Source organism: Scylla paramamosain, chromosome 6 (genome assembly GCF_035594125.1).
Source record: "Scylla paramamosain isolate STU-SP2022 chromosome 6, ASM3559412v1, whole genome shotgun sequence".
Lineage (NCBI taxonomy): Eukaryota > Metazoa > Arthropoda > Malacostraca > Decapoda > Portunidae > Scylla > Scylla paramamosain.
In genome coordinates this window covers 13371504-13443592 of record NC_087156.1, presented here as the reverse complement: position 1 = coordinate 13443592, position 72089 = coordinate 13371504, and the positions used below count along the sequence as shown (strand labels likewise).

General features: G+C 32.7%; 1 protein-coding gene across 10 annotated transcripts; it reads right to left on the bottom strand.

Annotated features, from left to right (window-relative positions):
* Positions 1-26774: 26774 nt before the first annotated feature.
* LOC135101308 (uncharacterized) lies at positions 26775-32755 on the bottom strand. Of its 10 annotated transcripts, none has more exons than XR_010269197.1 (5): positions 32357-32755; positions 32144-32241; positions 27222-31920; positions 27022-27119; positions 26775-26800 (listed from the first exon to the last, which is right to left on the bottom strand). XR_010269197.1 is itself a non-coding variant. In XM_064005116.1 (4 exons), the coding sequence occupies exon 4, from the start codon at positions 30660-30662 to the stop codon at positions 28383-28385; it is 2280 nt and encodes a 759-aa protein (XP_063861186.1). In that variant the 5' UTR covers positions 30663-31920; positions 32144-32241; positions 32357-32423; positions 32540-32755; the 3' UTR covers positions 26807-28382. The 10 variants fall into 10 exon arrangements, 3 of the variants coding, with proteins under 3 accessions (XP_063861186.1, XP_063861188.1, XP_063861187.1); XR_010269198.1 differs by having other exon boundaries at positions 26783-26800; positions 27022-27115; XR_010269195.1 differs by lacking the exon at positions 26775-26800 and having other exon boundaries at positions 26807-27119; positions 27222-27288; positions 27405-31920.
* Positions 32756-72089: the final 39334 nt, after the last annotated feature.

Below are 72089 nucleotides of genomic sequence, written 5' to 3'. Positions count from 1 at the left end.
GGTGTTTAAAACGCTTAAAAGCAATCAGGCACTTTTTTGATAATGTCGTTTGATTTCCTCATATAGGAGATTATGCATTTATTTTCACGTTTTGGTATCTAACAATGTTAAAAACACTCAAAATAGGTTTTTTTGGAGTGCTGTTCTGCATGCTTTTCGAATGCTGCTATTCATGCGTTTAAGTGTTTTGGTACGTACCTAAGTAACTCAGAACTCTCATAATACATGTTTTTGGTAATGTCTTTTCCTTTCCTTATATAGTGTATTATGTATGCATTTTGGTGTTTATGTATTTAAGAGGCTCAAACACAAAACATACTCTATAAAGAGTTTTTAAATGTGTTTTAGCGTTTTGTTACATAACTAGCTTAAAAACACTTAAAAGGCTCGTTTTATATATTGTTGTTTTGTATTTACATATAAAGTGTTTACCATGTTTTTCAGCGTTTTGGTGCTTAACATACTCATCAAACCTCAAAGACAGGTTTCTGGGAATGCCATTTCTTTTCCCCATATAGCGTGCTTTGCATGTATTTTGGCGTTTTGGTACCTAACAATGTGAAATACACTGAGAATACACATTTTAGATAATGTTGTTCTGTTTCTCAATATAGAGTGCTATTCGTGCTTTATTGCGTTTTAGTACCCAAGAATCTTAAAAATACTCATAATACACGTTTCTCGTAATGTCTTTTCGTTTTCAAATATAGGGTACTTTGCATGCATTTTTTGTGTTTTTGTACGTGAAAAGATACAAAAAAATCAAAATACTTGTTTTTTTTTTTGTAATGTTATTCTGCTTCTTCGTGAATGGTGTTTTCCATGCATTCTGGAACGTAAGTATCGGAAAAACACTCAAAAGACACTTTTATGGAATTTTTTTTTTTCTGGAAATATTGTTTTGTTTCTTCGTATAGGATCTTTTGCATGCATTTTGGGTTTTTCGTACCTAAAAATGTGAAATACTCTAAAAATACACGTATTTTGGTAAAGTTGTTTTGATTCTTGATATGTAATGCTTTGCATGCATTTTACAGTTTTCCTAAAAACTAAAACACACACACACACACACACACACACACACACACACACACACACACACACACACACACACACACACACACACACACACACACACACACACACACACACGCACACACTCACACACACACACACACACACACACACACACGTATAATACACGGCATTCGTAATGTTTTTCATCTCCAAATATATAGTTTATTTTGCAAGATTTTTGGGGTTTTGTAGGTAAAAAGCTCAAAAACACTCAAAATACTTGTTTTTAGTAATGTTTTTCTTTTTATACATAAAACGTGATTTGGATCCGTTTCATCGTTTTCGTATGTAAGAAGCTGCGAAACACTCAAGACACGTTTTTGGTAATGTTTTCTATTCCCACATAGGGAGTTTTCCATTATTTTGAGCTTTTTTGGTGCATAATATGAACATAAACGTGTTTTCGCCTTTTGTTACATAAAACCATTTGTAGTAATGTCCATTCGTTTCCCCATATAGTGTACTTTGCAGACATTTTGGCATTTTCTTTGTAACAAGCTCAAAAGCACTCAAAATACACGTTTTTGGTAAAGTTATACTGTTTCTTTATAATAGTTTTTTATAAATGCGTTTTAGAGTTTTGGTACGTAAGTAGCTAAAAATCACTGAAAAGGACACATATAGGGTGATTCTAATACTTTTTTTTATCGTTTTGGTGCCTGGCACGCTCATAAACACTCAAAAGACACGTTTCTGGTAATGTAGTTTCCTTTCACCATACACAGTGCTTTCCGTGCATTTTTGCGTTTTTGTACAAAACAATGTTAAATACACTCAAAATATACGTTTTTAGTAATGCTATTTTCTTTTTTTTTTCCCCCCATATAGAGTGCCACTATTGTGTTTAGCGTTTTGGTACCTAAGAACCTAAAAAAAAAGAAAAGAAAATTCATATTACTCTTTCTTTTTTGCGTTTCCTCATATATGGTAATTTGCATGCATTTTAACTTTTTTTTTTTGTACCTAACAAGCTCAAAACACTCAGAATACTTGTTTTCTGTATAGTTATTCTGTTTTAACACAAATAGTGTCTTAATTGCGTTTTAGCGTTTTTGTACGTAGGAATCTGTAAAACGCTCAAAGGAAACACACACACACACACATATATATATATATATATATATATATATATATATATATATATATATATATATATATATATATATATATATATATATATATATATATATATATATATATATATATATATATATATATATATATATATATATATATATATATATATATATATATATATATATATATATATATATATATATATATATATATATATATATATATATATATATATATATATATATATATATATATATATATATATATATATATATATATATATATATATATATATATATATATATATATATATATATATATATATATATATATATATATATATATATATATATATATATATATATATATATATATATATATATATATATATATATATATATATATATATATATATATAGAGTGCTATTCATGCATTTTACCGTTTTCATAACTAAGAAACTCAAAAACACTCATGATAAACGTTTCTCGTAATGTATTTTCCTTCCCCCTTATATATATTACTTTGCATGCATTTTGGCGTTTTTCTACGTACAAGCTCAAAAACACTAAAAATTAAATGCTCTTTTTTTTGGTAAGGTTATTCTGCTTCTCCATAATGGTTGTTTTGATTGCTTAAGTAGCTTAAAAACACTGAAATTACTCGTTTTTGTTAAAGATGTGTTGTTGTTTTTTTTCATATAGGGTGATTAACATGCATTTTAGCCTTTTGGTGTCCAACATGCTCATAAACACTCAATAAACACTTTTCTCGAAATGCTGTTTCATTTTCTCCATATAAGGAGGCTTTGGATCCATTTTGAAGTTTTGGTTCCTAACTATGTGAAATACACTGAAAATACACGTTTTTTGTAATATTGATCTTTTATCCCTATAATGTTCTATTCATGCGTTTTAGCGTTTTGGTACCTAAAAATCTCAAAAACACTCGTAATATATCTCTCTTCTAACGTCCTGTCGTTTCTGTATATATTGTATTTTTCATGCATCTCTCCATTTTTGTACGTAAGGTCAAAAACACTCGAAATACTTGTTTTTGGTAATGTTATTCTGTTTTCCATAAAACTATGTTTTGTGTGTGTTTTAGCGTTGTTACCTAAAAAGTTGAAAACACTCAACAGACATGTTTTTGTTATTGTTTTCTATTATCATATAGTGTGTTTAGGCACCAAAATGATAGAAAGCATGTTTTTTTTTTTTCATCAATTTGGTGCCTAATACTCAAAAACACTCAAAAGACACGTTTCTGGTAAGTGTTATTTATTCGTTTTAGCGTGTTGGTACCTAAGAAGCTCAGTAAACTTTCCAGTATAGGGAGCTTTTAATGGTTTTGGTGCCTAACACACTCAAAAACAGTTAAAAGACACATTTCTAGAGATATCGTTTTCTTTTCCCATAGAGGGTGATTTGTATGGTGTTATGGCAACAAACAATGTGAAATGCACTCAATATACACGTTTTTGTAATTATTTTCTAATTCTCTATGTAGAGTCCTCATCATGCGTTTTAACGTTTTGGTACCTAAGAAACTGAAAAAAAAAAAAAAAATCATCATACATGTTTCTCATAATGTCTTCTCTTTTTTCCCATATAGGACACTTTGCATGCATTTTTGCTTCTTTTTTATACGTAACAAGCTCAAAACTTAAAAAAAAAACTTGTTTTTGGTAATGTTCTCTTTATGCATTTTAGCGTTTTCGTACATAGGAAGCTCAAAAACACTCATAATACACGTTTCTCATAATGACTGTTCCTTTCCTTATGCAGGGTGCTTTGCATGCATTTTAGCATTATGGAATCTAACAATGTGAAATACGCTCAAAATACACGTTTTTGCTAAGGTTGTTATGTTTCTCTATATAGAATGCTATTCATGCGTTTTAGCGTTTTCGTACCCAACAAGCTCAAAAATACGGGTAATACACGTTTTTGATAATGTCTATTATTTTTCCCCTATAGTTTAGATTGCATGCATTTTGCGTTGTTGTATGTAACAAAATTAAAAAAACACTCATAATACACATTTTTGGTGAAATTTACGTGTTTCTTCATAAACGGTGTTTTGCATACGTTTTAGCTTTCGGAACATAAGTAGCTGAAAACAGCTAAAAGTTACATGCACTCAAAATACACGAATTTGGAAAAGTTGTCCTGTTTCTCTCTCTCTCTCTCTCTCTCTCTCTCTCTCTCTCTCTCTCTCTCTCTCTCTCTCTCTCTCTCTCTCTCTCTCTCTCTCTCTCTCTCTCTATATATATATATATATAGTGCTATTTATGCGTTTTAGTGTTTTGGTTCCTAAGAAAGCCAAGAGCATTGAAATACACGTTTATCATAATGTCTTTTTGTTTCCCCATATTGAGTACTTTGCATGCATTTTGACGTTTTTCTACGTAACAAGCTGAAAAACATTCAAAATAATTATTTTTGGTAATATTATTCTTTTCTCCATAAAGCGTGTTTTACATACGTTTAAGGTTTTTAGTACGAAAGAAGCTGTAAAACACTTAAAAGACATGTTTTTGGCCATTTTCTTTACCTTTTATTCCCATGTAGGGTGCTCTCCAAGCCCTTTAACTTTATGGTGCATAACAGTCAAAAAAAAAAAAAAGCTCAAAAGATACTTTTCTTGAAATGTATTTTTGTTTCCCCATACGTAAAGCTTTGTATGCATTTTGGCGTTTCGGTACCTAACAATGTAAAAAAAACATTTAAAATATACGTTTTTTTTGGCAATGATTTTCTGTTTCTCCATAAAATGTGTTTTCCTTGAGCTTTAGCGTATTTCTGCATAAATATCAAATCTCTACTCGTTTTGTTTTCCAATAATGGGTGCTTTTTATGCTTTTTAGTGCTTGGGTGCCTATCACGATAAAAAAAAAAAAAAAAACACTCAAAAGACACGTTTCTGAAGAAACCATACAGAACATGCTTTGCATGCACTTTGGCTTTTTTGTGCCACATAATGCAAGTTTTTTTTTAATGATGTTTTCTTTTTCCATATACAGTGTTATTCATACGTTTTATCGTTTTGGTATCTGAGAAGGTAAAAAAAAAAAAAAAACACTCACAGTCCACGTTTCTCGTAATGTTCTTTCATTTTCCCATTTTTCCGTCTTTTGAGTGTTTTTGTGCACGTTAGGCACCAAAACGCTAAAACGCATGGAAAGCACCCTATATGGAAATAGAAAAGAACATTACCAAAAATGTGTTTTTGAGTGTTTTTCAGCTTTTTAAGTACCAAAACGCTAAAAACCATGCAAAATACCTTTTATAAAGTAAAAGAAAAAAAGTATTACTAAAACAAATATTTTAAAGTTTTGAGCTTGTTGCATTAAAATGCCAAAATGGATGCAAAGTACCCAAAACTGCATGTAAAATACTTTATATGAGGAAAAGAAAAGACAACACGAGAGACATGTGTTATGAATGTATTAACAATGTGAAAACTCGAAATACAGGTTTTCGGTAATGTTTTTATATGGTACCCAAGAAGCTCAAAAATTCTCATAATGCACCATTCTCCTAATATCTTTTCGTTTTTTGATAAAGGGTATTTTCTATGCATCTTCGCGTTTTTCAACGTAACAAGATAAAAAAAAATTAAAATACTTTTTTAGTAATGTTATTCTGTTTAGCCATAGAGAGTTTTAGGCGTTTTATCGTTTTGGTACGTAAGAAGTTCAAAAAGAGTGATTTCCATGGTTTTTAGCGTTTTCATCACTATCACGCTCAAAAAACAATTAAAACACATGTCGTTGGTAATGTCGTTTGGGTTTTAGTTAAATTCATGTGTTTCTCAATAAAACGTGTTTTGTTTTATTTTCTAGTGTTCTGTACGAAAGTCCCTCGAAAGCACTCAAAAGACATGTTTTCGTAATGCTATTTTGTTTTTCCATACAGGGTGCTTTCGATGCGTTTTAGCGCTCATATAGTCATAAAAGACACGTTTCTGGAAATATATATATATATATTTTTTTCCATATATGGTGCTTTGCATGCATGTTTGCGTTTTGTTTCATGACAAAGATATATACACTGAAAATACACGTTTTCGGTAATGTTCTGTTTTTCCATACAGCGTTTTGGTACGTAAGAAGCTTTATACATGTGTCTCATAATGTCCTTTCCTTTTCCTACACAGTGTATTTTGCATACATTATGGCGTTTTTGTACGTAAGAAGCCCCAAAACACTCAAATTACTTGTTTTCGGTAATATAATTCTTCTTCTCCATAAAAAGGTGTTTTGCATGCGTTTTAGCGTCTTGGTACGTAAGTAGCTCAAACATACTGAAAAAAAAAAAGTTTTGGTAATGTTGTTTTGTTTTCCCATATAGTGTGTTTTCCGTATATTTTAGCGTTATAGTACCTAGCACATTTATAAATACTCAAAAGACAATTTTCTTGAAATCTCGTTTCCTTTCCCCACATAGGGTGATTTGCGTGAATTTTGGTGGTTTGAAACCTTACAAATACACTCAACATACACGTTTTTGGTAATGTTCTCTTTCGCCAAATAGAGTGCTATTGATGCGTTTTAGTCATGCTGAACTTTCGTTTCGCTATTAAAGGTACTTTCCATGCATTTTGGCGCTTTTCTCCGTAACAAGCTCAAAAAGACTCAAAATTCTTGTTTGTCAATAAAGGGTATTTTGCATTCGTTTTAGTGTTTTGGTACGTTAGTTAAAAAAAAATGAAAAGACACGTTTTTAGTAATGTTCTTTTCTTTTCCTTTTTCTTTTACCATTTTGGTGGTTAATACAACATTCAAATGATATATTTCTTGTAATGTCGTTTCGTTTTCCCATGTAAGGGACTTTGCGTGCATTTTGGCGTTTCTGTACCTAATAATATGAAAACACTGAAAAGACGCATTTTTGGTAATGTTTTGTTTTCTCATATAGGGTGCTTTCCATGGTTTTTACCGCTTTGGAACCAAAGACGTTCATAAAAAAAAATTGTTGTCGTTTTGTTACTATATAGGTATCGCATGCATGCATGTGCATGTGAAAAACACTTAAAAATATTGGTAATGTTGGTCTATTTCTCCATATAGAGTGCTAATAACGCATTTTCATGTTTTGGTACCTCAAAAACTCAAAAACACTTATAATACACGTTTCTCGTAATGTCTATTCGTTTACCTATATAGGGTACTTTGCATGCGTATTCGCGTTTTTTGACGCAACAAGCTCAAAATAGTTAAAATATTGTTTTTGGAGATTTTATTCTGTTTATCAATAAAGGGTGCTTTGCAAGCGTTTTAGCGCTTTCGTACGTAAAAAGTTCAAAAGCATTCAAAATGCACCTTTTTTGTAATGTTGTTTTGTATTCCATAAAGGGTTATTTTAATGTTTTTTTCTTTTATTATCGTTTTGGTGCCTAACAAGCATAAAAATATTCAAAAGACACGTTTCTGGTAATGTTTTGTTTGTTCACATAAAAGGCTTTGCATACATTTTTTGCGCCTTGGTCCCTAATAATGTAAAAAAACACTCAAAACACATGCTTTTGGTGATGTTATCCAGTTTCTCCATATGGAGTACTATTCAAGGGGTTTAAGATTTTGCTACATAAGAAGCTCAAAAACTCTAATAAACCACGTTTCTCCTAATGACATTTCGTTTCCCCAGATAGATTACTTTGCAGTATTTTTAGCATTTTTCTACGTAACAAGCACAAAAAACACTAAAAATATACGTTTTTGGTAAAGTTAATGTGTTTTTCATTAAGGGGTGGTTTGCACACGTGGGTTTTCGCACGTTAAAGCTTAAAAAAAATAAATAAATAAAATAAACGATTTTGATAATTTGTTTTGTTTTCCCATATAGGGTGCTTTCCATGAGTTTTAGGGTTTTTGAGCCTAGCACGCTCATTAATACTGGAAAAAACACGTTTTTGGAAATCTCCTTTCCTTTCCCCATATAGGATGCTATGCGTGCATTTTGACGTTATGGTACCTCACAATATGAAAACACTCAAAATACACGATTTTGGTTATGGTGATGTTTCTCCATTCTTTTTTTTTTTTTTTTTATGTAGGAAGGACACTGGCAAAGGGCAACAAAACTCTAATAAAAAAAATGCCCACTGAAATGCCAGTCCCATAAAAGGGTCAAAGCAGTGGTCAAAAATTGACAGATAAGTGTCTTGAAACCTCCCTCTTGAAAGAGTTCAAGTCATAGGAAGGTGGAAATACAGAAGCAGGCAGGGAGTTCCAGAGTTTACCAGAGAAAGGGATGAATGATTGAGAATACTGGTTAACTCTTGCGTTAGAGAGGTGGACAGAATAGGGGTGAGAGAAAGAAGAAAGTCTTGTGAAGCGAGGCCGCGGAAGCGGGGGAAGCATGCAATTAGCAAGATCAGAAGAGCAGTTAGCATGAAAATAGCGGTAGAAGACAGGTAGATATGCAATATTGCGGCGGTGAGAGAGAGGCTGATGACAGTCAGTTAGAGGAGAGGAGTTGATGAGACGAAAAGCTTTTGATTCCACCCTGTCTAGAAGAGCAGTATGGGTGGAACCTCCCCAGACATGTGAAGCATACTTCATACATGGACGGATAAGGCCCTTGTACAGAGTTAGCAGCTGGGGGGGGGGGGTGAGAAAAACTGGCGGAGACGTCTCAGAACACCTAACTTCATAGAAGCTATTTTAGCTAGAGATGAGATGTGAAGTTTCCATTTCAGATTATAAGTAAAGGACAGACTGAGGATGTTCAGTGTAGAGGAGGGGGACAGTTGAGTGTCATTGAAGAAGATGGGATAGTTGTCTGGAAGGTTGTGTCGAGTTGATAGATGGAGGAATTGAGTTTTTGAGGCATTGAACAATACCAAGTTTGCTCTGCCCCAATGAGAAATTTTAGAAAGATCAGAAGTCAAGCGTTCTGTGGCTTCCCTGCGTGATATGTTTACCTCCTGAAAGGTTGGACGTCTATGAAAAGACGTGGAAAAGTGCAGGGTGGTATCATCAGCGTAGGAGTGGATAGAACAAGAAGTTTGGTTTAGAAGATCATTAATGAATAATAAGAAGAGAGTGGGTGACAGGATAGAACCCTGAGGAACACCACTGTTAATAGATTTAGGAGAAGAACAGTGACCGTCTACCACAGCAGCAATAGAACGGTCAGAAAGGAAACTTGAGATGAAGTTACAGAGAGAAGGATAGAAACCGTAGGAGGGTAGTTTGGAAATCAAAGCTTTGTGCCAGACTCTATCAAAAACTTTTGATATGTCCAAGGCAACAGCAAAAGTTTCATCAAAATCTCTAAAAGAGGATGACCAAGACTCAGTAAGGAAAGCCAGATCACCAGTAGAGGGGCCTTGACGGAACCCACACTGGCGATCAGATAGAAGGTTGTGAAGTGATAGATGTTTAAGAATCTTCCTGTTGAGAATAGATTAAAAAACTTGAGATAGGCAGGAAATTAAAGCAATAGGACGGTAGTTTGAAGGATTAGAACGGTCACCCTTTTTAGGAACAGGTTGAATGTAGGCAAACTTCACGCAAGAAGGAAAGGTAGATGTTGACAGACAGAGCTGAAAGAGTTTGACTAGGCAAGGTGCAAGCACGGAGGCACAGTTTTTGGAGAACAATAGGAGGAACCCCATCAGGTCCATGAGCCTTCCGAGGGTTTAGGCCAGCGAGGGCATGGAAAACATCATTGCGAAGAATTTTAATAGGTGGCATGAAGTAGTCAGAGGGTGGAGGAGAGGGAGCGACAAGCCCAGATTCGTCCAAGGTAGAGTTTTTAGCAAAGGTTTAAGCAAAGAGTTCAGCTTTAGAAATAGATGTGATAGCAGTGGTGCCATCTGGTTGAAATTGAGGAGGGAAAGAAGAACAAGCAAAGTTATTGGAGATATTTTTGGCTAGATGCCAGAAATCACGAGGGGAGTTAGATCTTGAAAGGTTTTGACATTTTCTGTTAATGAGGGAGTTTTTGGCTAGTTGGAGAACAGTCTTGGCATGGTTCCGGGCAGAAATATAAAGTGCATGAGATTCTGGTGATGGAAGGCTTAAATACCTTTTGTTGGCCACCTCTCTATCATGTATAGCACGAGAACAAGCTGTGTTAAACCAATGTTTAGAAGGTTTAGGACGAGAAAAAAAGTGAGGAATGTATGCCTCCATACCAGACACCATATAGAGTGCTATTCATGCGTTTTACCTTTATGGTACCTAAAAAGATAAAAAAAAAACATTCATATTATACGTTTCTCGTAATGCCTTTTCGTTTCCCCATCCAGGGTACTTTTCTTGAATTTCGGTGTTTTTTTATATAATATTTCAAAAACACTCAAAATATTTGTTTATGTTAATGTTATTCTGTTTTTTTATATAAAGGGTGATTTGCATGTGTTTTACCGTTTTGGTATGTAAGAAGCTGTAAAATACTCAAGAGACAATTTTCTGGAAATAATGTTTCGTTTCCTTATAAATTATAAGGTGTTTTGCATGGATTTTTGTGTTTTGATACCTAACAATGTGAAAAGCACTCATATTACAGGTTTTTGATAATATTATTCTGTTTCTTAATATAGAGTGCTATTCATACGTTTTCGCGTTTTGGTACATAAGATGTTCAAAAACACTCATAAGATACGCTTATAGTATTGACACTTCGTTTCCCAAATAGGATACTTTCCATGCATTTTTACGTTTTTGTGCGTAAATACATTCAAAATACTTCTTTCTTGTAAAATTCTTCTTCTTCTTCTTCATACGACCTTAATCCCACTGTATTGCAGGATCAGCTGCTCGAGTTATCCTTTTCCATCTGTTTCTATCCATTGCGTCATCTTCTTGCACTTCCAGCTTGTTCATATCACTCCTTATTACGTCTCTCCATCTTATTCTCTGTCTCCCAACCTCCTTTTCCCCCTAACCTCCACCATCATTGCCTTCCTCACTGGTTCATCCTCTTCTCTCCTTATCTCGTGTCCAAAATATCTTAGTCTTGCTTCTCTTGCCTTCTCCTTGATATTACATATTCCACACATTCTTCTTATATCTTCACTTTGTCTCCTTTCTAACAGTGAAATGCCAGCTATCCATCTCACCATCCTCGTCTCCGTTCTCTCCAGAATGCCTTCCTCTTTCTTCTTTAAATACCATGTCTCTGCACCATACAGAAGTACTGGTCTCAACACACTTCTGTATATCTTCATTCTCAGCTTCAATGGTATTTTCTTATCTAATGTTACTCCACTCACTTCCCTCCATTTTTCCCATCCAGCTTTTACTCTTTGTCAAATTATTCAGATTCTCCACAAAAGGGTGTTTTGCCTGCGGTTTAGTATTTTGGTACATAATTAGCTCAAAAACACTGTAAGAAGACGTTCATGGTAATGTTTTCTATTTCCATATAGGGTGCCTTCTGTTTTTTTTTTTTTTTTTAAGCGTTTTGGTGCCTATTATGTACAGAAACACTAAAAATACGTTTCTTGTAATGTCGTTTACTTTCCCCATATAAGGTGCTATGCATGCATTTTTGCGTTTTGGTACCTAACAATGTGAAATACACTGTAAAATACATTTTATTTTCATAAAATTGTTCTGCTTCTCTATGTCGTGTGTTATCCATGCGTTTTAGCCTTTTGCTAACTAGGAAGCTTAAAAACACTTATAATATACGTTGCTCGTAATATTCTTTCTTTTCCTGTACATGGTAATTTGGCGTTTCTGTACGTGACAAAAAACACTCAAAATACTTCTTTCTATTAATGTTATTCAGTTTTACCCATAAAACATGCGTTTTAGAGATTTCAAGGTAAATCGCTGAAAAGATTCAAAATACGCGTTTTTTGGTAATGTTCTTTTCTAATCCTATATAGGGTGCTTTCCATGCTTTTTACCGTTTTGGTGTCTAACACAAAAAAAAAAAAAAAGAAAATGAAATAAAACACGTTTCCGGTAATGTCGTTTCGCTTCCGGAAATTAGAGGCTTTCCATACCTATTAGCGTTTTGGTAACTATCAATGTGAAAACTCTCAATGTAGTGTTGTTCTGTTTCTCCATATAGAGTGCTATTCATGACTTCCAGGGATCTGGTACCTAAGAAACTCAAAAACTCTCATAATACTCGTTTCTCGTAATGTCTTTTCGTTTCTCTATATGGATCTTTTCCTGCATTTTCTTGTTTTTCTACTCAAGACGCTCGAAAACACTAAAGGTACTTGAATTTGGTAATGTTTTATTTTTCTGTTTCTCCATAAAGGGTGTTTTGAAATCGTTTTATGTTTTAGTACTTAATTATCTCAAAAACACGGAAAAAGATATGTTTTTGTTAATATTTTGTTTTCCCCCTTAGGGTTCTTTCCATGCTTTTTAGCATGTGGTGCCAAGCAAACTCATAAATACTCAAAACATATAGTTCTGGAAAAAAATTCCTTTTCTTATATAAAGTGTTTTGCGTGCTTTTAATGATTTGGTTCTTAACAATGTGAAATACACGTAAAATACACGTTTTTATCACATTTGTTGTGTTTCTCCATATAGACTGCTATTAATGCGTTTTCGAGGTTTGGTACCTAAAACGCTCAAAAACATTTATAATACACTTTTCACGTAATGTCCTTTCGTTTCCCCATATAGGGTACTTTCCATACATTATGCGATTTTTTGCACGTAACAAGCTGAAAAACACTAAAAATACTTGTTTTTGGCAATATTATTGTGTTTCTTCATAAAGCGTTTTACATTAGTTTTAGCCTTTCGGTATCTAAGTAGCTCAAAAACACTCAAAAGACACGTTTTTTTTTTCTTTCATATAGCGTGCTTTCCATACTTTTTAGCGTTTTGGTGCCTATTACGCGCATAAACACTCAAAAGATACGTTTCTGAAAATGTCGTTTCTTTTTCATATAGGGTGTTTCGCATGGATTTTGTCCTTTTGGTACCTAACAATGTGAAGTACACTGAAAATACAAGTTTTTCGTAATGTTCATCTGTTTCTCCATATAAAGTGATATTCATTTGTTTTAGTGTTTTTGTATCTAAGAAGCTGAAAAACACTCATTATACACGTCTCTCGTAATGTCCTTTTGTTTCCCTGTATAGTGTATTTTGCATGTATATTTTGGCATTTTTGTACCGCTAAAGCACAAAAACACTGAAAATATTTTTTTGGTAATACTTTTTTGGTAATGCTATTCATTTCCTCCATAAAGGGTGTTTTGCATACGTTGTAACGTTTTGGTGCGTAATAAGCCCAAAACACTGAAAAGGCACATTTTTGGTAATGTTTTCTACTTCATATAAGATGCTTTCCATGCTTTTAAATGTTTCAGTGCCTAACATACTGAAAAACACTCAAAAGATACGTTTCTAATAATGATGTTTCGTTTTCCCATTTAAGTGGCTTTGCATGCATGTTTTGCGTTTTGGTACCTAACAATGTGAAAAACACTCAAAATGCACGTTTTGTTATTGTTGTTCTGTTTCTCCATATTGAGTGCTATTAACATGTTTTCGCGATTTAATACCTTAAAAGCTCAAAAACACTCAACATACACGTTACTAGTAATGTCTTTTCGTTTACCCATGTAGTCTAATTTCCATGCATTTTGGTCTTTTTCATCGTAACAAGAAAAAAAAACACACTTAAATCTTATATTTCATAACGTTATTCTCTTTAGCCATAAAATGTGTTTTGCATATTCTTATTAGCGTGTTAGGCACCAATACGCTAAAAAGCACAGAAAACTCTCTATATGGGAAAACAAAATAACTACCAAAAACGTGTCCTTTGATAGTTCATTTTAACTACTTACGTTTTAAAACGTTAAAACGCATGAAAACACCCTTTATGTAGAAACAGAATAACATTACCAAAAACTTTTTGAGCCTGTTATGTACAAAAACGCAAAAATGCATGGAAAAAACTCTATATGGAGAAATGAAAGTACGTGTATTATGAGTGATTTTGAGCTTCTTAGGTACCAAAATGCGAAAAAGCATGAAAATCACTCTATATGGAGAAACAGAACATCATTAAGGAAAACGTGTATTTTTAGTGTATTCCACATTGTTATGTACCAAAGTCCAAAATGCATGGAAAGCATGCCATATGGGGATAAAAAAAAATAAATAAATAAAAACACTTCCAGAAAATTATCATTTGAGCGTGTTAGGCACCAAAACACTAAAAAGCACGGAAAGCATCCTAACTGAAAAACAAAAGAACATTACGGACAACGTGTCTTTTGAGTGTTTTTGAGCTACTTACGTACCAGAATGCTAAGAAGAAGAGAAACACAATAACTTTACCACAACCGTGTATCTGTTAGTGTTTTTTTGAGCTTCTTACGTATATAAACGCCAAAAATACATGGAAAGTACGCTAAATGGGTAAAACAAAAGAACATTACCAGAAATGTGTATTATAAATGATTTTGAGCTTTTTAGGTACTAAAACTAAAAAAAAAAAAAATGCGCATTAATTGCAATCTATATGGAGTAACAGAAAAACATAACCAAAAAAACGTGTATTTTGACTGTAATTCACATTGTTAGGTACCAGAACGTTAAAATACACGCAATGCACCCTATATGAAGAAAAAAAAACGAGATTTTCAGTATTTATAAGCGTACTAGGCACCATAGCGGTACAAGCATGGAAAGCACCTTATTTGGAAAACAAAACAATATTACCAAAAACCGCTTTTTTTTTTTTTTTTTAGAGTTTTTAAGCTGTTTACGTAAGGTTATGCTGAAACGCTGCCAAAACATCTTTTATGGAGAAACAGAATTACTTTATCAAAAACAAGTATTTTAAGTGTTTTTTTTTTTTTAGCTTTTTACTTAAAAAAACGTCAAAATGCATGTAAAGTACCCTATATGGGGAAACGAAAAGTTCTTATGATGAACGTGTATTATGAGCGTTTTTGAGGTATTAAAACGCTAAAATGTATGAATAACACTCTTTATGGAAAAAAGAACATAACCAAAAACATGTATTTTGTTAATATTTCACATTCTTAAGTACAAAAATACCATAATGCATGCAAAGCACCCTATATGGTAATAGGAAATGAGATTTCCAGTAACGTGTCTTATCAGTGTTTTGAGTGTTCTACGCACCAAAATAATAAAAAACATGGAAAGCACACTATAGGGGAAAAACAATATTACGGAAAAAAAAAGTGTCTTTTCAGTGTTTTCAGGTTACTTAAGCTCGAAAAGGCTAAAACGCAAACAATAAACCCATTATGGAGATATATTATAACGTTACCGAATATATGTATTTTGAATGTTTTTGAGCTTGTTACATAGAAATATTCCAAAATGCATGCAAAATACTTATATAAGGAAACGAAAACACATCACCAGAAACGTGTATTATGAGAGTTTTTGAGCACGTTAGGTACCAAAACGCTAAGACGTATGAATTGCACTCTATATGGAGAAACAGAATATTACAAAAAAAAAAGAAAAAAAAATCGAGTTTTATGAATGTCAGGTAGCAACAATGCGAAATTGCATGCAAAGCCTTCAATATGATGAATCGAAACTATATTACAAGATATGTGTCTTTTGACTTTTTAAGCGTGTTAGGCATCGAAAGGTTTAAAAGCATGGAAAGCTCCATATTTGGGAAATGAAAAAAAAAGACAAGTATTTTGAACGTTTATTTAGCTTCTTACGTACAAAAACCCTAAAATGCATGCAAAACACCTTTATGGAGAAACATAATATTAAAAAAAGGATTTTAAGTGTTTTTCAACTTATTACATACAAAAATGCCACATGCATGTAGATAACCATAAATGGGGAAACGAAAAGACATTGCAAGATTTTGAATAATATTAACAAAAACGTGTTCTATGAGTAATTTCTCAAATTGTTCGCAACGAAAACGACAAAAGCATGCATAGCATCGTATATGCAGAAGGGAATCGAGTTATCCAGAAACGTGTCTTTTAGTGTTTATTAGCTTGTTAGGCACGAAAACACTAAAAAAATGGAAAGCACTTTATATGAGGAAACAAAACATCACCAAAAAACGTGTCTTTTGAGTGTTTTTGAACTACTTACGTATCTAATTGATAAAACGCATGCAAAGTACTCTATATGTGGATAGGAAAATATATTACTAGAAATGTGTATTATGAGAGTTTTTTTTTTTACTTCTTGGGCGCCAAAATGCTAAAACGCATGAATAGCACTCTATATGGAGAAAGAATAACATTACCAAAAATGAGTATTTTATGTATTTTACATAAGTATCAAAACGCCAAAATGCATTCAGAGCCCTCTATATGGGAAAACCATACGACATTGCAAAAAAAGTATCTTTTGAGTTTTTTTGTTTTTTTTTGTTTGGCATGAAAACGCTGAAAAAGCGTTTCCATTCAAAGCATTCCCATATTTGGGAATGGAAAACAACATTACCAAAAATGTGTCTTTTGAATGTTTTTGAACTTGTTACGTAAGAAAACAGTAAAACACATGCAAAAGACCTTTCATGGCTAAAATTAAAAAAAAAAAAAAAAAAAAAAAGAAAAGCATTCCAGGTATTTTTTAGCATTTTACCTTGGAAAACGCCCAAACGTATTTAAACTACCCTATATGGAGAAACGAAAAGATATCACGAGAAACTTGTGTTATGAGTGTTTTCGAGCTTCTTAAGTAGCAAAACGCAAAAACGCGTTAATAGCAGTTTATATGAAGAAACAGAACAAGATTATCACAAACGTGTATTTTGAGTTTTATAATATTGTTAGGTACTAAAATGCCAAAATGCATACAAATCCATTTTATGAAGGGAAACGAAATGACATTACAAGAAACGTATCTTTGTGTGTGTGTGTGTGTGTGTGTGTGTGTGTGTGTGTGTGTGTGTGTGTGTGTGTGTGTAATAATAATAATAATTATAATAAACGGTTTATTCTTTAGGCAGTCAACAAACTGAAAATGTTCATTGGGTGTGGGGAAATACTTGACATTAATCCTAAAGGTAAGTCAAATCTAGAAGAGACTATTGATTGATGGCTCGCACCATGGTGGGAATCGCACTGAGTCTGTACCGGTCCGTACGTGGCGCCTTTAGGGGCGTTATCTTATTGTGGTGTCTGGTGGCACGGGTAGGGCGAGGCGCGTCAGGCGGCAGCATGTTTCTGAGACGTGGATAATTCAGAAGTGCCCTTCCAAACTTCTCTAGAGCTTCACTGTACCTGGTGGATAGTCTGGACAGCTTCAGGGTGTTCAGGGCTTCTTCATAGGTGGTGTATGTAGGGCCAAGGATGACCCTGCACGCCCTTTTCTGCACACTCTCCAACTGTAGCTGTTGAGTTTGTGTGAGGGAGGAGGACCACGCCGGGGAGGCGTACATGAGTTTGGGGAGGATAAAAGTAAGATACACCCCCCTTAACTCATCTGTCGGCGTCCCCAGCGACCTGAGTCTGCGCAGCATGTACAGCCTGTAGGTAGCTGATCTTATGGTGCTGGCGACATGCTGCTTCCAGGTCAGCTGGTCGTCCACCGTGACTCCGAGGAGCTTGGCACATCGGACTACCTGGAGGGGGTGAGGGCCCACTGAGAGCTGGGGAGGGGGCACTGGTACAGAGGAGGTACAAAAATGCATCACCACAGTTTTGTTGTGGTTGATGGTCATCCTGCTCTCCTCCGTCCACGTCTGCAGTCGCTCCAGGATCACTTGCAGTGGCGAGTAGTCCGGGTTCTTGGTGGAAACTGGGACGCCCACGGTGCAGTCGTCCACATACTTCCAGCGATGGGGGTGTCAGTGAGGGCGTCGTTAATGAAGAGGAGGAAGCATAGAGGACCCATCTTGGTCCCCTGGGGGACCCCACAAGTCAGCTGTTGGAAAGTAGAGACAGAGCCCTGATAGCGAACGGCCTGACGCCTCCCTGTGAGGAAGTCGGTTAGCCACGCTATCAGGTTAGGAGGGAGACCCAGACTCACTGCTTTGCTGATGACAACAGTGTGATCAACAAGATCAAAAGCCTTTTTGAAGTCCACAAAAGAAGTGTGTGTGTGTGTGTGTGTGTGTGTGTTTTGCATGTTTAGACACAGAAATGTTAAAAGGCATGGAAAGCACCCTATTAGGGAAGAGAAAAAAATATTACCTAAATGTGTTTTTTTAGTGTTTTTCAGCTTCTTACGTTCCAAAACGCATGCAAAACACCCTTTATGATGAAAGAGAATAGCATTATCAGAAACAAGTATTTTGAGGGTTTTTTAGCTTGTTATATACAAAAACGCAAAATGCATGCAAAATACACTAACGAGACGAAAACACATAACGAGACGTGTATTATGTTGTGTTTTTGTGATTCTTAGTTATAAAATCTTTAAAACGCTAGAATACCACTCTATATGGAAAAATAGAAACTTAGCAAAAAAGTGTATTTTCAGTGTACTTCACATTGTCGGGTACTAAAACGCCAAAATGGATTGAAAGCACTCTATGTGTGAAAAATAAAAGAAGAAACTTGTCTTTTGAGTGTTTATAAGCGTGTTAGGCACGAAAATACTAAAAAGCATGGAAAGCTCTCTATATGGGAAAGCAAAAGAACATTACCAAAAACGAGTGAGTGTTTATGAGGTATTCACGTAATAAAACGCTACAATGCAGGCTAAAAAAAACTTTAAGGAGAAAAGAATAACATTACCATAACCAAGCATCTATGAGTGTTTTTTTTATCCTGTTACGTAAAAAAAACGGGAAAATGCATGTAAAATATGGGGAAACGAAAAGAAATTATGAGAAAAAGTGTATTATTAGTGTTTTTGAGCTTTTTAGGTACCAAAATTCGAAAACGTATGAAAAGGACTCTATATGGAGTAACAACAAGATTAACAAAAAAACGTGTATTTTAAGTATATTTTACATTGTTAGGTACCAAACCACCAGAATGCTTGCAAAGAACCCTCTATGAAGAAAGGTAAAGAGATTTTCAGAAACATGTCTTTTGAGTATTTATAAGTGTGGTAGGCACCATATCGCTTAAAAGTATGGAAAGCAATCTATTTTGGAAAACAAAAGAGCATTAAAAATAACGTGTTTTCATTATTTTTGAGCGACTTATTTACCAAAACGGTAAAACGCATGGAAAACACTCTTTATGGGGAAACAGAATAACATTACCAAAAACAAGTACATTGCTTGTTTTTTTTTTTTTAACAGAAAAATGCCAAAATCATGCAAAGAACTCTATACGGGGGAAAAGAAAAGACATTACGAGAAGCGTGTATTATGATTTTTTTTTCAGCTTTTTTAGGTACTAAAATGATGAGTGTTTTTGAGATACTAAGGTACCAAAACGCGAAAGCGCGTTAATAAGAGAAAATTACCAAAAACGAGTGAGTGGGGGAAGGAAACTAAGTGGGGAAAGGAAACAGGATAAAAAAAATATTGAGCGTTTATGAGGGTGCTAAGCACTAAAACGCTATAAAGCATGGAAAACACCCTATATGGGAAAACAAAATAACATTACCATAAACGTGTTTTTTTTGGTGTTTTCTGCTACTTACATACGAAAACACGAAAATGCTTGCAAAACACTCTACGGAGAAACACAATAACTATAAAAAACGGGTATTTTGTGTGTTTTGAGCTTATTACGTAGAAAAATGCCAATATGTATGCAAAGTATACATAATACACGAGAAACGTGTATTATGAGATTTTTTGAGGTTCATAGGTACCAAAAAGCTAATCACATAAATAGCACTCTGTATGGAGAAAAAGAAAAACATTACCATAAACGTGTATTTTGAGTGTTTTCACATTCTTAGGTATCAAAGCGTCAAAATCAATGGAAAACACCCTATATGTGGAAAAGAAGCGATATTTAAAAAAAAAAAAAAAAAAAAACGTTACTTTTAAGTGTTTATGACCGTGTTTACCTCACCTTATCGAAGTGCTTGTCATGTGACGTCAGCGATCATGGCGCGCCCATCCTCTCTTCTTTCTGCCATCCTAACCAGATCCTCGCTGTTCCATCCCATGTTAATACTTTCCGGCAAGGTCTCCATATATTTCTTTCTTTGCCTTCCTCTTGCTCTTCTCCCTAGCAAACAATCTCTTTCCAATCCTCCAGCTCTCAGAATGTGTCCCAAAAACTGAAACTGCCTCCTCTTAATACTCGTACTTCTTATCAAGCCTCTCTCCACTCCTGCACGTCTTAGTACTTCCTCATTTGTCACTCTTGCTGTCCATGGAATCCTTTGCAATCTTCTCAGGAACTACATCTCAGCAGCCTCCAACTTCTTTTCCAATTTCTTTTTAATAGTCCATGTTTCACAACTATATGTTTTTCATGCCCTCGCTGGCCTAAACCCTCGGAAGGCTTATGGACCTGATGGGGTCCCTCCTATTGTTCTCCGAAACTGTGCCTCCGTGCTTGCACCTTGCCTAGTCAAACTCTTTCAGCTCTGTCTGTCAACATCTACCTTTCCTTCTTGCTGGAAGTTTGCCTACATTCAACCTGTTCCTAAAAAGGGTGACCGCTCTAATCCCTCAAACTACCGTCCTATTGCTTTAATTTCCTGCTTATCTAAAGTTTTTGAATCTATCTTCAACAGGAAGATTCTTAAACATCTATCACTTCACAACCTTCTATCTGATCGCCAGTATGGGTTCCGTCAAGACCGCTCTACTGGTGATCTTCTGGCTTTCCTTACTGAGTCTTGGTCATCCTCTTTTAGAGACTTTGGTGAAACTTTTGCTGTTGCCTTGGATATATCAAAAGCCTTTGATAGAGTCTGGCACAAAGCTTTGATTTCCAAACTACCCTCCTACGGTTTCTATCCTTCTCTCTGTAACTTCATCTCAAGTTTCCTTTCTGACCGTTCTATTGCTGCTGTGGTAGACGGTCACTGTTCTTCTCCTAAATCTATTAACAGTGGTGTTCCTCAGGGTTCTGTCCTGTCACCCACTCTCTTCTTATTATTCATTAATGATCTTCTAAACCAAACTTCTTGTCCTATCCACTCCTATGCTGATGATACCACCCTGCACTTTTCCACGTCTTTTCATAGACGTCCAACCCTTCAGGAGGTAAACATATCACGCAGGGAAGCCACAGAACGCCTGACTTCTGATCTTTCTAAGATTTCTGATTGGGGCAGAGCAAACTTGGTATTGTTCAATGCCTCAAAAACTCAATTCCTCCATCTATCAACTCGACACAACCTTCCAGACAACTATCCCCTCTTCTTCAATGACACTCAACTGTCCCCCTCTTCTACACTGAACATCCTCGGTCTGTCCTTTACTTATAATCTGAACTGGAAACTTCACATCTCATCTCTAGCTAAAACAGCTTCTATGAAGTTAGGTGTTCTGAGACGTCTCCGCCAGTTTTTCTCACCCCCCCAGCTGCTAACTCTGTACAAGGGCCTTATCCGTCCATGTATGGAGTATGCTTCACATGTCTGGGGGGGTTCCACTCATACTGCTGTTCTAGACAGGGTGGAATCAAAAGCTTTTCGTCTCATCAACTCCTCTCCTCTAACTGAATGTCTTCAGCCCCTCTCTCACCGCCGCAATGTTGCATATCTAGCTGTCTTCTACCGCTATTTTCATGCCAACTGCTCTTCTGATCTTGCTAACTGCATGCCTCCCCTCCTTCCGCGGCCTCGCTGCACAACACTTTCTTCTTTCTCTCACCCCTATTCTGTCTACCTCTCTAACGCAAGAGTTAACCAGTATTCTCAATCATTCATCCCTTTCTCTGGTAAACTCTGGAAATCCCTGCCTGCTTCTGTATTTCCACCTTCCTATGACTTGAATTCCTTCAAGAGGGACTTTTCAAGACACTTATCCACCAATTTTTGACCACTGCTTTGACCCTTTTATGGGACTGGCATTTCAGTGGGCATTTCTTTTTATTAGATTTTTGTTGCCCTTGGCCAGTATCCTTCCTACATAAAAAAAAAAAAAAAAAATATATATATATATATATATATATATATATATATATATATATATATATATATATATATATATATATATATATATATATATATATATATATATATATATATATATATATATATATATATATATATATATATAATAAAACTGACCACACGTAGCATTTTAATAGTCTGATTTTCAATTTCATATTCATACTTAAATTTGTTATCAAAGTTCTTGTTTTTATAAAAGCAGTTTTTGCCAACACGATTCTTTTCTTTATTTCCTTTTCACAATCTGCCTCCTCTGACACAATAATCTCCAAATATTTAAATTCTCGAACCTGTTTAATCTGCTTTCCACCAATATATATATATATATATATATATATATATATATATATATATATATATATATATATATATATATATATATATATATATATATATATATATATATATATATATATATATATATATCTTTACTCTGAGCCTTTGTCTTCTCTTTGCTATTCCCAAGACTTCCGTCTTCTTTGTGTTTATCCTCAGAACTCTCTTCTCACTTGCTTCTTGTACTCCATCCACAAACCCTTGCAGCTTTTTCCTCTGAGTCCGCAAAAAAAAAAAAAAAAAAAAACTATCATCAGCATACAGTATATTTGTCACGTTTCTTCCTCCAATTCTCACTCCCTCTAACTCTATTAAACTTTCCATGCATTTCTGTCCGTAAAAGGAAAAGAGGTCTAGGGAAAGCACACACCCCTGCCTCACTCCTCTCCTTATTTTTACCCATTATGACTTCATTTCTCCCACTTTCACAGCTGCTTTTCCATTCCAGTACAAATTTGCTATCAACCTTATGTCCTCACCATCCACACCTGTTTCCTTAAGTATTCTCACAAGTTCTTCATGCCTTACTGTATCAAATACTTTTTCATAATCGACAAAGCACATATATAGATCCTTCTGCTTCTCCACTGCCCGCTCAATAATATTTCTTAAGCAGAAAATGGCATTGCTGGTACCCATCCCTTTCCTAAAACCAAACTGTTCTTTTGCTACATTTTCCTCAACCTTTCTCTTCAATTTATTTCTCAATACTCCAAGAATTATCTTTACCATCTGACTTATAGTACTAATTGTTTTAAGTTTTTCACAATCAGTAGTTCCCATCTTCTTGGGGATGTTTATGAATATTGCCTCTTGTATGGCTTTTGGCACATACCCCGTCTCATATATTTTGTTTGCTAACTCCGTTATTTGATCCACAACCAAATCACTCGCTGCTCGTACCATTTCTATCACCATTCCATCTTCACCCGCAACTTTACGATTTTTCATCTTTGCTATGACTGCCGTTATTTCAACTTTTAGAATTGATGGTCCTTCCAAAACACCTTCAAATTCTGGAATGAGCGTGTTAGGAAACGAAAATGTAAAGGGCATGAAAAGCACCCTATATGACGCAAAAAAAAAGCCTTTTGAGTTTTTTCAGCTACTTACATACCAAATCGCTAAAACACATGGAATACACTTTTTTTTCTTTTATGGAGAAACACGACAACTATCAGAAATGAATTGAATGTTTTGAGAGTGTTAGGCACCTAAACGCTGAAAAGCATGCAATCACTCTATATGGTAATAGAAAGACACATTACGAAAAACGTTTCTTTTCATTGTTTTGAATTTCTTACGTACCAAAGCGCTATTACATAACCAAAACTATAACCAAAACATCCTTTATGGTTAAATAGAACAACATTACCAAAAATAAGTAGTCTGAGTTTTTTTTTTTTTTTTTATCTTATTACGTTGAAAAGACCAAAATAGATGCAAATTCCCCTATATGTGGAAAGGAAAAGACATTACAAGAAACGTGTATTATGAGCGTGTTTGAACTTCAAGATTACCAAAACGAAAATTTCAATAATATATGGAGAAACAGAAAAAAAAAACATTCCCAAAAACGTGTATTTTGAGTGTTTTTTTTTCATATTGATAGTTACCAAAACGCAAAAATGCATTAAAAGCCCCTTAAGTGAGAAACGAAACGACATTATAAAAAACGTATCTTTTGAGTGTGTTTCTGCATATTAGGCACTAAAACGCTAAAAGGCATAGAAAACGCTCTATATGGGAATAGAAAAAAAAATGTCTTAAATGTTTTCAGCTTCTTACGAACACAAACTATGAAACGCAGAGAAACATAATTTTTCGAGAAAAATAATAGTTATGAAAAACAAGTATTTTGATTGTTTTTTGAGCTTCTTTTTAAAACGCTAGAACGTATGAATAGCACTCTCTATGGGGACACAGAACATAACCAAATACGTGTGTTTTAGTGTTTTCACATGGTTAGGTACCAAATCGACACAATGCATGGAAAGCTTCCCATATGGGGAAAAGAAACGACATTACCAGAAATGTGTCTTTTGAGTTTTTTTTTTAAAGGCATAAAAAGTACCCTATATGGAGAAATAAACTATCAAAAACGACTTTTGAGTGCCTTTGAGCTACTTATGTTTCAATAAGCTAAAACGCAAGCAAAACACTCTTCATAGAGAAATATTACCAAAAAAGATATATTTTAAGTGTTTTGGGACCTCTTACAAAGAAAAACTCCAAATGTAGGCAAAGTATTCTGTATGAGGAATGAAAAAAAAAACATTAGGAGAAACGTGTATTATGAATGTTTTTGAGATTCTTATGTAGCAAAACGCGAAAACGCGTTAATTAATAGAAGCCTATATGGAGAAACAAAACAATATTAAAAAATATATGTGTATTCACATTGTTAGGTGCGTTAACTTCAAAATGTAGGCAAAACACCCTATATAAGGAAAGGAAATGACATTTCCAGAAACGTGTCTTTTCAGTATTTATGAACGTCTTAAGCAGCAAAACGCTGAAAACCAAGCAATTTTTTGGTGGAAACATTTTCAGAAATATGTCTTTTAAGTGTTTATAAGCGTGTTAGGCGCAAATAAGCTAAAAAGAACGGAAAGCTCCCTATATGGGAAAACAAATCATAATCAAAAATGTGTTTTTTGAGTGTTTTCGAGATACTTAGGTATCAAAACGCTTAAACGCATAGATAACACCCTTTATGGAGAAACACAACTTTGCCAAAAACATGTATTTTAAGTGTTTTTGAGCTCGTTATGTAGAAAAATGCCAAATGCATACAAAGTACGAGAAATGTGGATTGTGAGTGTTTTTGAGCTTCTGAGATACCAAAACACTAAAATGCTTAAATCGTACTTTATATGGAGAAACAGAACAATATTACAAAAAATCTGTATATTGAGTGTATTTCACATTTTGTGCCATAACGCCAAAATGCATAAGCATCCTATATGAGGAAAAGAAACGACATTTCCAGAAACGAGTCTTTTAAGTGTTTATGAGCGTGGTAGGCTTAAAAATGCCTAAAAGCAGTGAAAGCACCCTACCTAGAAAAAGAAAACAACACTATCAAAAACGTATACATTAATTGTTTTTCAGCTATTTACGAACCAAAATGCTAAAAAGCATGCAAAATGCCCTTTATGGAGAAACACAAACACTTTACCAAAAAAAAAAAAAGAAAATGGTATTTTGGGTGTTTTTCATATTGTTAGGTACCAAAATAATAAAATGCATACAAATATGGGGAAACCAAGATTGCCAGAAACTTTCTTAGGTACCAAAACGCTAAAACGCATGAATATCACTCTATATGGATAAACAAAAACTTGTATTTTCAGTGTATTTCACATTGTTAAGAACCAAAACTCAAAAAATAGGGAAAAGAAACCATTTCAAGAAAAAGTGTCTTTTGGGTGATTATGAGCGTGTTAGACACAAAAACGCTAAAAAGCATCACCCTATATGGGAAAACAAAACATCTTTAACAAAAAAATGTAATTTCATTGTTTTTGAGTTACGTGCCAAAACGATAAAACGCAGGCAAAACAACCATTACGGAGAAACAAAATAACATTACCAGAAAAACAGCATTTTGAGTGTTTTTCAGCATGATACGTACAAAACCGACAAAATACATGCAAACAAATCATTTATGGGGAAACAAAAAGACATTACGAGAAACGTATATTATTACTGATTTTGAGTTTCTTAGGTACCAAAACACTAAAACGCATGATTAGCACTATATAAGAAGAAAAGAATTACAAAAGAAAAAAAATATGTATGCATTTGACATTGTTAGGTGCCATAATGACAAAATGCATGCAAAGCACCCTATATAGAGAAGGGAAACATTTAAGGAAACATATCTTTTGAGTGTGTTTGAACGTGTTAAGCACGAAAACACTATTAAAGCATGAAAAATACCTTATATGAGAAAATGATTTATAAAAAAAAAAAAATAAATAATGTCTTCTGAGTGTTTTTAGTTTACATACCAAAACACTAAAAAACGCCCGCGAAACTCACTTTATGGAGAAACAGAATAATATCACCATTACGTGTATTATGGTAGTTTTAAGCCTTTTTTTAGGTACCATTATGCTCAAATGCATGAATAGCACTCTATATGGAGAAACAGAACAACGTATATTTTATATTTATGTATATATATATATATATATATATATATATATATATATATATATATATATATATATATATATATATATATATATATATATATATATATATATATATATATATATATATATTGTTGGGGATTCCAAATGTGTAATAAACCACAAATCATAACAGGTATTTATTGCTTGAAGTGTTTCGACCTGCAAACATGGGCTAATCAATACACATCCACATATCATAGTACACCCAATTCAATCCCTCACAATGGTACCAAGAAAATAACATTTCATGTAGAGATTCTGACATCCATTACAATCATATCCCAAATATAAAAATAAAGCAACAATCAGTATACAAAATCCAACTAAACTTCACTTGTATATCACTCATAATACTCAATAAATTCCCATAATGTACTCACTTCAGTGGCCCACACTGACGCTCTTCGAATCCCCGTAGCACACCTGACATGTCACCACCCCAACTATCATCCAGTCCAGGGCGTCCTCACAACTCTGTCTGGCAACAATATATCCCTATCTTACTAATACATCCTCTATTTGTAACCTTCACCAAATTATACTAATCACAGCACATGTCGGGTAAATAAACACAACTAACCTGTAGCACGGAGGACCAACCAACACACCAACCGACATGAAGTCCAGGGCGTCCCTACATTCTCCGTCTGGCAAACAATAATATCACTTGTATTACCTTAGCTACTAAACACATCCTTTGCTTGTAACCTTCACCACAGTATACTAATTCACAGCACAAGGTATATAAATAAACACAACTAACCTGCAGCACAGAGGACCACCCAACACAACAACCCACAGTACATTGGTGGGCCGGCTTAGACAACCCGCCAGGCCGACTATGTTCACAGGTAGTGGGTGAAACAAAACACCACAAAGAAGCGTACCAAACTTCTCCCATTCCAACAGAACACAACTTACATTTTCTTTAACACAGATAACAAAAATATATTGTATAATAAATAATAGATGGTTAACATATCATTTTAATGATACACTCCACCCCGACCAAAGTGAACATACAATATACACAGGTAGTACATAGAATGCTTTGGTACATGTAGATAAATCATATCTATAATGATCCTACACGCTCATCATCACTCTTGTTCTTCCTTAGGTAATAACACTATTAACCTATGCACTGACCTACTCATGACTTTGTCTGTCACCCCATCATATCCTTTACCTTCCTTGACTGTCTTATACCTTAAGTCTACATCTCTTACAGCACCATCACGACCTGGATCTGCCTTTATTAGTTGAGCTAATTTCCAGGTTCTTCTAACTGCATTAGCATCTTGAACTAAAACCACATCACCCACTCTTACATTTCTCCTATTGGTGTGCCATTTTTGTCTTACTACCATCGTTGGAAAGAAATCTCTCTGCCATTTTCTCCAAAATGATTCAACAATTTTCTGAATAAACTCTAATCTTCTTATATGGTCTCCATCTGATTCATATATTCCCTGTGGACATTTTACACTAGCTCGTCCAAGCAATAGATCATTAGGGCAGAGGTAATTACCAAGTTCTAAATTAAAGCAGTTTTACCCCTATGGGTATTTCATTCATCATACTGGCTACATTAAATAAGGCTGTCTGAAGTTCACCAAAAGTTAATACTGAATCCCCAATTGCAATACAAAGATTTCTTTTCACTGATTTGATAAGGGATTCACTGGCACCATTGTACCACGGTGCATCACTAGGTCTATTATATTTCCAAGTAACTCCTTCATTTTTTTCCAATTCTTTCAATATTCTTTCCAGCTGCTATCAGCTGGCTCCCTCTGTCAGAATACAGTATTCTGGGTGCACCCCTGACTGAGATGAATCTTTGATAAGTTGCCATGAAATCACTTGCACTGTATCCTTCTGCCAAATCTACATAAACTGCCCTAGTAACTACGCAGTTGAATATTACCCCATATACCTTACCATGAGTTCTCCTTTTAACAGTGTCCTTAATATTGAATGGTCCAAACAAATTGACAGCAGTATGATAGAATGGTGGAGTTGGCTTCATTTTTTCTTCTAACACCTGACCCATACACTGGTTCTCAGTTTGTTTTGAGAGTTTTCTACATGTGACACATTTATCTTTAATTGACTTTATTAATTTCCTGGCTCCCGGCACCCAAAACTTACTCTGTAACTTGGCCAAGGTGGTTTCAATACCTGCATGATCTCTACTATGTAAGCTGGACACATACAGTCTAGTAACTGGGTGGTTAGCTGGTATCAACATGAAGTGATCTTGATTCCAGTTTTCCTTTAACCATTTTGATATTCTTTGACCCACTAAAATTACTCCATTGTCAGATTCCATGATGTTGATACTATGGTTCTCATGTTGCCCACTTACTATCCAATGCTTCACATGAAAGTTTCCAAGAGATATTACATGTTCTGCTCTTTGTATCAAATCAAAAGCCTTTTCTACCGTATCAATGGAATAGAGAATATCATCAACATATGTGTTGTTTACAATCATGTTATAAACTTCAGGATCTCCTTTACCAAATTTTTCTGTAGTATGCCTTAATGCTAGCACAGCTATGGTCCCACTCGGCCTATCCCCGAAAGTCACTGAGGTCAGGGCATAGTGATCAGGTGGTCTGTTACTGTTTAAATCTCTCCAAAGAAATCGGTGTGTGTGTTGGTCCAGTGTGTTGATTTTCACAGAATGATACATTTTTGATATATCACCAGTTATGGCAACCCTTTCCTGTCTAAATCTTAGCAAGACTCCAATCATGTTGTTAAGAACAACTGGCCCTTTTGCCCAAAAATCATTAAGTTTTTGTCCCATGTATGATGAAGATGAGTTAAATACAATACGCAGAGGTGTTGAAGCAGAATCTGGTTTCAATACTTCATGATGGGAAATGTAGTGAATTGGGCCATTGTATGACTGCATTTCCTCTTCACTTAATTGTCTCGCTACCCCCCTTTTCACCATGTCCTTGATTTCATTGTGATAACTCTGGGCATACTGGATATCCAATTTTTTCAGTCTATTTTCTGTAGTTTTTAATCTAGCCACAGCCACTTTTACATTGTTCTTAAGATGTCTCGGGTCCCTTATCCAAGGATAGCTTGGTGTCCAATACTTCCCTTCTTCATGATATACTAATCCCTCCTCAATCAATTTCAGTTCTCTTTCTTCCTTAATATTGACACAGTCACTTACAGGGCAACCCTTACACAGGCATTTAAGGCATCTTGTGTCACACTGCACCCCACTCTCCTCTAAAGCAAAGAATTTATCTAATTGTGACTTAAGTTTATCTGTAGGTTCTACCTTGATCTCATTGAGGCTTATTGAGCTTGACACCTTGTGAGTTCTCACAATCACATGGTTCGTCGTGCTCCCTGAGGCTGTTATTTTGCTGTGTCTGCCACGTATACTGAACCCAAATGGATTCTCTAACAATTGAAGACCTTCATTAGTCTGAACAACTTTAGGCAATAATTCACTGTAATTGGCCCCAATCAGCATGTCAATCTCACCACAAGGGCGATTAATATCATGGTTTGATACTCCTACAAATAACTCCTTAACTCCTGACACATCAAATTCATTGATTTTAGCAGATATTTCCTCTATACCAATGGCATTAATTTCCCATACATGCCCAGTCCTATCAATCAGTGGTATGCAATATTCTTTGGTAGAATGATGTTCAATTACATTGCCAACCTTAATCATGGATAAATTCACATCCTTGCCCTTCAAACTTAGTTTTTCTGCCATACTGTGTGTCACCAAGGTTATGTCAGAACCTGAATCCCACAGTACTGTTATAGGTTGAGTGTTACTGTACACAGTACTGATATTCAATAAGGTGTTCAGAGTGTTTGCAGATACTGTATTATGACTAGCACCTTCTTCCTGTTCAAAATGCACCAGTGGTTGATGATGACGGTTACACACACCTTGACTCCTGATCCTGACATCACACAACTTGTTTGTATTACAATTCCATGCCTGATGATATATCCCTTTAAGCATTTAAAACATATTCCATTGCTTCTAGCTAACTCAAACCTCTCCTTGTTGCCGAGATTCTTAAATTTATAACAATCAAGAGTATCATGGTTCCTGGAATTGTGAATCCAGCATCCTCCCTCATTATTTCCAGTCTTCAAGTGGGTACCTTTCACCATCTCTGTCAAATTTACAATACATGACTCTAAATCTTTATTCTTTAGTTGTTGCTCTTCCTTCATCTGTTTTATTAGTGTTACCAGATCTGACTCCATGACCTTGTCAGCTGAATTATTTACATGATGTACTGAACTTCTATCACCGCCAGTAGATCTGACACTAGAATTCATATACTCCAATACCTTTCTCTCCCTTTGCAGAAATTTCAATAAAGTGGGAAAGAGATCACTAGTAGCAGATACTTCTTCTGCCTTTATTACCCACTCCCTCTTCTGAAGTGTGGGCAACACCTTCTCAATATGACTGACTACATTAGCAGTATTAAGTTCCTCATTCAAGTTTATATTTTTCAAATCTAGCCAACACTGTTCCACCTGATCCACCATCCTTATAAATCCTTTGGTATCACCTTCATTGATCCTTTTCAAAGCCCTAAGGTCACTTATTACCAAGTCCACCACCTTTCTTGCATTTCCAAACTTGTCATCTAACCTTTCAAACATTTCTTCATAATTACCTTCTGCACCTCTGACAGTCTGAAGGGCATCACCACTGAGACACATTTTCAATGCATACGCATCTTCACCATACACACTTTTGACTAGATTTTTAAAGTCCTCCTTAAAACGAGGGTACTCTCTTAAATTCCCATAAAATTTAGGAGGCTCAAATGCCTTTAACTTCACTTTAGGCTTGACACTGTTCTGTATGTTTTCAATGTTACTAATTTCTGTTAGTCTTTTCTTCATGATTCTTTCACAATCTAGCATGTATTCTTCAGCCTCCTTAACTAACTTGTCTTCTAATTTATTATCACACACATATTTTAATATCACATCATTACTGTCTTCTAGGTGTTGAAAGGCCTCAGAAATCTGTTCATAGCTACTCTTCAATACTGATACTGGCTCACCTTCCCGCACACCCTCATCCAGCAGGGTCACCTTTCTTGTGAATTTCCCTTTGGCAATGGCCCTCTTCCTCTTTAACAATTCCATCTCCTCTTGCCAGCCCATTGTGGTTGAAGTCGAAATGTTGGGGATTCCAAATGTGTAATAAACCACAAATCGTAACAGGTATTTATTGCTTGAAGTGTTTCGACCTGCAAACATGGGCTAATCAATACACATCCACATATCATAGTACACCCAGTTCAATCCCTCACAATGGTACCAAGAAAATAACACTTCATGTAGAGATTCTGACATCCGTTACAATCATATCCCAAATATAAAAATAAAGCAACAATCAGTATACAAAATCCAACTAAACTTCACTTGTATATAATAAACATAATACTCAATAAATTCCCATAATGTACTCACTTCAGTGGCCCACACTGACGCTCTTCGAATCCCCGTAGCACACCTGACATGTCACCACCCCAACTATCATCCAGTCCAGGGCGTCCTCACAACTCTGTCTGGCAACAATATATCCCTTGTACATTACCCTATCTTACTAATACATCCTCTATTTGTAACCTTCACCAAATTATACTAATCACAGCACATGTCGGGTAAATAAACACAACTAACCTGTAGCACGGAGGACCAACCAACACACCAACCGACATGAAGTCCAGGGCGTCCCTACATTCTCCGTCTGGCAAACAATAATATCACTTGTATTACCTTAGCTACTAAACACATCCTTTGCTTGTAACCTTCACCACAGTATACTAATTCACAGCACAAGGTATATAAATAAACACAACTAACCTGCAGCACAGAGGACCACCCAACACAACAACCCACAGTACATTGGTGGGCCGGCTTAGACAACCCGCCAGGCCGACTATGTTCACAGGTAGTGGGTGAAACAAAACACCACAAAGAAGCGTACCAAACTTCTCCCATTCCAACAGAACACAACTTACATTTTCTTTAACACAGATAACAAAAATATATTGTATAATAAATAATAGATGGTTAACATATCATTTTAATGATACATATATATATATATATATATATATATATATATATATATATATATATATATATATATATATATATATATATATATATATATATATATATATATATATATATATATATATATATATATATATATATATATATATATATATATATATATATATATATATATATATATATATATATATATATATATATATATATATATATATATATATATATATATATATATATATATATATATATATATATATATATATATATATATATATATATATATATATATATATATATATATATATATATATATATATATATATATATATATATATATATATATATATATATATATATATATATATATATATATATATTTTTTTTTTTTTTTCAGAATAACGCATATTTTTAATGTTTCACATTTTTAGGTAGCAAATCCCCAAAATGCATGCAAAGCCCCTTATGAGGAAACCAAACATTACCAAAAACGTGTCTTTTGAGTGTTTTTGAGCGTGTTAGGCACCAAGGCGCAAAAAAAAGGATGGATGGATATCATCTAAAGGGGAATGCAGAACAGCAGTACGAAAAACATGTCTTTTAAGTGGTTTTTTTTTTACATACCAAAACGCTAAAATACATGCTAAACACCCGTTTATAGCTAAATAGAATAACATTACCGGAAACAAGTATTTTGAGTGTTTTTCAGCTTGATACGTAGATAAACGCCAAAACGCATGGAAAGTAATCTATAAGGGGGAAGGAAAATACATTACGAGAAACGTGTATCATTAATGTTTTTGAGCTTTTTAGGTATGAAAAACGGCATGCAAAGCACCCTAGAGAAGGGAAACATTTAAAGAAACGTATCTTTTGAATGTGTTTGAACGTGTTAAGCTCGAAAACACTATTAAAGCATGGAAAACACCTTATATGAGAAAATAATTTATTACAAAAAAAAAAGTGTCTTCTGAGCACTGTATAAGGAAAAAAGTTTTTTTTTCAGCTTCCTACGTACCAAAACGCAATAACGCAATTAAAACACCATTTATGTTAAAACAGAATAACTTTACAAAAAAAAAAAATATTTTGAGTTTTTGAGCTTGTCAACTAGGAAAAAGCAAAAATGCATGCAAATTACCATATATAAGGAAACGGAAAGAAATTACGAGAAACGTGTATTATGAGTGTTTAAATTACGAGAAACATGTATTATGATTGTTTTTAGGTTCTTAGGTGCCAAAATGCTAAAATGCAACAATAGCACTCTATATGGAAAAAAAATGAAAATAACATTACCAAAATACGTGTATTTTGAGTGTATTTAACATTGTTTTATACAAAAACGCAAAAATGCACGGAAAGCACTGTGTATGGGGAAAGGAAACTACATTACCAGAAAAGTGTCTTTTGAGTGTTTATGAGCATGCCAGGCACCAAAACGATAAAAAGCATTATAATTACCCTAGATGGATCCCGTTTCAGTGATTTTTAGCTACTGACGTACCAAAACTCTAAAACGCATTTATAAAAACTGTTATAAAGAAACAGTATAACTTTACCAATAACGTGTATTTTGAGTGCTTTTGGGCTTGTTACGTAGAAAATGCCAAAATGTCTCAAGGTACACTATGTGGGGAAACGAATGGACATTACTACAAACGTTTGTTATGAGAGTATTGGAACTTTTTAGATACCAAACGCGAAAACGCATTTTTGTGCATGTTAGGCACCAAAAAACGCTAAAAAAAAAAAATGGAAAACTCCCCATATGGGAATAGAAAACAACATTACCAAAAACATGTCTTGAGTGTTTCAGAGCTTCTTACATATGAAAACGATGAAACGGATGCGAATCACAATTTATGCATAAACAGAATAACATTACTAAAAACAAATATTTTGAGTGTTTTTTCAGCTTATTACCTACAAAATCCCAAAAAACTTGCGAAACATTACGAAAGTCTTGTATTATACGTGTTTTTTTTTTTAGGTATAAAACGGTAAAACGCATGCATAGCATTATATATCAAGAAACAAAACAATTTTACCAAAAACGTGTATTTTTAGAGTATTTCACATTATTAGGTACGAAAAAGCCAAAGGGCATGCAAACGATCCTAAACAAAACATTTACAGAAAAATTTCTAAAAACGTGTCTTTTGAGTGTTTTTCAGCTACTTACGTTCCAGAATTCATGGAAAACACCATTTACGAAGAAACAGAATAACATTACCAAAAACAAGTATTTTGAGTATTTTGAATCTTGTTACGTAAAAAAAAAAACACAGAAATTCATGCAAAGTACTTTGTATTCGGAGACGAAAAGACATTACGAGAAACGTGTATTATAAATATTTTTGAGATTCTTGGGTAATAAAACGTGAAAAAGCATGAATAGCACTCTATATTGAGAAAAAAAAAAACAATAACATTAGCAAAAACATGTATTCTCAGTGTATTTCACATTGTTAGGTACCAAAACGCCAAAATATATGCAAAGCACTCTATATGGGGAAAAGAAATGACATTTTCAGAAACATGTCCTTTGAAGCCAATGAAAACAACATTTCCAGAAAGGTGTCTGAAACCCATGGAAGCACTTTATATGTGGAAACAAAACAACATTACAAAAAACGTGTCTTTTGAGTATTTTTAAGCTACTTATGCACCAAAACGCTAAAACGCTTGAAACACCCATTATGGAGAAACATAATAACATTATCAAAAACATGTGTTTCGAGTGTTTTTGAACCTCTTACGTGCAAAAACGGCAAAATGCATGCATAATACACTATATGGGGAAAGGAAAAGAAAAAAAAAACGTGTTTGATGAGAGTTTTTGAGCTATTCAGTTACCAAAATACTTAAACATATGAATAGCACTTTAAATGGAGAAAAGAACAACACAACAAAAAAAAAATGTATTTTGATTGTTTTTAACATTCTTAGGTATCAAAACGCGAAAATGCATGCATAATCTATGAGGAAATGAAGCGACATTACCATGAAAGTGTCTAAATGCTTTTAAGCGTTTTAGGCACCAAAAGGCTTAAAAGCATAAATGGAAAAAGAAAAACAAAATGCCAAAAATATTTATTTAGATAATTTTTACCAAAACCCTAAAACGCAGGCAAAATATCCTTTTTGGAATAATAAAATTACATTACAAAAAAAAAGTATTTTTAGCTTGTTACGTAGAAAACGTGAAATGCATGAAAATTACCATGGATTGGGAAACGAAAAGACATAAAGAGAAACTTGCAATATGAGAGAGTGTTTTTAAGCTTGCTAGGTATAAAAACGAATAGCAGTTTATATACTGAAACCGAACAGTATTACCAAAAACGTGTAATTTGAGTGTTTTTCACATTATCAGGTACCAAAACGGGAACATGCACTCATAGCTCCCTATATGGAGAAGAGAAACGAGATTTCCAGAAACGTGTCTTTTGACTGTTTATGATGTGCTGGCACCAAAAAACGCTAAAAAGCATCGAAAGCACCTATGAAAAAAAAAAAAAAACGACAAATGTGAAAAATGTGTTTTTGAGTTTCTTACGTATCAAATTGCTAAAACGTATGCAAAACACCCTGTATGGAGAAACACAGTAACTTATCAAAAAACGTGTATTTTGAATGTCTTTGAGCTTGTTACGTAGAAAATTACTAAAATGCATGCAAGGTACCCTATATGTGAAACGAAATGAGTTATTGATCTTCTTAGGTACCAAAACGCTAAAACGCATAACGCTATATATGGAGAACCAGAACAACAGTACAAAAAATTTTTATTTTGTACAATAATAGGTACTAAAACCCCAATATGATAGAAAGCCTACTTTGAGGGAAATCGAAACTACATTACCATAAATGTGTCTTTTGAGAGTTTTTAAGCACCAAAAGGTGGAAAGAAACATATAGGAATAGAAGAAAAATTTCCAAAAAGCATTTTTTTTCTTATTGTTTTCCGTTTTACGTACCAAAACCCTGAAACGCATAGAAAACTCCATTTATGGAGAAACAAACAAAAAAAAAAAAAAAAAATTAAGAGTTACTGAATTTGTTACGCGCAAAAATTCGAAATGCATGTAAATTACCATATATGGGAAAACGAAAAGACATATAAAAAAAAAAAAAACTTGTAATATGAGTTTTTTGAGCTTCTTAGGTACCAAGATTTTTTTTAATGCATACATAGTCCTCTATATGGAGAAACAGAACAACATTACGAAAAACGTGTATTTTTTACTGTTTTCACATTTTTAGGAACTAAAAACAAATGCATGCAAAGCTCCTTCTGTGTGGAAACGAAACGACATTACAAAAAAAAAAGTGTCTTTTGAGTATTTTTGAAAGAGTTTAAGTACCAAAACGTTAAAAAAAAAAAAAATCAATCAATCAATAAATAAAAAAAAATCACCACATATAGAAATACAAAACAATATTATAAAAAAAAAAAACTTGTCTTTTAAATGATTTAAACTTCTAACGTAACAAAACGCTAAAACATACAAAACACCTTTTATGACTAAAACATAATATTAACAAAAATAAGACTTCTGCCTGTTTTTTTTTTTTTATCTTGTTACGTTGAAAATGATAAAAATAAATGCAACATACATTATTTTTGGGAAACGAAAACACATTACTAGTAATGTGTATAATGAATGTTTTTCAGCTTCTAATGTACAAAACGCAAAAAAAAAAAAAAAAAAATAAAAAAATAAAAAAAATCATATTAATAGCGAACAATATGGAAAAATATAACAACATTAATAAAAACGTGAATTTTGAGTGTTTTTCACATTGCTAACTAGTTACCAAAACGCCAAAGTGCATGCAAACCCACTTAAATGGGGAAAAGAAAGAAACATCATCAGAAGAAACGTATCTCTTGAGTGTTTTCTGCATTTTAGGGACTAAAAACGCTTAATAGCATGGAAAACACCCTATATGAAAATATAAAACATCACCAAAAAAAGTGCATCTTCAGTGTTTTCTGCTTTTTGCATACCAAAATGCTAAAACGCATGCAAAATACCCTTTATGTATAAAAAGAATAACACTACCAAAAACAAGTATTTTAAGTGTTTTTGTGCTTCACCCGTACAAAAACGCCAAAATACATGGAAAATACACTATATAAGGAAACGAAAGGACATCAGGAGAGACGTGTATAAGGATTGCTTTTGAGCTTCTTAGATACGAAAACGCTAAAACAAATAAACAGCACTCTATATGGAGAAACACATGAACATTATGAAAACCTCTATATGGAGAAACAGTACCACACTACAAAAAAAAAAAAAAAAAAAAACGTGTATTTTGAGTGTTTTCCACATTGCTAGATACGAAAACGCGAAAAGGCATAGAAAGCCTCCAATTTCGGGAAGCCAGGCGACATTGCCAGAAACGTGACTTTGAATGTTCTTGAGTGTTAGGCACCAAATTGCTAAAAAGCATGGAAAGCACCTTATACAGAATTGGAAAAAGAACATTACTTAAAAAACGAGTATATTGAGTCTAGTTTTCAGCTTCTTACGTTAAAAACTCTAAAACACATATAAAACACTCTTTATAGAAAAACTGAATAACATTAATAAAAATAAGTGGTTTTCAGCTTGTTATGTACACAAACGCCAAAATGCATCCAAATTACCATACATTGGAAAAAGAAAAATTACAAGAAACGTATATTATGAGTCTTTTCAGCTTCTTAGTTAGCAAAAGGCTAAAACGCATGAATAACACTCGACATAAAGAAGCAGAACAATTTCATCAAAAGCATGCATTTTCTAGTTTTTTTATTTATTTATTTTTTTACATTGTTAGGTACCAAAACGCAAAACTGCAGGCATAACACCTTGTATGGGGAAAAAGTAAACGACATTACAAGAAAAGTATTTTTAGAGAGTCTTTGTGCTTATTAGACACCAAACGCTAAAAAAAAAAAAATATAGGAAGCACCCTATACGAAATAGAAAACATTACCATGAACGTCCTTTTTTAGAGTGCTTGTTACCAAAGTACATACCGAAGCGTACCGACATACCGATATGAAAATTACTCTATATGCGAAAAAAGAAACTATAAAATGTGTTTTTTAGTCATTTATGCTAATTACGTATGAAATCACTAAAACACCCTGAAATCCCCATTAATTAAAAAAAAAACTAAGTATTTTGAGTATTTTTGAGATTGTTACGTACAAAAAACATCAATAATGAATAAAAAAGTATCCAATATGAGGAAACGAAAAGATATTACGTGTTTTTGAGCTTCTCAGGTATTAAAACTTTAAAACGCACAAAAAGCACTCTATATTGAAAAAAAAAAAAAACTGAACATCACCAAAAATATGTATTTTGACTGTTTTTCACATTATTAGATGCAAAAACGCAAAAACCTATGAGAAGTACCCTATATGGATAAGGAAACAAGATTTCCGAAAAAAAAAAAAACGTGTCTTTTCAGTGTTTATGAGCGGGTTAGGCACAAAACGCTAAAACGTATGGAAAGCAGCTTATATGCAAACACCTTTTGTAGAAAAGCAAATTAACATTATCAAAAACAAGTTTTTTTTGTGTGTGTGTGTTTTTGAGCATCCTACATACAAAAACGCCTAAATGCATGAAAAATATATATGGAAAAGAAAGGACATTAACAGAGATGTGTATTATGAGTGTCTTTGAATTTCTTAGGCACCAAAACGCCAATGAGCGTAAATAGCACTCGACATGAAAAAAAAGAACATTACCAAAAACGTGTATTTTAAGTGTTTTTTTGTTTTTGTTTTCACATTGTTAGGTACAAAAATGCCAAAATGTACGCATAGCATAAGTGGAATCAAAACGCCTTTACAAGAAACAGGTTGTTTGAGGGTTTTTGAGAGTTTTAGGTACTAAAACGTTTTTTTTTCATTTTCTTTTTCAGCTTCTTACTTTCGTAAACGATAAAACGGATGCAAAGAAAAAAAAATAAATATAAAGAAACTGAATAACATTAGGAAAACAAGTATTTTGTGTGTTTTTCAGATTGTTACGTACAAAAACACCTATATAGAAAGACGAAAGGACATCAGGAAAAACGTGTATTGTGTTTTTCAGCTACTTAAGTACCAAAACTCTAAAATGCGTCAATAGCACTCTATATGGAGGATCAAAACAACAGTACCAAAAGCGTCTATTTTTAATATATTCATATTGTTAGGTAAGAAAGAGCCAAAATGCATGCAAATGAAGAAGCGAAACGACAATACCAGAAACATGTGTTTTTAGTTTTTTTAGCCTGTTAACCACCAAAACGCTATAATGCATATTGTAATAGAAAAATGCTTTACAAAAAGCGTGTCTTTTGAGTGTTTTTTTATATTTTTTTTACGTAGCAAAACTCTAAAACGCATGTAAAACATCCTTTATGGAGAAACTGAATAACATTACCAAATATATGTAGTTTGACTTTTTTATTTAGTTTTTATAAGCGTGCTAGGCATCTAAACGAAAAAAAAAAATGGAAAACACCCTATATAGGAAAACAAAACAATATTATACATACATATATATATATATATATATATATATATATATATATATATATATATATATATATATATATATATATATATATATATATATATATATATATATATATATATATATATATATATATATATATATATATATATATATATATATATATAAAAGAATATTCTAACCTTCTTAAGTACCAAAACGCTGAAAAAGCTTGCAAAAAGTTTTTATGGAGAAACTAACAAAAAATTACATTTTGAATGTTTTTCAGCTTGTTGCGTACAAAAATTACAAAATGCATGAAAACCTCTCTATATTGGGAAACGAATGCAAGAAATGTGTATTATGAGAGCTTTTGAGCTTCTTAGTTACTAACATTGTAAAAGGCATGAATAGGACTCTATATCAAGAAACACCTTTACCAGAAACGCGTAATTAAATTTTTTTTCCCCATTATTAGGTACCAATACGTCAAAATTTTTGCAAAGCCGACCAAATGGGGAAACAAACAACTTTACAAAAAACGTGTCTTTTGAGTGTTTTTTGAGCTGCTTACCTACCAAAACGCTAAAAAGCATGCAAAAACACCTCTCATGGATAAACGGAGCAACAATACCAAAACCAAGGATTTATGAGTATTTTTCAGCTTGTTACGTGCAAAAACGCCAAAATGCATTCAAAACACCATATAATAGGAAGCGAAAAGACATTACGAGAAACAAGCATTATGGGTGTTTTTGAGCTACATAGGTACCTAAAGAATGAAACGGATCAATAGCACTCTATATGGAGGAACATAATATGATGACCAAATATGTGTATTTTGAGTATTATTCACAGTTAGATATCAAAAGCCTAAAATGTATGTAAAGGACTCTGTATGGGGAAAGAAAACGATATTTTCAGAAATGTGTCTTTAGATGGTTTTTATGAGCGTTCTAGACACCAAAACGATAAAAAAGCACCGTATATGGTAAAAGAAAACAATATTACCAAAAAACATCTCTTTTTAGTGTTTTTAAGCTTGATACGTACCAATATCATGTAAATAGGGGAAACGAAACGACATTCCAAGAAACATATTTTTTTGCGTTTTTTTTTATACAGTAGCCAACAAAACGCTAAAAAGCATGGAAATCACCCTTTATGAAAATGAGAGAGAAAAAAAAAAAAACAGCATTACCAAAAACGTGTCTTTTGAGTATTTCTTTTGGACCAGATATGGGGAAAGGAAAGGACATTACGAGAGATGTGTATTATGAACGTTTTTTAAGCCTTTTAGGTACGAAAATCCTGAAACGAATCAATAGCACATTATATCAAGGAATGGAACAGCAGTACCAAGAACATGTATTTTGAGTGTTTTTTTTTTTTCCAATAATTAGGTACCAAAACGCCAAAATGCATGAAAAGCCCACCATATGGAGAAACAAAATTAAGAAAAACGAGTGTCTTTTCAGTGTTTTTCAGCTATTTACGTACCAAAACGCTAAAATACATACATACTCTTTATGGAGAAACAAAATAACATTTTGAGCTTGGTATGTACAAAACCGAAAAAAAAAGTAAAGTACCTTATATGGGGAAAAGAAAAGAAATAACGAGAAATGTGTATTATGGGTATTTTTTTAGCTTCTCATGTACCACACGATAAAAAAGTAACAATGCGACTCTATATGGAGAAACATATTATCATGACCAAAAACGTGTATTTTGAGTGCATTTCACAGTTAAATATCAAAACATGTAAAGCACTCTCTATATGGGGAAAGGAAACGAAATTTCTAGAAACGTGTCTTTTGAGTGTTTATGAGCGTTTTTGAGAGTTTATGAGCACAGTATAAGAGAAAAGAAAAACAATGCTACAAAAAATATCACTTTTCAGTTTTTTTTCAGCTTTTTATGTACCAAAACTCTGAAAAGCATGTAAAAAAAATCTTTTATGGAGAAACTACACCTTTAACAAAAACTTGCATTTTCAGTGTTTTTGAGCTTGTTACGTAGAAAAATCACAAAATGCAATGCGAACTACTATACATAAGGAAACAAAATAACATTGTATTATGAGAATTTTTTAGTTTAAGTATCAAAACACTAAAACGCAAAAGTATCACTATAATCAGAATCAGAATAAAATAAACAAAAACGTGTATTTTTGACTGAAAGTACAAAAACAACACTACCAAAAACATGTCTTTTTACATGGCTTTTTACGCACCAAAATGCTAAAACGCATGTAAAAACACCCTTTACGGAGAAATAGAATGACATTACGAAAAATAAGTATTTTGAGTGTTTTTGAGCTTGTCACATACAAAAATGCTAAAATGCATGCAAAATCCCCAGATGGCGACACGAAAACAAATTACAAGAAACGTTTATTATAAGTGTTTTTCTTTTTTGAGATTCTTCGTTACCAAAACGCTAAAACTCTTGAAGACCACTCTATATAGAGAAAGAGAAAAAAAAACATTATCAAAAACGAGTATTTTCAGTGTATTTCACACTGTTAGGTGGAACCTTACGAAAAACACATCCTTTGAGTGTTTTGAGCTACTTATGTAATAAAACGCTAAAACGTATGCAAAAAATTTTGCATGGAAAACAGAATAAATAAAAAAAAAAAAAAGTTCCTGGTCTTAATACGTACAAAAACTCCAAAATGCATGGAATGTATGGGGAAACGAAAAGACATTACGAGAAACGAGTATTGAGTTTTTTTTTTTTTTAAGTTCTTAGGTACCAAAAGTTTAAAATTAATGAATTTGGAGACATGTATTTTGAGTATTTCACATTGTTACGTCATGATGCGAGAATGCATAGGAAACAATTCCCGAACTGCATTTTGTGAGTGTTTATCAGCGTGTTAGGAACCATATCGCTTAATTAAAAGCACGGAAAGAACTCTATACGGGGAAAAAGAATCCACATTACTGAAAACGGATCCTTTTAGTGTTTTTTGAGCTACTTACGTATGAAAACGCTAAAATGCACGCAAAACACACTTTAAGGGGAAACACTGTCACCATACCAAAATCCCGTATTTTAGAGATTTTCTGCTTGTTACGTAGAAAAATGCATGGAAAGTACGAGTACCCTATTTGGAGAAACAAAAGAACATTACTGTAAACAGGTATTATATATTTTTTTTTCATCTTCCTAGATATCAAAACACTAAAACAAATGAATAGCACTTCATATGGAGAAATAGAACACAATTAACAAAAACGTGTATTTTGAGTGTATCTTATATTGTTAGTTAGAAAAACGTCAAAATCATGCAAAGGGGAACGGAAAAGAAATTTCCAAAAATCGTGTCTTGATTATTTGTAAGCGTATTATGCACTAAAACGCGAAAAAGAATGGAAAGATCCCTATAAGGAGAAAAAAGATAAATACGAAAAACGTCTTTTTTCAGTATTTTGAGGTAATTACGCACCAAAACGCAAAAAAAAAAAAAAAAAATAATAATAAATAAATAAATAAATAAACTGCGAATACAAAAGAACCCTAATGAGGAACTAGATTAACATGACAAAAAACAAGTATTTTGAGTGTTTTTAGTTTGTTACATAAGAAAAAAAAAAAAAACGCCAAAATGCATGTAAAGTATCATATACAGAGAAAGGAAACGAGATTTCCAGAAACCTGTCTTATGAGTTTTTATGAGCGTGTTAGGTACCAAAACGCTAAATAGCATGGAAATCTCTTATGGGAATATAAAACAACTTTAAGAAATACTTTTTTTTGAGTGTTTCTCCTTCTTATTATTATTACGCATGAAAACGCTACAAACACATGCAAAACACCCTTTAAAGAGAAACTGAATAACTTTACCAAAAAACGTTTATTTTCATTGTTTTTTGGGCTTGTTACGTACAAAAACCCCTAAATGGAAGAAAAACAAACTGTTATAAGAACATAAGAACATAAAAAATAAGGGAAGCTGCAAGAAGCGACCAGGCTTATACGTGGCAGTCCCTGTATGAAACACACCTACCTATTTCCATCTGTTATCCCCATCCATAAACTTGTCTAATCTTCTCTTAAAGGTCTCTAGTGTCCTAGCACTAACTACATGATTACTGAGTCCGTTCCACTCATCTACCACTCTATTTGAGAACCAATTTTTTCCTATCTCCTTCCTAAACCTAAATTTTTCAAGCTTGAACCCGTTATTTCTTGTTCTACCCTGGTTGCTGATCCTAAGAATTTTGCTTACATCTCCCTTGTTATAACCCTTATACCACTTAAAGACTTCTATCAGGTCCCCTCTTAACCTACGTCTCTCTAGAAAATGTAAATTCAACAGCTTCAACCTCGCCTCGTAAGGAATACTCCTCATCCCCTGTATCCTTTTAGTCATTCTCCTCTGTAATGATTATAATAGACCTATATCTTTCCTGTAATGTGGGGACCAGAACTGCACAGCGTAGTCTAGATGAGGTCTGACCAGCGCCAAGTATAATATTACTTCCGGCCTTCTACTTTTAACACTCCTAAAAATGAATCCTAGTACCCTATTTGCCTTGTTTCTGGCTTCTATGCATTGTTTCCCTAGACGGAGTTCAGAGCTAACTATAACTCCTAAATCTTTCTCGTACCCTGTACCTACCAGAGTCTGGTTGTTTAATGTGTACCTATTGTGTGGGTTTCCTCTACCTACGCTAAGCACTTTGCATTTATTGATATTAAATTGCATTTGCCATCTATCCGTCCATTCATTCATTCTATCTAAGTCTGCCTGCAAGGGGATGGCATCCGATTCTGACCTAATTAATCTACCTATCTTTGTGTCATCCGCAAATTTACTAACATCACTACTAATTCCACTATCCAGGTCATTGATATATATTAGAAATAGCAATGGCCCTAATACTGATCCCTGTGGCACCCCACTAATTACATGACCCCACTCGGATTTCGAGCCGTTTATTATCACTCTCTGTCGCCTGTTACCAAGCCATGACCCTATCCAGCCTAACACCTTCCTATCTATCCCGTGTGCCCTAACCTTTCTCAGGAGCCCTTGATGGGGTACCTTGTCAAATGCTTTACTAAAGTCCAGATATAAGATATCATAACTATCACCATTATCTACTGCCTCGTACACCTTACTGTAAAAACTTAACAAGTTTGTCAGGCAAGACTTCCCCTTCGTGAAGCCATGTTATTACAAGAAACTTATATTGTAAGTGATTCTGAGTTTCTTAGGTAAGAAAACGCTAAATCGTGTAAAAAGCACTCTATATGGAAAAACAGAACAACATTACCAAAAACGTGTGTTTTGAGTACTTTTCCCCTTGTTAGGTACCAAAACTCAAAAATGTATATAAATCACATTGATTGATGAAAGAGAACGAACTTATCAAAAACGTCTATTTTAAGTGTGTTTGATCTCGTTTGGTACCAGAACATCAAAATTCATGTAAATAAACCGATATAAAGAAACGAAAACAAATTACGAGACACATTAATAATATATTTTTGGAGCTTCGTAGTTACCAAACAACAATAAAAAAAATCTCCTGAATAGCACTCTATAAGGAGAAACATAACATAACCAAAAATTATTTGAGTGTTGTTCACATTGTTAGCTACAAATACCAAAATGCATGAAAAGTACTGTATATGGGGAAAAAAACGACATTATCAGAAACGTGTCTTTTAGATATTTTTTTTTTTTTTTAAGAGAGAGAGGTACCTAAACGCTTAATTCCCCCCCCACAAAAAAAAAAAATGTCTTTTGAGTGTTTTGAGGTTCGTACGTACAAAAGTGCTGAAACGTATCCAAAATATCCTTTATGGAGAAACAGAATAACATTACAAAAAAAAAAAAAAAACGTGTATTGTGAGTTTTTTTTTTTCATCTTGTTAATTACAAAAAAAAAACGGCAAAATGTATGCAAAGAACCTTATATAGTGAAACAAAACGTACTTACGAGACGCGTGTATGAACGTAGGTAACCAAACGCTGAAACTCTTGAATAGTACTCTATATGTTGTAACTGAACAGCTTTACCAAAAAATAAAAAAAATGTTTTAAATGTTTTTCACATTTTTAGGTACCAAAACGCGAAAATGAAAGTAGAGCACTTTTTGTAGAGAACACAAAACGCTTGGAAGAGAAAACATTACCAAAAAAAAGGGTCTTTTTAGTGTTTTTGAGTTTCTTTAGTACCAAAACATTAAAACAAAAGTAAAAAAAAACCTTTATGGCGAAACAGAATAACATTATCAAAAATATATTTTTGAAATTCTTACGTATAAAAACGGCAAAATGCATGAAAAATACCCTGTATTAGAAACGATACGATATTACAAGAAACATGTGTTACAAGTGTTTCTGAATTTCTTAGATACCCAAACGGTAAAACGCGTGAATTCTCTCCTTTCTAAGGAGAGAAAAGTACAACTTATGTTTTTTTTATTTATTTGTTTTTGTTTTATAGTGTTATGAATCAAAACAACAAAATGCACGCAAAAACCTCTTTATGGGAAAACAAAAGGACGTTACGAGAAATATGTGTTGTGAGTGTTTTTGAGCTACTTAACTATCAAAACTCTAAAATAAGTCAATAGTAGCATATATGGAAGAACAAAACATTATCAAAAACGTTTATTTTGAATTTTTTTTTTCACATCGTTAGGTACCAAAGGAATAAAATGTATTGAAAGCACTCTATATAGGCAAACGAAATGAAATTAATAGAAACATGTCTTTATAGTGCTTATGAGCCCGTTAATAATCAAAAAAAGCATGGAAATCACTCTATACTGGAATACAAGAGCACATTACGAAAAGCGTGCCTTTTCAGTGGTCTTGAGCTTCTTACGTATCAAATCGCTGAACTACATGTTAAACATCCATTGTAGGGGAAAAAAAATAACATTACCAGAAATGCGAATTTTTATGGTGAAACAAAACATTACCGGAAATGTGCATTATCAAATGTTTTTTTTTCCCTTCTCAGGAATTCTCGTGAGTGCTACTCACTCTAAAACGCGTGAGTAGCACTCCATATATAGAAACTGAACAACATTAACAAAAAAATGTGCGTTTTATTTTTTTCGTTGTGGTGCGTAATTCCCTCAAAAATACTAAAAAAAGACGTTTTTTCGTTTTTTTTTTTTTCTTCTTTATAGGGATCGTTCCATGCTTTTTTCGCGTTTTGGTGCATAACAAGCTCATAAATAATCGACACGATTTTTAAAAAATTTCCTTTCCGTTCCCTTTACGGACTGCTTTGCATTCCTTTTGGCGTTTTGGTACCTAACAATGTAAAATACACTCAAAATACACGTTTTTGTTAATGTTGTTCTATTTCTCCATATAAAGTGCTATTCATTTGTTTTAATGTTTTGATACCTAAGAAGCTGAAAAAGAAATTATAATACACGTTTAAAGTAATATTTCTTTTTTCTTTTACGTTCCACTTTTAAGCTGCTTTGCATGCATTTTGGCATTTTCCTACCTGACTTTATAAAATACACTCAAAATACACGTTTTTTTTAATGTAGTTTTGTTTCACCATATAAAGTGCTATTCATTTGTTTTAGTGTTTTGATACCTAGGAAGATGAAAAACAGTTATATTACTTGCTTACAGTAATGTTCTTTTGTTTCTCCAAATAGGGTAATTTCCATGTATTTTTCTACGTAACAAGCTCAAAACCTCAAAAAATACGGGACTTTGGTATGGTGATTGTGTTTCTCCTTAAAGTGTGTATTGCGTGCATTATAACGTTTTGTTACGTAAGTAGCTGAAAAAAAAAAAACACTCAAAGGACCAGTTTTCAGTAATGTAGTATCCTATTTTTCCGAATAGAGTTCTTTCCGTGCTTTTAAGCGATATGGTTCCTAGCACGCTGATAAAACACTCACAAGACGCAGTTCGGGATTTGTTTCTTATGCATTCTCGCGTCATGACACGTAACAATGTGAAATAGGTAATGTTGTTCTTCCAAATACAATTTTATTAATTTATTTTAACTTTATGGTACCGAAGAACTTCAAGAAAAAAAAACTCATACACGTTTCTCGTAATGTCTTTTCATTTCCTCATACATTGTACTTTCCATGCATTTTAGAGTTTTTGTACGTATTAAGATCAAAAACATCTTTTTTTTGTGTGTGTGTTAGTTATTCTGTTTTCCATGAAGAATGTTTTGCATGCGTTTTAGCGTTTTATTACATAAGTAGCTCAAAACACTTAAAGGAGTAGTTTTTCGTAAGGTTCCACCTAACACTGAAACACACCAAAAATGCTCGTTTTTTATAATGTCATTCTGTTTCTCCATATAGAGTGCTCTTTAAGAGTTTTAACGTTTTCGTACCAAAGAATCTCAAAAAAAAAAAAAAAACACTTATAATAAACATTTCTCGGAATTTGTGTTCGTGTCACCATTTGGGGATTTTGCATGCATTTTGGCGTTTTTGTACGTAACAAGCTCTAAAACACTCAAAATACTTGTTTCTCCTAATGTTATTCTGTTTCTCCATAAAGAGTGTTTTTGCATGCGTTTTAATGTTTTGGTGTGTAAAAAGCTTAGAAAATTCAAAAGACATGTTTTTGGTAATGTTTTTGTACTTTCATATATGGCGTTTTGGTGCCTAACATGCACAAAAACACGCAAAAAGATGCGTTTCTTAAAATGTCGTTTTGTTTTCCATATAAGCGGCATAAGCGACTTTTTTTTTTTTTATACATTTTGTCGTTTTGGTATTTAACAATGTGAAAAATACTCAATTTACATATTTTTTGCAATGTTGTTCTTTTCTAAATATTGAGTGGTATCAACGCGTTTTTGCGTTTAAGTACCTAAAATGCTGAGAAACACTTATAATGCACGTTAATGGTAATGGCTTTTTTTTGTATTTGTATTTGCGGCAAATTTCTACCTAAGAAACTGAAAAAAAAACACTCTATATACTTGTTTTTGGTAATATTATTACATTTCTTTATAAAGTGTATTTTCCATGCGTTTTTGTTGTTTTGGTACGTAGGAATCTCCAAATCTCTCAAAAGATAATGTTTCGTATTCGCTTACATGCTTTTTAGCGTTCTGGTTGCTAACACGATTAAAACACTCAAAAGACACGTTTCTGGTAATGCCATTTTGTTTTCCAATATTGGAGGCTTTTGGATGCATTTTTGGCGCTTTGGTACCTAATAATGCGTAAATAGTCAAAATAGACTTTTTTGGTTTATTTTATTTTATTTCTGATTATAGAGCTATGCTTATGCGTTTTAGTGTTTTGATACTTTAGAAGCTCAAAAACTCTCATAATACAATGTCTTTTGCGTTTCCCTATGTAGAGTAGTTTGCTAAGTATTTTTTGCGCTAAAGGTATAGCTTCTTCATAAAGTTTTTTTTTACATGTTTTTCAGAGTTTCGGTACATAAATAGCTGAAAAAAACACTGAAAAGTAACATTTTTTTGTAGCATTGTTTTCTTTTCCTTTATACGGTGTTTTGCGTGCTTTTTTTTTTTAATCGTTTTGGTTCCTAAAGCGCTCATAAACACTCAAAAGACACGTTTCTGGGAATCACGTTTCCTTTCCCCATACATTGTGTCTTACATGTATTTTGTCATTTTGATATCTAACTGTATAATACACTTCAAATACAAGTTTTTGGTCATGATAATATGTTTCTCCATATAGAGTCGTATTATTACTTTTTATCGTTTGGTACCTAAGAAGCTTAAAAACACTCATAATACACATTTCTCGTAATGTCTTTTCTTTTTCCCATATAAGGTACTTTACATGCATTCTTTTTTTTCATTTTTGTACGTAACAAGGTCAAAAACATTCAAATATTTTTTTTTTTAGGTAATGTTATCGTTTTTCCATAAAGATTATGTATGTATTTTAGCATTTTGGTACGTAAATAGCTGAAAAACACTGAAAAGACATGTTTGTAAATTTTGTTTTCCCATATGGTGGGTTTTCCATGCATTTTGTCGTTTTGGTACCTAATTATTGGAAAAACACTAAAAATAATATTTTTTTTTGCTAATGTTGTTCTGTTCCTCGATATAATGTCCTATTAATGCGTTTTAGGATTTTGATACCTAAGAGGCTCAAAAAACGTTCATAATACACATCTCTCGTAATGTCTTTTCGTTTCCCCATATCTGGTCCATAGCCTCCATTTTATCGTTTTTGTACGTAAGAAGCTCAAAAACACTCAAAATGCTATTTCTGGGGGGGGAATATTTCTCCATAAAGGGCCTTTTTAAATACGTTTAGGTACGTTTTGTTAGGTAAGAAGGTGAAAAACACTCAAAAGACACGTTTTTGGTAATACTGTTTTTCATTTTCTTATAGGGTGATTTCCATGCTTATTAGCGTTTTGTTGGCTAATATGTATAAAAAAAAAAAAAGCACGCAAAAAAGTATGTTTCTTGGAATGTCGTTTCGTTTTCCCTTTTTACATGTTTTTGGCACATTATCTAGCTCAAAAACACTAAAAAGAGATATTTTTGGTAATATTGTTTTGTTTTACCATATACGGTGCTATCCATGCTTTTTATCGTTTTGGTGCCTAGAACACTTGTAAAAACCCTCTAAAGACATACTCGTATATCTGAAAATATCCTTTCCTTTCCCCATATAGGGTCCTTTACATGTATTTTAGTGTTTTGATATGTAACTGTGAATTATACTCAAAATACACGTTTTTGTCCATGATATTGTGTTTCTCCATATAGAGTGCTATTAATCCGTTTCATTGTTTAGGTACCTATGTAGCTCAAAAACACCCATAATACTTGTTTCTCGTAATGTCTTTTCGTTTCCTCTTCTAAGGTATTTTGGATGCATTTTGGCATTTTTGTACGTAACAAGCTGAAAAACATTTATAAATACTTGTTTTTTGGTACTGTTACTCCGTATATTTATGAGCTGTGTTTTTACATGCTTTTTAGCGTTTTGGTAAGTAGCTCAAAAACACTCAAAATACATGTTTTTTGTAAAGTTGTTTGTTTACTCATTTGGTCTTCGTTGCAAGCATTTTGGCGTATTGGTACCTAATTCACAGTTACATATCAAAACCCTAAAATACATGTAAAGGACCCTATATGGGGAAAGGAAAGGATATTTTCAGAAATATGGGAAAAACACTTAAAATTCTGGTAAAGGTGTTTCTCGATATAGAGTGCTATTCATCCTTTTTACCATTTTAGTAATTAAGAAGCTCAAAATCTCTCATAATACAAGTTTCTTGTTTTCGTTTCCCCATATTCTGTTTTTCATGCATTTTGCCATTTTTGTACGTAACAAGCTCAAAAATATTCAAAATATACGTTATTGGTAAAGTTATAATGTTTCTCTATAAAAACTTTTGCATGCTTTTCAGCGTTTTGGTATATAAGTAGGTTAAGATATTTCTTTTTTAGAATATTGTTTTGTTTTCCCATGTTTTTCATGTTTTCCATGTTTTTTTTTTTTTTTTATCGTTTATGTGCCTACCACGCTTATAAAAACTCAAAATACACGTTTCTGAAAATTTCGTTTCCTTTTCTCATATGAGGTGCTTTGGATGCATTTTAGCGTTTTGATACTTTATATGAAATAACAGTCAGAGTACGCTTTAATATCTAAAATCAAAAACGTTTTTGGTAATATTATTCTGTTTCTCCATATTGAGTGCTATTCACGCGTTTTATTTTTTTGGCAGCTAAGAAGCTTAAAAAAATGCTCATAATATTTGTTTCAACTAATTTATTTTTCTTGGTGGAAACCAGACCTTACACTGAGCCTTTGTCTTCTCTTTGTTATTCCCAAGACTTCCGTCTTTGTGTTTATCTTCAGACCTCTCTCCTCACTTGCTTCTTGTACTTCATCCACAAGCCTTTGCAGCTTTTCCTCTGAGTCCGCCAAAAGAACTGTTTCATCAGCATACCGTATATTTGTCATGTTTCTTCCTCCAATTCTCACTCCCTCCATCTCTATTAAATTTGCCATGCATTTCTGTCCGAACAAGGAAAAGAGGTCTGGGGAAAGTACACACCCCTTCCTCACTCCTCTCCTTATATTTATCCATTCTGACTTCATTTTTTCCACTTTCACAGCTGCTTTTCCATTCCAATACAAATTTGCTATCAACCTTATGTCCTTACCATCCACGCCTGTTTCCTTAAATATTCTCACAAGTTCTTCATGCCATACTGTATCAAATGTTTTTTTTTTCTACGTAAGAAGCTCAAAAACCTCGAAACCTTGTTTTTTGCTATTTTATTTTGTTTTTCCATTACGAGTGTTTTGCAAGCGTTTTTTTTTTCCGTTTTTGTACGTAAGTAGCTCAAAAAGCACAAAAAAAAAAAAAAAAAAAATAGAAAATAAACAATTTTGAAAATGTTTTGTTTTCTCATGCAGAGTGCTTTCCATATTTTCAGTGTTTTGGTGCTAGCACGCTCATAAAACAATCAAGTGGGTTTTTTTTTTGAAACCTCGTTTCCTTACACCATATAGGGTGCTTTTCGTGCATTGTGACGGTTCGTTAACAAAAATGTGAAATACACTCAAAAGTTTTAGAAAAAAAACATTATGATAGTTTTTAGGCTTGTTAGGTAAACAAGCCTAAAAACTATCATGTTTTTTTTTTTTTTGTAATGTAATTGTGTTTTTCCATAAATGGTGTTTTACAGATGTTTTAGCGTATTGATACGTTAGTAACTGAAAACACTTGAAATATACGTTTTTTAGTGATATTGTTTTCTTTTCCTATATAGGGTGCTTTTGATGCTTTTTAGCGTTTTTGTTACCCAACATGCTCATAGACACTCAGAAGAAACGTTTCTGGAAATGTTTTTTGTTTCCCCATATAGGATACTTGCATTTTTTTCGTTATATCACCTAACAATATGAAACAATCTAAAAAATACACGTTGTTGGTAATGTTATTTCTTCCCCATATAGAGTGATATTAATACGTTTTAGCGTTTCGGTTCCTAAGAAGCTCAAAAAACACTTATAATACATGTTTCTTGTAATGTTTTTTTCGTTTCCCCATTCAAGGTACTTTCCATGAATATTGGTGGTTTTATACGTACAAAGCTCGAAAACACTAAATATACTTTTTTTTTTTTTTTGATAATTTTTGGTATTTTTTTCATAAAAAGTTTTTTTTTTCAGTTTTAGCGTTTTGGTATGTAATAAGTTCAAAAACACTCGAGACACTTGTTTCGTAGTGTTATTTTGTATTCCCATATGCGGCGATTTCCATGCTTTTTAGGGTTTTGATGGCTACAATGTTGTAAAACACTCAAATGACACGTTTTTGGTAATGTTATTTTCTTTACCCATATTTGGAGCTTTGCATGCATTTTGGTGTTTTGATACATAAAGATATGAAAAGAACTCAAAATACACGTTTTTGTTAATGTTGTTTTGTTTCTCAATATGAAATGCTATTAATACATTTTAGCATTTTGTCACGTAAGAAGCTCAAAAACTCAAAATACACGTTTCTCGTCATGTCTTTTCGTTTCCCCATATAGGATAATTTGCATTAATTTTGGCTTTTTGTACATATTCAAAATACTCAAAATACACAATTTTGGTGGTTATAGTGCTTCTCTATAAAAGTTTTTTTTTTTGCATACGTTTTAAATACCCTAATAAGACGTTTTTGGTAATACTGTTTTGTTTTCTCAGAGTGTGCTCTCCATTCTTTTTATCGTTTTCTTGCCTAGCTTGCTCTTGAACACATAAAAGACACGTTTGTGGTAATGTTTTTTCGTTTCCCTTATAGGGTAATTTGCATTCATTTTGGGGCCTAATATGCACAAAACACAAAATATATATATTTTTTGGTGGATATCATTTCGTTCCCCATAAAAGGTTTTTTTTATGCATTTTGCCGTTTTGGTGCCCAAGAATGTGAGAAAAACGCAAATTACAAATTTTTACTACGTATTTTTATTTTATTTATTTTTTTTCCATATTGAAGCGTTTTCGCGTTTAGTACCAATAAAAGCTCAAAAACACATATAATACACATTTTTCGTAATGCTTTCGTTTCACTATATGGGGTTCTTTGCATTTTGGCGTTTTCTACGTAACAATAAAAAAAAGATATATAGTTATTTTTGGTAATGTTACTCTCTATCTCCATAAGTTTGTTCTGGATGCGTAAGAAATTTAAAAACACTCAAAACATACGTTTCTCGCGGCACTGTTTATTTTATTTTTTTCACATATAGTGAATTCCATTCTTTTTAGCGTTTTAGTACCTAAAATTCTCAAAAACACTCAAAACACCTGTTTCTGGCAAAGTCGTTTTGATTTCACATATGTTTTGCGTGCATTTTGCCATTTTTGTACTATCAGTGTGAAAAACACTTAAAATACACGTTTTTTTGGTCTTTTTTTTTTTTTCTATATCGAGTGCTATTTATGCTCATTAGCGTTTTGGTACCTAAGAAACACAGACATTCATAATACACATCTATGGTAATGTCCTTTCTCTTCCATATTTATTTTTCATGCATTTTGGCGTTCTTGTATGTAACAAGCTCAAAAACTTAAAAGACTTGTTTTTGATAATGTTAATCTGCTTTTCCACAAAGGGTGTTTTAGTGTTTTGGAACGTAAGAAGTTCAAAAACACTCAAATGACACGTTTTTGGTAATGTTGTTTTGTTTTCCGATATAAGGTGCTTTCCATGCTTTTTTGCGTTTTGTGCCTAACCCGCTCATAAACATAAACACTTTTTTGGAAATCTAGTTACCTAATCCCATATAGGGTCCTTCGCATGGATATTTGAGTTTTGGTACCTAATAATGTGAAAAACAGTCAAAATACTGGTTTTTGGTGATGTTCTGTTTTTCCATATAGAGTGCTATTCGTGCGTTTTTAAGTTTTAGTACCTAAGGAGCTGTTAATTAATTAATTAATTAAGAATAATTATTTCTCGTAAAGACTTTTCATTTTCTCATATTGAAAGCTTTTAATTTATTTTTGACATCTTTGTACATAACAAGCTAAAAAATGCAATCAAATTACTTGTTTTTAATATTATTTTTTATTCTTTTCATGAATGAGGATTTCCTTGCGTTTTAGTGATTTGATACATAAGTAGTTCAAAAGAGTAAAAAGGCACCTTTTTAGTTTTTTTTTTTTCGCTTATAGAGTGATTTTCATATATTTTTTTAAGCGTTTTGGTGCATCAACACTCAAAAGATATGTTTTTTGAATATCTCTATATTTCCCCATGTAATGTGCTTTCCATGCTTTTTAGCGTTATGGTGTGAAAATATACTCAAAATCCATGTTTTAGATTATGTTATTCTGTTTATCTATATTGAGTGCTTTTCATTTGTTTTCGAGTTTTGTTACCTAAGTAGTTAAAAAAATATATATACTCAGTATACACGTTTCTCGTAATGTAGTTAGATCCTCCATATTAGGTTCATTCCATGCATTTTGGCATTTTCATACGTTACAACCTGAAAAAAAAAAAACATTCAAAATGCTTGTTTTTTTGTTAATGTTTATTCTGTTTCTCAATTAAGGGAGTTTTGCATGCCTTTCAGCGTTTTGATACATAAGTAGCTCAAAAACAGTGAAAAGAAAAGATTTTAGTAATGTTGGTTTATTACCAATATAGGGCGCTTTACATGCTTTTTTGGCGTTTAGGTTCATATAATGCCCATAAATACTGAAAAGACAACGTACTGGAAATCTCATTTCCTTTCACCAAAATGCTTTGCATGTATTTTGTCGTTTTCGAACTTGTCAATGTGAAAAACCTTTAAAATACGCATTTTTTAAAATGTTGTTCTGTGTCTTCATACTCATGCGTTTCAGAGTTTTGTACCTAAGACGATAAAAAAAATAAAAAAAAAATAAATAAAATACATGTTTCTCGTAATGTCTTTTCGACAACCCATATAGGATACTTTGAAGACATTTTTCCGTTTATGTACGTATCATACTTAAAAACACTGAAAAAAAAAAAAAACATTAATTGAGTAATGTTATTCTGTGTCTCCATACAGGGTGTTTTTCGTACGTTTTAATGTTTTGGTAAGTATGAAGCTCAATAATCTCAAAAGACTGCTTTTCGGTATCGATTGCTTTCCATGCTTTTTAGTGTTCTGTTGCCTAACATGCACAAAAACACTCAAAAGAAACGCTTCTTGTAATGTAGTTTCGTTTCCCCATATAGGGGATATTACATGCATTTTGGCGCTTTGGTACACTCAAATACCTCAATACACTTAATTTTTTTTCTCTATATAAAGTGCTATTTAACAAGCTTTAGCGTTTTAGTACCTAAGAAGAACAAACAAACTCCTTTTATACGTTTTTCGTAATGTCCTTTTGTTTTCCCATACAGGGTGCTTCGCATGCATTTTGGCGTTTATGTACGTAACAAGCTTAAAAAAAAAAACATTCATAATACTTGTTTCTAGTAATGTTACCCTGTGTCTGAATAAATGGCGTTTTGGCATGTGTTTTAGATTTTTGGTATCTCAAAAACACACAAAAGAAACGTTTTTGGTAATGTTTTATTTTCATATATCGGGTGCTTTCGGTTTTTTTTTTTTTTTTTTTAAGTTTTGTTGTCAAACATGGAGAAAAACACTCATGAGATACGTTTCTTGTAAAGTCGTTTATTTTCAAAGTAGAGGTTACTTTGTATGCATTTTGGCGATTTGATGTCTAACATGAAAATACACAAAATACTCAATTTGTTGTTCTGTTTCTACATATAGAGTGCTATTCATGCTTTTTAGCGTTTTAGTACCTAAAAAGCTCAAAAACACTCAAAATACACGTTTTTCGTAATGTTCTTTTGTTTGCCGATATTATATACTTTCAATATATATTTCCGGTTTTTGCGTAAAAAGCTAAAAAAAACATTGAAAATACACGTTTTTTAAAGTTATTATATTTCTCTATATTGTTTTTTTTCATGACGTTTAGTGTTTTCATATGTATCTAAAAAAAAAAAAGTTTTTTTTATAATGTTTTCTTTTTTTTCTACATAAGGTGTTTTCCATGCGTTTTAGAGACTTGTTCCTGTAAATGGAGTTTCAAATCACAATAGAGGGTGCTTAGCATGCATTTTGGCATTCTGGAATCCAAGAATGTGAAAAACACTCAAAACACGTTTCGTTTCCCTATATTAGGTATTTTCCATGCATTTTTGCGCATTTGTACGAAAGAAGCTGAAAACACGCATAATACTTGCTTTTGGAAACGTTACTCTCTTTCTCCATAAAGGGTATTTTGTAAGCATGTTAGGGTTTTAGTACCGAAGTAGCTCACTCGAAGTGGCTTACTCATATAATATGAACGTTTTCAATGCTTTAGAGCGTTTTTCTGCATAACGCGTTTATAAACACTAAAAAGACACGTTTCTGGAAACGTTTTTTTCTCTTTACCATATTAGGTGCTTTGCAAGAATTTTGGTGTTTTGGTACCTAATCGTGTAAAATACATAATGCTTTCCATAGTTTTTTTTTTTAGTGTTTTGGGATCTAAAAAGAAAAAAAAATAAACACTGAAAAGACTCTTCTGATAATGTAGTTTCATTTCTCCATATGCTTTTTGGTGTTTTGGTACATAACATTGTAAAAATACTCGAAATACACATTTTTGGTAATGTTCTTTTTCGACATATACCTTTTAGAGTTTCTGCATACCTTTTAGACTTTCGGTAACTAAGAAGCTGAAACACACTTGAAATGCACAATTCACGTAATGTCATATCCTTTCCCAATACTGGATATTTTCCATAAATTTTTACGCTTTAGTACGAAAGAAACTGAAAACACCCATAATACTTGTTTTTGGTAACGTTAATCTCTTTCTCCATAAAGGAGGTTTCATAAGCATGTTTTAGTACGGAAAAAGCTCAAAAAAGTGAAAAAACTTTTCTTATAAATGTTTTTTTCTTTTGTTTGTTTCCCCATATATGGCATTTTCCATGCTTTAGAGCGTTTTGGTGCTTACCACGTTTATAAACACTCAAAAGACACGTTTCTGGATGTGTTTCTTCTCTTCGCCATTTAAGGTGGTTTGCAAGCATTTTGGCGTTTTGGTACCTAAACGTGTGATATATGATGAAAATAAACGTTATTCTGTTTCTTCGTATCGAGTGGTATTCATGAGTTTTAGTGTTTAGGTACCTAAGAAGATTAAAAACACTCATAATACACGTTTCTGGTAATATCCTTTTATTTCGCCATATAAGGTACATTGCCTGTATTTTGCGTTTTTGTACGTAACAAACACACACACACAAAAAAAAAAAAAGAAATACTACAAACACTTGTTTTTCGAAGTGTCATTATCTTTTCCCTAACAAATGTTTGCATGCGTTTTAACGTTTTGTTTTACATTAAGTTCAGTAACACTGAAAAGACCCATATAGGGTGATTTCCATGTTTTTGTGGCGTTTTTGTACGTAATTCTTTCAAAACCACTCAAAAGACATGTTTCTGGTAATATCTTTTCGTTTTCCCAAATAGTGAGCTTTACATAGATTTTGGCACTTTGGTACCTAATAATGTGAAAAACAATTAAAATACCCGTTTTTGGTAATGTTATTCTCTTTCTCGATATAGATATGCGTTTTAACATTTAGTATCTAAAAAGTTCAAAACTCCCTTAATACACTATTCTTGTAATGCCTTTTAGTTTCCCCATATAGATTACTTTGCATGCATTTTTTTCCCCATTTTTCTATGTAACAAGCTCAAAACTTCTAAAATACACGTATACTGTTTCTCAATATTTTATTTTTGAATGGGTATCAGCATTTTTAGTACGTAATCACGTAATCCAAAATCACGTAATCACGTAATCCAAATCACGGAAAATACACGTTATTGGTAATATTATTTTATTTTCCTTTATAGGGATTTTTCCATGCTTTTTTGCATAACACAATCATAAACACTCAAAAGACTCGTTTCTGGATATGTCTTTTTCTTTTTTCTACTATATTTTACTACTATATTCTACTGTATTTTGTATTTTTCTTTTTTATTTTAGGTGGGGGAGGGAGGTATGTGGTTCTGTTTCTCCATATAGATAGCTGTTTATGTGTTTTAGCGTTTAGGTACTTATAAAGTTGATAAACATTTATGATAAAATTCTCTTGTAATGACCTTTTCTTTCCTCATATAGGACACTTTGCATACATATTGGCGTCTTTTTACGTAACAATCCCAAAAACACTGAAAATACTTGTTTTTGGTAATGTTTTTGGTAATGTTTTTTGTTAATTCATATAGTGCGTTTTTCAGCGTTTCAGAGTTTTGCTTACGTACGTAGCTGAAAAAAACACTCAAAAGACAAGTTTTTGGTAATGCTTTTATTTATTCCCATATAAGGTGCTTTCAATACTTTTTAGCGTGTTGGTGCCTAAAAAGATAATAAACACTCAAGAGACACGTTTCTGGAAATCTCGTTTTTCTTTCCCATAGAAGGTGCATTGCATGCATTTTGGCGTTTTGGTATCTTACTCTAAAAAAAAAAAAAAAAACAGCAAATACACGTTTTTGGTAATGTTATTCTGTTTCTCCATATAGAGTGCTTGTTTCAGCGTTTTGAAACTTAAAAAGCACAAAAACACTCATAATACACGATTCATGAAATGTCATTTTTTTTCCCCGCATTAAAAGTACGTTGAATGCTTTTTGGTATTTTTCTACGTCACAAACTGAAAAAAAGAAAAAAAAAAAAGAAAAATTCTTGATATTCGTAATATTATTATGTTTCTCCATAACATTTTTGCATGCGTTTTAGCATTTTGGTACGTATGAATTTATAAAACACTCAATAGACACGTTTTTCGTAATGTTGTTTTGTATTCCCATATAGGGTGATTTCCATGCTTTTTAGCGCTTTGGTGCCTAACACGCTAAAAACTCTTAAAAGAAACATTTCTTGTAAGGTCGTTCCATTTCCTTGCATATAAAGTTTTGCAGGCATTTTAGCGTTTTAGTATTTAACAAGGTGAAAACACTCAAAATGCACGTTTTTGTTAATGTTCTGTTTCTCCTGAAAAATTAATATTAACACGTTTCCGCGTTTTAGTACCTAAGAACGGAAAAAAAAAAACGACTCATAATGCACGTTTCTCGTAATATCATTTTGTTTCTCTTAATAGAGTATTTTGTATGCATTTTGGCATTTTTCTACGTAACTATCTAAAAAAAAAACTCAAAATCCCTTTTCTTTTTTTTTTTGTTACGTTTCTCCATAAAGGGTGTTTTCCATACGTTTTAGTTTTTTGGTACCTAAGAAGTTAAAAAAAAAAACGATATGTCACTTTTTCGTATTATTTATTTATTTATTTATTTTATTTATTTATTTATTTATTTTTTTGGTCTGATATAGATTGATATCAATGCTTTTTAGCGTTTTGGTGCCTAACACGCACAAAAAAATCTCAATAGGCGATCCTGGTAATTCCATAGTCCTTCTAAAGTTGTAGTACCCAGCAATGTAAAATACATAAAAAAATTATACGTTTTTTGGTAATGTTCTGTTTTTCCATATAGAGTGCTATTTATGTGATTTAACGTTTTTCTTCCTAACAAGCTCAAAAACAATACTAATACACGTTTCTTTATACAGTACTGTATAAGGTTCTTTCTATGTTTTTTTTGGTGATTTTTGGAAGTAACATGCTCAAAAGCACGCAAAATATTTGTTTTTTTGCTAATATTGTGTTTCTCCATGAAGGGTGATTTCAATTTCTTTTTTTCAGTGTTTGAGTACGGAATTACCCTAAAAACACTCAAAATACATGTTTTTGGTAATGACTTTTCCCATAAAGGGTGCTTAATATGTTTTTGTTCTTGGGTGCATAACACGCTCGTAAACAATCAAAACGCACGTTTCTGGAAAACTCATTTAACTTCCCCATAATTGCTGGTTTACTCGTACATGCATTTTGGGGTTTTAGCACCTAACAATGTGAAATACACTGAAATAACACGTATTTTTTGGTAATATTGTTCTCATTCTCCATACAAAATCCTATGTATGCATTTTAGTGATTTAATAATTAAAAACCTCAAAGACTCATAATACACGTTAAAGGAAATGTCTTTTTGTGTCTTCACATATGGTACTTTATGTGTATTTTGGTACTTCTCTACGTAAGAAGCTCAAAAACACTAAAATGTTTCTTTTTTTGTGAAAGTTATTATGTTTTTTCATGAAGTGTTCTTTGTGAGCGTTTTAGTGTTTTGGTATGTAAGAATAAAAAAAAAAACAGTAAAAGACAAGTTTTGGTATTTTCATTTTCCCATATACTATGGTTTCCATGTTTTTTTTTTAGAATTAAAGTGCAAAACACGTTGAAAAACACTGAAAGAATATGTTTCTCGTAATTTCATTTCATTTTCTTAAATAGGATGTTCTGCAGGCTTTTTTTTTTTGGCTACCTAACAGTGTGAAATAGACTCAAAATACACGTATTTGGTAATATATATATATATATATATATATATATATATATATATATATATATATATATATATATATATATATATATATATATATATATATATATATATATATATATATATATATATATATATATATATATATATATATATATATATATATATATATATATATATATATATATATATATATATATATATATATATATATATATATATATATATATATATATATATATATATATATATATATATATATATATATATATATATATATATATATATATATATATATATATATATATATATATATATATATATATATATATATATATATATATATAGTGCTATTCATGAGCTCTATAATTTTTGTACCCAAGAAAATGAAATACACTGATAATACACGTTTTACGTAATATCCATTCCTTTTCCAGTATAGGGTACTTTCCGTGCACTTTGGCGTTTTTGTACGTAACAAGAATACTTGTTTTTGGTAACAATTGTTTTTCTCCACAGAGAGCGTTTTCCATGCGTTTATGCGTTTTGGTACGTAAATAGCTTAAAAACACTCAAAACACGCTAATCTCAAAAGACATGTTTATTGAAATATAGTTTTATTTCCCCAAATAAGGTGCTTTGCACATACTTTGGTGCTATGGCACCTTACAGTATAAAATACACTCAAAAACACGTTTATGATAATATTGTTCGGTCTCTATATAGAGTGCTATTGATGCGTTTTTTGAGTTTTGGTTCCTAAGAAACTCAAAAACACTCATTATACACAATTTTCTTAATAGCTTCTTGTTTCCCTATATAAAGTAAATAACATTAATTTTTGCGATATGGCATCTGACAATGTGAAAATACACGTTTTTGGTAAAGTTTTTTCTTTATGTTTCTTAATAATGAGTGCTATTTATGCGTTTTAGCGTTTTGGGACTTCAGAAACTCAAAAACATTGTAATGCACGTTTTTCGTAGTCTTTTCGTTTCATCTAGCTAGCATCCATTTAGACTTTTTTGTACGTTTTTATCTGCCTAAAACGCTAATAAATACTGAAAAGACACCTTTATGGAAATGTAATTTCTTTCCCAAATATAGGATGCTGTGCATGCATTTTTGGTTTTGTTATACACTCGAGACTCGTTTCTGGAAATATCGTTTTCTTTCCCCATATAGTGTCCTTTCCATGCAGTTTGGTGTTTTTGTACCTAACAATGTGAAATGTCCTCGAAATGCACGTTTTAGTAATGATCTGTTTCTACATATAGATTTCTAGTAATGCGTTACAAGTGTTAGTGCCTAAGAAGCTCTAAAACACGTTTCTCGTAAAAACGTCTTGCTTCTCAAAAACTCTCACAATACTCGTTCCTCGTAATGTCTTTTTCATTCACCAATATAGGGTACTTTTCATGCATATTAGCTTTTTGCTACGTACAAAGCTCAAAAACATTTATAAATACTTTTTTTCGTCATGTTATTCTGTTTTTTCCATAAAGGGAGTTTTGGTTGCGATTTTGCGTTTTTGGCTCGTAAGTAGCTGAAAAACCCTGAAAAAGCCGTTATTGAGGGTTTACGTATATTTTAGTGTTTTGATAATATGAAAGACACTCAAAATACACTTTTTTGTAATCTTTCTACGTATAGAGTGCTATTCATGCGTTTTGGTGTTTTGATACCTGAAAAGCTCAAAAAATCTCATAATACACGCTTCTCTTAATATCATTTTTCATTTCCCCATATCGGGCACTTTTCATGCATTTTTACATTCTACTACGTAACCAGCTCAAAAACATTTAAAATACTTTTTTCGTAAGGTTATTCTGTTTGATTTTGCGTTTTGGCTCGTAAAAGGCTCAAAAACATTGAAAGAAAGCCATCTTTGATAATGTTTTATTTTCGCATATCGGGTGTTTTCCATAATTTTTAGTGTTTTTTTTTATATACCAAGCTCATCAACACTCAAAAGACACATTTTTTGTTTGGAACTCTTGCTTCCTTACCCCATATATGATGCTTTTCAATGCATTTTGGCTATTTGGTAATGTTATTCTGTTTCTCCATATAGAGTGCTATTAATGAGCATTAGCGTTCTGGTAGCTAAGAAGCTCAAATACATTCACAATACACGTTTCTCGTTTTTTTTTTTTCTCCTCATATAGATAATTTGCAGTATTTTTGCGTTTTTGTGCGTAACGAGATCGAAAACCCTCAAAATATTTAGTTTTTTTAATTATTCTCTTTTCAAATGTTTTACATGTATTTTAGCGTTTTGTAACGAAAGTAGCTCAAAACACCTGAGAGTTGTTGTTTTTTTTCTTCTATGTAGAGCGACTTCCACTCTTTTTAGCGTCACTTAAAAGTGACGTTTTTGAAAATTTCGTTTTGTTTCCCCACAATCTGGGCTCAGAATCCATTTTGCCGATTTGTCAAAACCTAGCAATGTGTATTACACTCAATGTATATGTTTTTGGTAATGTTCATTTGTATTCCCATATAGGTTGATTTCCATGCTTTTGAGCGTTTCGGTGGCTAAAAGGCTCCTAAACACCAAAAAAATAAAATAAATAAATAAAGAAAATAAATAAAGATGAATAAATAAATAAAATAATTAAATAAATAAATGTTTCTGGAAATTTCGTTTCGTTTGCTCATATATAGGATTTTGCATGCGTTTTAGCTTTTTGGTACCTAACAATGTGAAAGAAAAAAAACGCTCAAAATACACGTTTTTGCTAATGCTGTTCTGTTTCTCCATATACAGAGATACTTAGGTGATTTCGCGTTTTGTTACCTAAAGAATTTAAAAGCATTTATAATTTCTCATAATGTTCTTTCGTAACCCCATATAGATTATTTTCCATGAATTTTGGCATTTTTCTACGTAACAAGCTCAAAACACTTAAAATACTTTTTTTTTATATAAATATAATATTGTTTTTCCATAAACGGTATTTTGCATGCGTTTTATTGGTTTGGTACGTAAGAAGCTAAAAAAAACACACACACAAAAGACAAGTTTCTCGTAATGTAGTTTTGTATTCCATATAGGGTGATTTCCAGGTCTAGCACGCATATAAACACTGAAAAGACACTTTTCTTGAAATCTCGTTTCCTTTTCCCATATATTGTTTCGATGCATTAAACGCTTATAAATACTCAAAAGAAAAGTTTTTGGAAATTTTCTTTGGTTTCCCTTTGTGAAAGGCTTTGCATGCATCTTGGCATTTTGTAATCTCAAAAAGTGAAATATGCTGAAAAACACATATTAGGGAATGCTTTTTTTTTCTTCTGTTTCTTCATACTGAGTGCTGTTTATGCGTTTTAACGTTTTTTGTACATCAAGTTGCTTAAAAGCACTAATAACACTCATTTCTCGTAATGTTCTTTCGTTACCCCCATATAGAACATTTTCAATGTATTTTGACGTTTTTGTGCATAAAAAGCTCAAAAAACGATAAAAATACTTGTTTTTGGTAATGTTAATCTGTTTGTCCATAAACTGTATTTTGCAAGCGTTTTAGAGTTTGGTACGTAAGGAGATCAAAAACACTGAAAAGAGACATTTTTGATAAAGTTGTTTTCTTTTCACATATAAGGTGTTTTCCATTTTTTTTCTTTTTGCGTTTTCTTGCCTAACACGCGTATAAACACTGAAAAAAAACACGCTTTTTTTAGACAATCACGTTTGCTTATATTCATACTGAGTGCTATTTATGCGTTTTAGCGTTTTGGTACCTATTGACCTCAAAAACGCTCATAATATATGTTTTTTCTAATGTCTCTTTCTTTTTCCATATAGGGCACTTTCCATGCATTTTGAGGTTTTTGTTCGTAATAAGCATGAAAACACTCTATACTTTTTTTTTTGTAATGTTATTATGTTTTTCCAATAGTGTGTTTTGCATGTGTGTTAGCGTTTTGATGCATAAGTAGCTCAAAAACAAATTTTTCGTAATGTTTTCTTTTCCAGTATAGCGTATTTTTCATGCTTTTTAGGTTTTCGTACCTAACACGCTTACAAACATTCGAAAGACTCATTACTTTCATTACTTTCATTTTATAGATTGGTTTGCATGCATATTGGGTTATTGCAACTAACAATATGAATGCACGATTTTTGTAATTTTTTTTTTTCCCCAAGGACCTATCCATGTGGTTTAGTGTTTTGGTACCTAATAAGCTTAAAAACACTCATGATAAACGTTTATCTTAATGTTTCTTTTCTTTTCCTTATGTAAAGTAGTTCTCAGCATTTTGACGTTTTTGTACGTAAGAAGTTGGGAAAAAAAAAAAAAAAAAAAAAAAAAAATATATATATATATATATATATATATATATATATATATATATATATATATATATATATATATATATATATATATATATATATATATATATATATATATATATATACGAGTATATATATATATAAATGTTTGTTTTTGGTAGTTAATCTGCTTTCCATGCAGGGTTGTATGCGTTTTAGCATTTTGTTATGTAGTTGGCTCAAAACACTGAAAATAGACGTTTTTGATTTTTTTTTTTCATTTCATGCTTTTTAGCGTTTTGGTGCCTAGCACGCTCATAAACATTCCAAAGAGAAATTTCTGAAAATCTCGTTTTGTTTCCCAATTTAGGGTGCTTTGTGTGCCGTTTCGCATTATGGGATCTAATAATGTGAAATACACTAAAAATAGACATTTTTGGTAATATTGTTCTGTTTCTCTATAAAGAGTTTTAACGTTTTTATACCTAAGAAGCTCACAAACACTCATAAGACAAGTTTCTCATAATGGCGTTTTCTTTAGCAATATAGGGTATTTTGAATACAATTTGGCGATTTTGTACATGTTTTAGTACCTAAGAAACAAAAGGAAAACACATTTTTCGTAATGTGGTATCGTTTTCCTATTTAGAGTAATTTGCATACATTTTGGCGTTTTTTAAGTGAGAAGCTCAAAAACGATCAAAACAATTGTTCTTGGTAATGTTATTGTGTTTCTCCAAATAGGGTGTTTTGCCTGCGTTTTAGCGTTTTGGTACGTAGGTAGCTCAAAAACTGAAAAGAGACGTTTTTTTTTCCCCTTATAGGTTGCTTTCCGTTTTTTTTTTTGTGTGTGTGTGTGTTTTAGTGCCTATCATGCTTATAAACACTAAAAAGACACGTCTCTAGAAATTTCGTTTCGTTTTCCCATTTTTTTCTTTTTTTTTTTTATGTAGGAAGGATACTGGCCAAGGGCAACAAAAATCTAATAAAAAAAAAATGCCCACTGAAATGCCAGTCCCATAAAAAGGTCAAAGCAGTGGTCAAAAATTGGTGGATAAGTGTCTTGAAACCTCCCTCTTAAAGGAATTCAAGTCATAGGAAGGTGGAAATACAGAAGCAGGCAGGGAGTTCCAGAGTTTACCAGAGAAAGTAATGAATGATTGAGAATACTGGTTAACTCTTGCGTTAGAGAGGTGGACAGAATAAGGGTGAGAGAAAGAAGAAAGTCTTGTGCAGCGAGGCCGCGGAAGGAGAGGAGGCATGCAGTTAGCAAGATCAGAAGAGCAGTTGGCATGAAAATAGCGGTAGAAGACAGCTAGATATGCAACATTGCGGCGGTGAGAGAGGGGCTGAAGATAGTCAGTTAGAGGAGAGGAGTTGATGAGACGAAAAGCTTTTGATTCCACCCTGTCTAGAAGAGCAGTATGAGTGGAACCCCCCTAGACATATGAAGCATACTCCATACATGGACGGATAAGGCCCTTGTACAGAGTTAGCAGCTGGGGGGGTGAGAAAAACTGGCGGAGACGTCTCAGAACACCTAACTTCATAGAAGCTGTTTTAGCTAGAGATGAGATGTGAAGTTTCCAGTTCAGATTATAAGTAAAGGACAGACCAAGGATGTTCAGTGTAGAAGAGGGGGACAGTTGAGTGTCAATGAAGAGGAGGGGATAGTTGTCTGGAAGGTTGTGTCGAGTTGATAGATGGAGGAATTAAGTTTTTGAGGCATTGAACAATACTAAGTTTGCTCTGCCCCAATAAGAAATTTTAGAAAGATCAGAAGTCAGGCGTTCTGTGGCTTCCCTGCGTGATATGTTTACCTCCTGAAGGGTTGGACGTCTATGAAAAGACGTGGAAAAGTGCAGGGTGGTATCATCAGCGTAGGAGTGCATAGGACAAGAAGTTTGGTTTAGAAGATCATTAACGAATAATAAGAAGAGAGTGGGTGACAGGACAGAACCCTGAGGAACACCACTGTTAAGGAACTTAAAAACGGTCCTAATACACGTTTCTCGTAATGTCCTTTCGTTTCCCAAACATAGGATTCTTTGCATGTATTTAAGCGTTCATATAGGTAACATGATCAAAAACACTTAAAACACATGTTTTTAGTAATGTTATTCTGCTTCTCCATAAAGGAGTTTTTTGCATGCGATTTAGCGTTTTGCTTTGTAAGGAGGTAAAAAACACTTCAAGGCAAGTTCTTGGTAAAAGTTGGTTTTATTCCCATGTAATGTGATTGACCTGTTTTTTTGTGATTTATTGCCTAACACGCTCAAAAACACTCAAAAGACAATTCTGGTAATGTCATTTTTTTTCCAACATAGTTTCGCGTGCTATTTGGGGTTTTGCTAACTAAGAATGTGAAAAACACTAAAAATACACGCATTTGGTAAGGTTGTTCTGTTTCTCAATTAATATTGTTATTCATGAGTTTCAGCATTTTGGTATGTAAGAAACTTCTTTATATACACGAGTTTTTGCGTTTTTTGCCTTGTGGTTTTTGTGAACCACAAGTTCTTTTGCTCAAAAATAATAAGACACTCATTATACACGTTTCTCGTAATGTCCTTTTCTTTCCCAATAGGGAGTGCTTTGCATCCATTTTCGCGTTTTTTGTAGGTAACAAGCTCAAAAACACTCAAAATGTACCTTTTTTGTAATGTTATTTTATTTCTTCTTATTGGTTGGTTAGCATCCGTTTTAGCGTTTTTCTACGTAAAACACCGAAAAGACACGTTTTTAGTGATTTTGTTTTAGATTCCCATATAGAGTGACTTGCATGTTATTTACCGTTAAGGTGCCTAACAAGCTGAAAAACACTCATAAGACAGTTTTCTGGCAAAGACGTTTAATTTCCCCATATAGGTGGCTTTGCATGTACTTTAGGGTTTGGTACATAACAGTACGAAAACAAAAGCTAAAATTAACTTTTTTCATAATTGACTCATAATTTCCTGAATTTTGCCCAAATTTTGGCATCTTGGTACCTGTGAAGATGAAAAAGAAAGAAAAAAAAAAATCGTATTTATTTATTTATTTATTTTTTTTTTTCTCAATAAAGAGTGTTATTTGTGGCATTTATCTTTTTGGTAAATAATGATCTTAAAAACACTCATAATACACGTTTCTCGTAATGTCATTTCGTTTCCCAAAAATAGGGTTCTTTGCATGTATTTAAGCGTTTTTATTGGTAACAAGATCAAAAACACTCAAAATATATGTTTTTTTGGGAATGTTATTCTCTTTCTCCATAAAGTGTGTTTTGCATGCGTTTTAGCGTTTTGGTATATAAGGAGCTAAAAACACTTAAAGGCAAGTTCTTGGTAAAAATTGATTTTATTGCCATGTAAAGTAATTCCCCTGCTTTTTAGTGCTGTATTGCCTATCACGCTCAAAAACACTCAAAATACACTTTTCTGGTAATGTCATTTTTTTTCCCACATAAAGCTGGTTTCGCATGCAATTTGGGATTTTGGTAACTAAGAATGTGAAAAGAACTCAAAATGCACGCATTTAGTAAAGTTGTTCTGTTTCTCAATTAAGAGTGTTATTCATGAGTTTCAGCATTTTGGTATCTAGGAAACTTCTCCATATACACAAGTTTTTGCGTTTTTTGCCTTGTGGTTCTTTTGAAATATAAAACATTCATTATACACTTTTCTCGCAATGTCCCTTTGTTTCCCAATATAGAGTGCTTTGTATCAATTTTCTCGTTTTTTTGTAGGTAACAAGCTCAAAAACACTCAAAATATACCTTTTTGGTAATGTTTTTCTACTTCTTGATATTGGTTGGTTTGCATCCGTTTTAGCGTTTTTCTACGTAAAACACTGAGAAGACACGTTTTCAGTTATTTTGTTTGGGAGGCTTTGCATGCACTTTAGTGTTTGGTACATAACAGTCCGAAAAAAAAGCTAATATCAACTTTTTTTATAATATTCTCTTATCATATAATTGCCCTAAATTTTCAAAGAATTTTGGCATCTCGGCACCTAGGAAGGTGAATAACAAAAAAAAAAAAAAAAAAAGAAAAATCCTTTTATTTATTTATTTTTTATTTTTTTCTAAATAACGAGTGTTATTTGTGGGTTTTAGCTTTTTGGTAGTTAAGAAACTTAAAAACACTCATAATACACGTTTCTCGTAATGTCCTTACGTTTCCCAAAGGTAAGGTTCTTTGCATGTATTTAAGCGTTTTTATAGATAACATTATCAAAAAAACTCAAAATACATGTTTTTGGTAATGTTATTGTTTCTCCATAATGTTTGTTTTCCATGCGTTTTAGCGGTTTGGTATGTAAGGAGCTCAAAAACACATATTGACAAGTTCTTGGTAAAAGTTGGTTTTATTCCCATGTAATGTGATTGCCCTCCTTTTTAGTACTTCATTGCCTAACACGCTCAAAAACAATTAAAAGACACTTCTGGTAATGTCAGTTTTTTCCCTCATAAAGCTAGTTTCGCATATTGTTTTGGGTATTGGTAACTAGGAATATGAAAAACACTTCAAATACACGCATTTGTTAAGGATGTTCTGTTTCTCAATTAAGATTGTTATTCATGAGTTTCAGCATTTTGGTATCTAAGAAACTTCTTTATATACACGAGTTTTTGCGTTTTTCTACGTAAAACACTGAGAAAATACATTTCCAGTAATTTTGTTTTGGATTCCCATATAGAGTGAGTTCCTTATTATTTATCGTTTTCGTGCCTAACATGCTGAAAAACACTCAAAAGACAGATTTCTGGTATGGTCGTTTAATTTCCTCATATAGGAGGCTTTGCATGCACTTTAGGGTTTGGTACATAACAGTCCGAAAAAAAAAAGCTAAAATTAACTTTTTTGATAATATTCTTTTGTTCATATAATTTTCCTGAAATTTCCCAGAATTTTGGCAACTCGGTACCTATGAAGATGAAAAAAAATTCCTTTTTTTTTTCTAAATAAAGAGTGTTATTTGTGGGTTTTAGCTTTATGGTACTTAAGGAACTTAAAAAAAAAACACTCATAATACACATTTCTAGTAATGTCCTTTTGTTTCCCAAAAATAATGTTCTTTGCATATATTTAAGCGTTTTTATAAATAACATGATAAAAAACACCCAAATTACATGTTTTTGGTAATGTTATTCTGTTTCTCCATAAAGTTTGTTTTGCATGCGTTTTAGCGGTTTGGTATATAAGGAGCTGAAAAACATTTAAAGCCAAGTTCTTGGTAAAAATTGGTTTTATTCCAATGAAAAGTGATTGCCCTGCTTTTTAGTGCTTTATTGCCTATCACGCTCAAAAACACTCAAAAGACATTTTTCTGGAAATGTCATATTTTACCACATAAATCTGGTTTCGCATGAAATTTGAGTTTTTGGTAACTAAGAATATAAAAAAAAACACTCAAAATACACGAATTTGGTAAGGTTGTTCTGTTTCTCAATTAAGAGTGTTATTCATGAGTTTTAGCATTTTGGTATCTAGAAAACTTCTCCATATACACGAGTTTTTGCGTTTTTTGCCTTGTTGTTCTTTTGAACTATAATACACTCATTATACAATTTTCTCGCAATGTCCCTTTGTTTCCCAATATAGAGTGCTTTGTATCAATTTTAGCGTTTTTTTTGTAGGTAACAAGCTGAAAAACACTCAAAATATACCTTTTTGGTAATGTTTTTTTCTATTTCTTGATATTGGTTGGTTTGCATCCATTTTAGCGTTTTTCTACGTAAAACACTGGGAAGACACGTTTTCAGTAATTTTGTTTTGTATTCCCAGATAAAGTGAGTTCCTTATTATTTATCATTTTCGTGCCTAACATGCTGAAAACACTAAAAAAAATTTCCTTAAAAAGGAGGCTTTGCATGCAGTTTAGGGTTTGGTACATAACAGTCTGAAAAAAAGCTAATATCAACTTTTTTGATAATATTCTCTTATCATATAATTGCATTGAATTTTCCCAGAATTTTGGCATTTCGGTACCTATAAAGATGAATAACACAAAAAAAAAAAAAAAAAAAAAATCCTATTTTTTTTTTTTTTTCTAAATAAAGAATGGGTTTTACGTTTTTGGTACTTAAACTTAAAAACACTCATAAT

Excerpts from the sequence above, each read along its gene's own strand:
- LOC135101308 (XM_064005117.1), bottom strand. The coding sequence starts at position 30,662 with ATGCTTAAAGGGATATATCATCAGGCATGGAATTGTAATACAAACAAG.